Genomic DNA, 72,089 nt, shown 5'->3' with positions numbered 1-72,089 from the left:
GCAACGGCATCACCTTTCATGCCCCAATAACAAGTAACCCACGCTATACAGGGGGATTTAATTAAATAAAAAAAAAATTAGTGGAGAGGTAGGGAAAAGCAAAATGTGTAGTTGCATTGAATAGTGGATGATGAACAAAAATATTGAAAAGTTTATCTGAAATGATCATTCCATGAAAGAGCTGCTATTATATCTAGATGTAGATAACATGTAGATCCAAAAACTGGTTTTCTAGCAAAAATAGAACTACATAACACTCTTTTCACATAGAAAACTCTATTCCATTTTCTTTTACTTTGCTTGAGGAGAGTGCAAAGAATTTAATTTACACAGTAAAAAAAGTGATTAATGAATGGAATAAGTAAGCAATATCAAAGGTTCAAAATACATACTGAAAGAATTTGATTTTAATAGGACTGTGTTCAGTACGTATCTTTCTAATTTACTATTTTTGATTAGCAATTTTGAGTAATATTAGTTAAAGCTAAATTATCTTGGATGGGCCATTTTTTGTTGGTGGTGTTAGGAATACCTCCTTGTGAAGGTCAGACAATGTCATAGGTGATGATGATGTGATAGTAGAACTGCAATAAAATCAATTGTTGTTATTCTTTTTGATGATAAATATGAATGGATGTTATAGTAAAAAAATATTAATAATTGAAATAATATTATTTCCTTGAAGATTTCTTCCTAGAAATTTGGTGAAAGCGCAACCATATGTGTCTTGAAAGAAAAGAATCCCCACTGTTGTGCTGGTATATGTTCTCAGTCTTCAAGCCTAGGGCACCTTGAGGCGACTTACTCCTAAACAAAGACCAAGCTACTCACCTTCATTTGCTTTCTTATTCTTATTCTCCATTATTTTCCTTACTACTGGACAAAATTGAACCATAGCCATCCATTATTCTATCATGTATATTGTATGTGCCAAGCACATGTTTTATCTCTATATTTCAATTTTAGTTGTTGCCGCTGAGAATCGGTTTGATCGAGGCACCGAGCGAAAAAGGTTGCTGGAGGCTTCGATAGTCAGCTGCTCGGGGTGTGCAGAATGGTAATGCATCCAAAACCATGCTGAGAGGTTGAGGTCGTGCCTGGGATTCTAGTCCATTGTCGAGTTCGGCTTAAAACAGTAAAAACGAATAAGTTCTCTTGTCGAAGAGGATCCGGCGGGAGACCCGTCGATGCATAAGTTAGAAAGACACCTAGAAAATAGTGGAGCTTTAGAGAGCGACAATATGATCTGCTAGAGCTCCAAAGTATTTACCTGGAAGGTCCCCCCAAGAGTGGATTGAATAGGTGAAGGCCGATGCTTGTTGCCGAAGAACTTGGGCAGGTGATTTGACCATGTTTGGCTAGCCACTACATGTTTCGACAATCACGCGTGGTTGTATTACACGCGCATCGCGCCCCATGCATTTCACAAGTATAGTTTGAGAAACCACCTGTGATCGCAGTCGAGGTTCTGCTAATTGTGGGGGGATTTTGAGATTCAAAGGGCTGTCCACGTGCTTCTTAGGCTTGCCACATGATGGTCCTTGATCAACGAATTGGAGGCCTCATGGAGGATTCTGATTGGCCAGTCTTCCACGTAGATTGTGGCATATTCTAAGGCATATCACTTGCCTCCCACTTCCAAGGCCGAGCTAGACTCGTTAACTTGGGTGGTGGAAGTAGTTCCATTGATGAGGTCGACTAGCTGAGATAACCTATAAAGCCAAGCGGCACAATCATGCCTTTGTCGCATGGTACTGTTGGAAATTTATTTCAAGAGCTTTCCAACGATATAAAGTTTGTAATTTTCTGAAATCATTTGATCGGTCAAATGTCCAAAATATAAAGAGTATGTATTTAAGAAATTTACCAAAAGTAGAATTGCACATGTGTCTCATATGTGCTCAAATGTGTGCATGATTTGTTGCTATATAGTGCGCAAGTTGACTAATAGTATAGATTAGTCCAAAATTATAAGATCATTATGTTAGAAGTATGCCCTAGAAGCCAATTTGACTGACGCATTATTTGTTCTAGGACATAAATTTGTCATTGACCTAATAATGAATTTATTAGGATGGGCATTCTTTTCATTCATGTTATTATATGTCCATGAATTGTCCAAGGAATTAATAAGATGACGCATATTCTCAAGAGTTGAGAATTTGAGGCATATGTCATTGGTGATTAATTCCTGAATTGCTCTTGTCATTGGGATAAATATCTCCAAGAAGATATGCCTCAACACATTTGAAGAGATTCAGCGGATGAGCAAAATTCTTTATGCTTCGGCTATAGAGAGCCTCATATATACCTATGTACACGACTTGATATAGTATATGCTGTGAGTGTCACGAGCATATATCAGTCAAATTCAGGCCACAAGCACTAGATAGCTGTGAAGAACAGTCTTAAGTACTTAAGAAGAACTGAGGACATGTTCTTGGTCTTTAGGAGAAGATCAGAGTTAAAGGTGGAAGGATACACACGTATTGATGATAGAAAGTCTACATTAGAATATGTGCAATGGTGTTCGGTAATTTGGAAGAGTTTCAAACAACCGATCATTACAGATTCTACCTTGGAAACTGAATGTATTGCTGCCTCTAAGGGTGTTGTGAAAACCTTCTGGATCAAGAAGTTTATTGCAGAATTAGGTGTAATGTCATCATGTTGGCGGAGGCCTGAGGGGCCGAGTCAACGTTTGCGGAGGCCTGGAGGGCCGAGTCAGTCCCGCCGCCTGCCAACGTGGATGCGCTGGAGGAGTAGGGTGGGTTATACCACTAGGGGGTCCCTGAACCCACTGGCGAGGCCCTGTCGGAGTCCGGAGTTGGGCGAGGCTTGGTCGGAGTCGACTCGTGGCGCTATGGGCTCCTGCGCTAGTTTAAGGAAATAAAGTTGCGCCTTCACTAACACCTGCGGGTTTTGGTGTAATGGTAGCGCTTGATCCTGATAATTGGTATCAGAGCCATAGGTCTCGAGTTCGAAACCCAGCCATCATGTTGGAGGGGGAGATTTTTGGCGGAGGCCTGAGGGGCCGAGTCAACGTTTGCGGAGGCCTGGAGGGCCGAGTCAGTCCCGCCGCCTGCCAACGTGGATGCGTTGGAGGAGTAGGGTGGGTTATACCACTAGGGGGTCCCTGAACCCACTGGCGAGGCCCTGTCGGAGTCCGGAGTTGGGCGAGGCTTGGTCGGAGTCGACTCGTGGCGCTATGGGCTCCTGCGCTAGTTTAAAGAAATAAAGTTGCGCCTTCACTAACACCTGCGGGTTTTGGTGTAATGGTAGTGCTTGATCCTGATACATCAGATGCTATAATACTATACTGCAATAACAATGGCACCATAGCACTAGCTAAGAAGCCAAGGTCTCACCAGAAGTCTAAGCACATAGAGCGGCGATTTAACCTGATATGCGACTACCTCAAAAATAAATAAGTAAAGGTACATAGAGTAGAATCCACAGTCAACGTGGTAGACCCATTCACTAAGCAGCTAAGTCAGTAGAAAATTGAAGTACATCTTGAGAAGATGGGGCTTAGATTTATGGCTGATTGGCTTTAGTGTAAGTAGGAGATTGTTAGAAGTATGCCCTAAAAGCCAATTTGGCTAACACATTATTTTGTTTTGGGACATAAATTTGTACTTGACCTAATAATGAATTTATTAGGATGGGCATTCTTTTCATTCATGTTCTTATGTGTCCATGAATCGTCCAAAGAATTAATAAGATGATAACGTATATTCTCAAGAGTTGAGAATTTGAGCCATGTGTCATTGGTGATTAATTCCTGAATTGCTCCTGATCGATGGATCCATCACGAGAGATGGTGATCGATCCGCTGAGATTAGTGCACAAATCATTTAGTCAGATAGATGAGTCTTGAGTCCACAGTGTGGGGATACTAGAGTGATTATCTAAGTGCTTGTTAGAGAACAAGGATACTGAGTGTGACCAAAGCAAGTGTCACTTGGATGTCTATCCACTCGTCAGTGACTGACTCGATGCTGCAGTTGTATGACTGGTTCTTTGATCTGCAATGCCTCGGCCATTCACAGTGAGGTTGCTGTAGTTTGACGAGCACATAAACATGGGCCATATCCATTTGGATCCTTGTGGTGCAGATTGGTTGCAGTAGGTTCATTATAGGAGTAGGGGTGCATCTAGATGGAATCTATCGAACTTGATAGATTAGGAGAGATCCTATGTGATTTATGAGATTGAGTTCGTAAATCCTTGGCCAAGATAGTTTTTGGAAAAGAAGTTTTTCAATCTCAAACTAGAGTCGAATAAATTTTACATATGATAGATGATGGAGTTTGACGAGTTATCCATGACCTTCATCCTGTCGGGATCCACGATAAAGGGACTGTATTATACGCTAGCTGCACCTAGAGATTCATCTATTCCATTCTGCTGGGTTGCCATTACATGCTGCTAGGTGTCACTGGTGGACTGTAAGACTCAAAGGCATTCACGTGATGATTAGTGAACCCAAATAAGAAGAGTTGAAATTGTTCCAACCTATTGAAAAGAGTTTCAATGATATTGTGATAGAGATCATAATATATTTCACTACCAGACAGAATAGAATCTATGGGATCATACACAATAGAGGATCTGATCGATCAAATGGTTGGATTGTGATTTAGAATCACAATACTTTGTAATTGTCAATTTGATTAATAATTAATTTAACCCACTAAGAGTTAGTGAGTTGAAGAAGGAATTAGTTGCAATTGGATTGCAATTTGATTGAATCAATTGGACTTAATTAATTGGGCTCGATCTTATATGATAAGGTTCAAGAGTCCTACTTGGAGTAGGACACCTAGAGTTCTAATTGGATTAGGACTTCAAATTATTAGAGTCCTACTTAGGGTAGGACTCCTAAAGTCCTAATTGGATTAGGACTAAAATTATATGAGTCCTAATTAATTATTGGTCTAATAGATGAAGATGACTCCTAATTAGATTAGGATCGAAGAGTTCAATTGAGTCATGATCCGATTGGGTCCTAATTAGATTAGGACTAATATGGATAAGGATTGGATTCACCTAATCCTCCTTAGAGGAGAATTTCAGCATCCAATTAAAGGAGGCCCCACACCCCACTTGATTTGATCAAGTGGGGCGTGCTCCTAGGATCCACGTCCCGGGTGGCCGGGATGCGAGACTCTGTTGGGGCATGGCTCCTCCTAATTTTAAGGAGGAGGCCATGCCTAGGGCATCTAGATGAAAAGAAATAAAAAGGGGCCAGCCTCCCTTGGGATTGAGACTCTTCTTTTCATAATGGCGGCCTCTCTCCTTCTTCCTTCTTCTATCTGCAAGGGCCAAAGAAAGGGGGCAGCAAGCATGGTTCTCCTTCTTCCTCCTTTTCATTAGCCGCATGGAAGAAAACATAGAGAGGAAGGTGTTCCTCTCTTCCCTCCTTCTTCCATGAAAAGAAAAGGAAGAAAGTGTTTCTTCCTTCTCCTTTTTTCTCCTCTTGAAAGCAATCAAGAGATTGATTGCTTGGAGGAGTTCCAACCATCAAAGAGGGATCTCTGCAAGGGAGCTAGTACCCCGGTGAGATCATGATCTTGATCGAGCAAGATCTTCATGTGGATAACCGTAGAGGTCGGACGCATGTGCGGCTTCAAGCGAATCTTCCAATAAATCTACGATCATCAGTTTGCGGCATTCATCTACCCACACAAGGTGAAGATTTGATCTTTACAAGTTTTGTAGATCTAAAAAATAATCAAGTAATTAATTTTAATCATTTTCTTCAGATTTTATGATCTTTTGAGTTAGAGAACTCAGAATTTTTTTAAAATCTACGTTCCTCGGGAGGTTCATGAGATGAACGACCCTGCGTGCGTCTTTCCGCTGCGATCATCGCAACGCGTGCAGAGGTAACCCGACACATTAAGCCCAAGCAACTTAAACAATTTTTTATTAGACTGAGCTAAACACATTACACACATAATATGTAATATTTGAACCAAATAATTTTATGATCATTAAAACATTATAACACACATGCATAGTCTTATTTTTCTCAACACCTTTTTTCTATTTTGTCAATCGAGGAGCAAGAGTTGATCGACACCCTTTAATAGATGAGGGCTATCCTTTACCGAGCTGCTCCAAGAAGCGGCTTTAATAAATGTTGGCCTAAGTCATGTTTCCACCAAGGGTAAACTCTTTCACCTTGTCTATTCTTTTATTGACATTGTTTTGCCGATTGATTTGGTTATTTTTGTTCTTGCAGTGATGAAATTCGAGGTGAACAAGTTGTTTGGCTCCTCAAGGAAGAGAAGATATGGAGAAGCCAACACATCATTCATAGAAGGAAGAAGAAAGCAGCAGTGGGCTCGTCCGCTACCGAGGCCGAACTTGCTGCTGCGTTAGGCTCCACCACTAGAGCTGAGGAGAGGCCCATTGGGAGAGAATCATCAAAGGTGGAGATGATTGCTTCCTTCCCTATTTCTATCCATGCAGCTATCTTGGAGGCTTCCTAGGAAGTGATCCTATTTGAGGCCTCTGAGGTTGTTTCAACAGTCGCTCCTGTGGCTGCTTTGATTTTTGTGATTGCTCTAGAAGTCACTTTTGTTTCTTTAGCGATGTTTGATGCATCCCCATCTTCAGTGGCCCACCAAGGGGCCACCACATTCAGCTCCTGCTTTCGGAACCGTCGTGACTTCAATGGTGGTTTCTGTGCTAGCATTTACCCTAGCCATCATCGTCGGAGTTTCCCATGCATCTGCTTCTTCATCCTGGACTGTCGAGCAAAGTACTAAGTTGGGAGCCTTCCGATCAAACTGGTTAGTGAGGGTTACCGATTCAGTGCTTTGCCGAGGTGACCCTTGGATAATGTGGGATATGTTCTAGGAGTTTATGCTTCCTGAGGATGAGGAGGAACTTCAGAGGAGGCCGATTGAGAGTGTTCTCACCATGACGTACCACATTGCCATTGAGGTAAAGGGGCAAGCTTCATTTACTCTGAATTTTCTTTCTTATCAAGGGGAGTGATTGCTTCTTTCCATGTGCAGGGGATGAACGCCACTAGGGTGCTCATCAAGGTCATCTGCTCCTACCAACGAAAGTCGAAGAGCACTAATCATTGCATTCGAGAGGCCGAGCGACGAAGGGCTTGAGTCAAGGAGAAGTAGGCCATGGTGGAGAGGGTGATAGAGGAGGTAGAGGCACAAGTTTGCCTTTAGAAAATAAGGGCAGAGGCCACCGAGGATGAGCTAAGCTTGGTGGCGGCAAAACTTCAAGAAATCCAGCAGGGATTGATGAGGAAAGAGCCTGAGTTAAAAGAGAGGATGAGGAGGAGATCACTCGTCTGAAGGATACGGTGGTCGAGGCTAAGTGCAGGGCTTCTCAAGCTAATGAGGCATTCGCCTGGGTGGAAAGCAAGATCGCCCAATTTGAGAAGAGAGCTACCCTCGCTGAGAAGAGCTATTCGCATTGAGGAGAAAGTTGCCCGGCCAAGGAGGAGGCCACCCGTGCCAAGGAGAGGGCCACTCGTGCCAAGCAAGGGGTCTAGTGTGTTGTTACAGTGTACAAGATTTCACAGGAGTTCCATAATGATTTGCAGGAGGCTACCAGGGATTTTTTTAAGAAAGGCTTCACCATCTGCCAAGTAAGAGCCAACAAGCTACTCTCTAAGGTTGTTCTTAGCTCGGTCACTTTCTCGAAAGAGTGTTCCAATGAGGGGAGCTTCCTTCGGGGACATGATAGCGAGGATGATGAAGAAGAAGAAGAACAAAGAGGAGAGGAGTAGGGTTTTTTCTAATTTGGGTACTCATGAGTTGTGATTTTGTACCTTCTCTCTCTTTCATGGTATTTTATGTGATCTTTTCTTCATGAATGAATTATCTTTGCATCTTCTCCTTATTTGTGCAATTTTTCCCAAGTGTTTTGCTCAAAACTGCTTGGTCCATAATTTTCGTTTCGCTGCTTAGGTAAAGTAGGTTGGTATCTTGACAGACGTGCGGTTCAAGATAGCCCTACATGTCAGCCAAGGTGGGCTTGCTCAGGATAGGTCGGTAAGGGCACCGTGGCAAGCTTGAAAGTGGCCTACCCTCTAGTCCTTGCATGGTTGGGTCCTATGTTTAGAGTGATCATCCATTTTTTTAATGAAGTCGTAGATGTCATCATGCTGACTTACTTTCAGGGTCCCAAGAATCTTTCCTCAAATAAATGTCTTCCATTGTGCTTCGTATTGTCTTTATGTGGATATTAACTCCCGGTGATGTTATCCTAAAAGTTGGTTTGTAGGGAATATTTTCTAAAATAAATTTGGATTGCCAAGGGCCTGTGAGTTTGGCACATGGCAGGTGATCAAATGGGATGCCTTGATATCAGCCATCAATATGGTCTATAAAGGGAGCAGGGATTCACCTAGTGGTAAAGGGTCCGCCTTCGCTATTCCTTGTGGCTTCCTTTCTCCTCTATTTGGGCCTAATGAGCCGCTTACTAGTAGAACGACTGTTGGATTACTTCGAGACTCTCTAGTTGTGGCTTCTTAGAGTATCATTAGAGTTTTGAAGCTCTCCAAGTGGTCTAACGGATCCGTAGTCCTATTGCACGTCTCTAGTTACAACATCTAGAAATAAGGAGGAATAGGTTCCTCCGTTATCTTTGCCGAGAAGGATGTGGTGAACTCCACTTTCCTCTCTTGCTCAGCCTAGTGCTGCCTCAAGGCCTTGAGATGGCAATCCATCTCCTTAAGCTTACGGTAAAGATTTGCCTCCCTCATGGAGGCTCTCTCGGACCTATGGAAGAGGAGTGGTTGGATATCAATTCTTCCCAAGATGGAGAATCGGAGGATCGGCTCCGAGAATCTTATTCCAGACTTTGCGAACAAGAGTGATGACTGTGATGGGGCTTCCCTGGGCTACAAGGATGCACATGGTGGCTTTGTTGAGCCTGTCCCAAACTCCTAGGAGGGGAGTGATGGCTTGGCTATGTGGGAAAGATTGCTGGAGGGCTCGACGATCAGTTGCTTGGGCCATGCAGAATGGCGATGCGCTTGAAACCTTGCCGGGAGGTTAAGGTCGCACCTGGGATTCCGATCCATCATCGAGTTTGGCTTGAAACCGCAAAGATAAAGAAGCCCTCTTGTCAGAGAGTGTCCAGCAGGGACCCTCTGATGCCTGTGTCAGAAAAAGACTCAAGAAATAGTGGAGGTGTGGAGTGATTGATTATAACCCTATTTGATTTTGATGAGCTCAAAGCATTTGAGTATATCTTATGTTATACTAATGAATTCAATCTAGTGTTTCAGTCAAATACTTATAAATTTATAGTTAAGTGTCTCAAGATTTGGTTCAATACATTTTGGATAAGTAAAGAATTCAATTTGAACCAAAGTCTGAGTCTCGAGTCGACTCCGGGAGATTACGAGTCGACTCCAAGCGTATCAGAAGCACTGGCACAGGCTCGAGTCGACTCCTGTAAATTACGAGTCGACTCCGACTGAGAACAGACAGACAGACAGAAAGATTTATCTCAGAACCTGTCAACGAGTCGACTCCTGAAGAGCGCGAGTCGACTCCGATGAGTGCCGAGTCGACTCCAGAGTAGTACGAGTCGACCCCAGGGAGTAACAGACAGAAAGACAGAGAAGCTATTTTGGACCCTGAGAGCTGAGTCGACTCCCGAAGAACTCAAGTCGACTCCGATGGTTGGCAGGTCGACTCTTAAGGAAGCGAGAGTCGACTCCCAGAGTAATACAAGGCAAAAGTCAGAGAGCAAATTTCGGACACTGAGAGCTGAGTCGACTCCCGCAAAGTCCGAGTCGACTCCAAGGCAGCGCGACCCCAAAGACAGAAGACTAAATTTTCTTCTTTGAGAGCCGAGTCGACTCCGAGACAGTTCGAGTCGACTCCGAGACGGCACAAGTCAACAGACAGAAGATCGGAAGTTCGGACTCTGAGTGCCGAGTCGACTCCCAGAATATCCGAGTCGACTCGAGTGAGCAAACTTGAAAAATACATCTCTGGATTCCTTGGAACGAGTCGACTCCAAAAGTGCCAGGTCAGCTCCAGACATTGGGGAGTCGACTCCAGGTTGAGTCGAGTCGACTCCTAGTCGAGACAACACTTTAATTCAAATCCAGAACAGTTGCCGAGCCGTCTCCAGAAAAGCATGAGTCGACTCCTGCAACAGGCGAGTCGACTCCAGATCGCGCGAGTCGACTCCGATCCCAACGGAAACATTGTCAGGAGTTGCAGAATGTACAGAACGGCTAGAATATTGGGTATAACGGCTAGTTTTTGTGGGGAATGGCTTAAATAGCCATAGAGAACTGTAGCAAGGAAGAGAAGTGACATTCCATTCAAAGAAAACAAGTAATCTCCACCTACCAAAGGATTTCAAAGGGAATACACGTGAAAGAAGGAAGAGAGGCATTAAACTCCATCCAACCAACTCTTTCCAGCATTCAAGAAGTCTCCGTCAGTCATCAAGTCTTCGAGACATTCAAGAGGAGACCCCGAGTTCGAGAAGCCCTCCTCTACATCTTCATAAATCTGTTTGAGGGCTCTTAACTTCTCTCTTGTTATTAATCACTGAATATCTGCTTGTTAAGAAGCTTCCTTTTTCTGTTTGTTTTTCAAACCATTTGTTTCTTACTTGATTCAATCAGGAGATTGAATCAAGGGTGTTAAGGTTTGTTGATGAGCCTAGGTTGAAACCAACGGTGTAAGAGTTTGATTGTGATCCCGGAAAAACAATCGGGTGGTTCTAGTCGGTGAGCCTGGAAAAACCGACCGAGTTCGTTGTGATCTCGTAAAACAACAAGTTGGGTTGTGAACTTGTAAAACAACCGGCTGTAATCCGAGGGGTTATAGTGAATTCCCAAGTGAGGCTTGGGGAGTGGACGTAGGAGCAAGGGTTAGCTCCGAACCACTATAAATTTGCTTGTGTTCGTGATTGCTTTATTGTCTCTTACTTTCCCTTCATCCACTGCATATAGCATCTAATTAATCTACTCGGAAAAAAATTTAATTAGTTACTCACAAAGCGTTTAATTGTAATAATTATTTAAAAACCCAATTCACCCCCCTTCTTGGGTTGTCTATCTGGGCAACAGGAGGTTTAAAGACCACTGCATTTTTTTTAGCTTTTTCTGAGCTTTTTCCAGCAGTGGGCAATCCGCTTTATAGTGTCTCGACTTCTTGCATTCATAGCATATTAGCGGCTGCTCTTTTTTTATATATTTACTCTGCTTCTCCTTAGCAAAAGGCCTTCTTCTTATTCCTTGCCTTCTTCTCATAAACCTCCCAAATCTTCTTGTAATGAGAGCCATTGCTTTGTCATCCTCGGAATTGTTTGATTTTTCGCTCTCTTCTTCTTGTTGAGCAGTAGATTTAAGAGTGATGATCCTTTTTTTTATTCATCTTCTTTCAGGTTCTATTTCATGGATAGCTCATGAGTCATCAGTGAACCTAGCAGTTCTTCTAGAGGAAGGGCATTAAGATCCTTTGCTTCTTGAATGGCAGTGATTTTGACCTCCCAAGCTCTTGGGAATGATCTGAGAATCTTTCTCACTAAATCACTATTAGTATAGAATTTACCAAGATTTTTAAGACCATTAAGAATATTTGTAAAGCGAGTAAACATATCAAAAATAGGCTCACTAGAATCCATCTTAAATAGCTCATAATTATGTACAAGCAAATTGATTTTAGATTCTTTAACCTAGTTAGTATCTTCGTGAGTTACTTCCAGCTTATTCCAGAATTTTTTAGCAAAAAGATAAGTAGATATTTAATTAAATTCATCAGCATCTAATAAACAATAAAGAAGAATATTCATGGCTTTATCCTTTAGCTATGCCATTTTTTTATCAAGTTTATCCCATTCTTTTTTGAGTTTGGGAAGAGACGCACCATAAATCAATTTTGTCGGTGTGGGGGGTCCATAGAGTATGGTATTCCACATGTCATAGTCTAGTGCCGGAATAAAAATGCGCATGCATGCTTTATAAAAAGTGTAGTTGGTGCCATTAAACAGAAAAGGTCTAGAGAGAGGTACCAATAGGGGCTAACCCAGATCTCTAACTCACTGACGGTTAGGTCAAAAAGAATTTTGAGTACCAAGCTCTGATACCACTTGTTACCCAGCTATGTAGCCCAAAAGGGGGGTAAATTGAATTTTTCAAAAAAAATTAAGTAAATGCATCAAAATTATATGGTCGATAGAGGAATATAAACATCAGCAGCAAACTAATAAACAAATATGCTGAAGATAAAAATAAGTAAAGCAATTAATGCAAACACAAAAAAATTAAAGTGGTTTGTTTCCAATCTTACATCTATGTCCATTCTCCAAGACTTTCTTCTTGAGAATTGATAGTCAACTTTAAAGACAATGCAATAGCACGTATCTGGTAGGATAGTGATTATGGATATCGATCCACAGGGATTGGGGTACAGTTGTTTTCTTAAAAATAAAAATATTTAAAAGGAAGAGTTTGTGAAGAAAACTTAACTAAGAAATTTTAATAAAAAAAATGTAATTAAAATGATATCAGTTTGGGAGAACCTAGGGCAAGGAATTCACTACTAACATCGGAACAAGGGTTATTTGTATTTTAATTTATTCTTGGATAAACATGCAAATTGGTTACAAGCCTAATAAGCATTCAAATAAAAACTCACAAAAGTAATTTGAAAATAATCCATCTTCAGTTGGCTTGCAATGTCTACCCTAATCTAAGGTGGTAGCACACCACATCTTTCTTAAGCATGGACTATCTTATATTTACTTCAATGATCATAAAGAGCAGTTGTATAAACTTCATATTTAAAATCACAGAAATTAAATATGAGATGAAATGAAATATTCATTAGGAGCAAAAATAAAGTTTATACAACTCCAAGAATAGAAATCAAAAATACAAAACCCTTAGCCCTTTGTTAGGGCTGCATCCGGCCTTGGAGAGGAGATCAACCTTCCATGGAGTCGTGGGCGACAGCAGCAGTGGCACAGCAGCGGGCTCCCTTTTCTTCCTTTTCTTCCTTCGGCGACTCCCCTCTTATCACTTCATTTCTTTTTTTTCCTTTTTTTTTTCTTTTTTTTTTTCGTGGGAAGTAATTCCCAAAATATCCCAAACTATTATCTCTCCCTTTACTTCTTCTTCTTCCCGTGGGATTTGGCCTCCGAGAGATTAGTTGATGGGAGAAGCCCACCGTGGGGAAGAAGAATGGATCCCCTCCTTCACATCCTGACCCCTTTTATAAGCTGCCCACCTCCCTCCCTCCTCCTCTGTTTCTTCCTATGGATATGGTCTTCCGAATGGGAAGATAAGGACGGCTGAAGATGCTGATTCGCGAGAGGTCGATCCACGGTTGATGCTGGTTGTGATTCACGTGAAGCTCGGAACGGTTGAAGCAGAGCTGGGAAGAATGCGTGGAAGAATGGAACATGTGGGAAGCTTGACTTACGGCTGGCAGTGGGATGGGAATGTATCACGAATGGGATGAACTGCAAGATCTTGGAGGATACTGATTCATTCCGTGGCTGAAGCAAGGGAAGTTGGAAACCAATCCGAACGGGATGATGGCTGGTTGCTTGGATGCGGAGAGAGCTGGGGTGCTCATTCGGCTGGGAAGATGAACATGAGATGCTTGATTTTTGGAGAAGATAGACTCTGTTCTGAGATGCAGAGAATCCGGAACGTTGGGAAGAAACGAGGAGTGCTCTGTTTGCTGGACACAGGGGATGAGGATGAATCGAATTTTATTTGCGGTTGTGGATAAGCTCAATCCGAAACACTGGGTTGGTTCTGAAGAAGATAAGGATGATAGTTTTGAAGCAGGGGAGGATGCATTTGGATGCCGTGAAGCTCGGGAAGAAAGCTATCGTGGAAAGGATGGGATCTGAACTTGGTTCCGAAGCAGGGGATGGCTGGGATTCCGTGAAGCTCGCAGGGATGGAGCTGATCCGTGGGATATTGGGAAAAAGGATCTCGGCTGATGGCTCGGATGGCTTGGAAGCTTGGAAACGGCTGTGAAATGATCCGGAAGCTGTTGGGGCTTTGACCCGTGGAAGGAGGAAACGCTGGAGATTCAGGCTCTGTTCGTGGATCCGAAAGGGAGGGAGTTTGGATTCGGTTGACAGTTGAGATGAAGCTCGTGGGATAAGGATGATTACGAACGGGATGAAGATGCAGGGGATTCGGAGAAGAGCATGGGACGTTGACGCGGAGAAATCAGGGAGCTTGGCTTCACGCGGATGCTGCGATGTTCGGTAGAGAGACGTGGAGTTGGATGACGTGGATGCAAGATGAATGGCTGAGATGGGATGAGTGTGGTCGGCTAGGTGTGGGGTTTTGAGTGGCTGATCACAAATAGGATGATTGCTAATCTCCGGTCGTGGTATGGGTTCAAGTAGTGCACCGTGGAGATGATGAAACTAATCTTAAGAGGTTGAACTTAATTGGATGTGGGAGAAACTAAACCACAGTGGATGACTTGAGAATTATCGGACTGGACCTGCACACATTAAGCTTAATCAGTAAATAAATAAGTAAAACTCAAATTACCTTTAATAATTTATTAAAATGCAATGATGAAGGTAACACAATTTTTTTTAGTTGAATTTACAAAATATATAAATTAAAATAATGATAAGTGCTATAAATAAGATATTAATTTATGTATTATTTAGCACTTATCAAAAATTTTACTATAATTTATAACTCAAATTACAGCACAGTTGTTTTTCAGGTTCACAACCAAACCCAATTGAATTTTTTAGGCAATCAACCAAAACCTTCAACCAATTATTTTTTGGGTTTACAACCAATCCAGTTGATTTTGTAGGTAATCAACAAAAATCTTCTCGGAGCCTATCCCAAGCTTAACACAATTCAATTCAAGATTTGGATAGACCTTTTTCCAAGTTTCAATCGCTGAAACTTGTTACAACAAAGATTAGATAGAATTAAGTGGAGATACAATAAATACAACTCCAAGATAATAAATACAAAACAATAATGGAGCTAGACTGTAGTGGTTGGCTTTGATTGCTCTTGAAGATGCTTCACCAATTGCTCAAATATTGAAGATGTGATCTTTCAACTCGCAATAAAAGTTCTTGAATGATATTCTTCTTGAAGCTTTCTCTTTCTGCTTTCTTTTTCTTACTCTAATGGACTTTTTTTTGTAGTGCTTGAGCTCTTTCTTTTCTTTAGTGTTTTCAATACATTTTTACTCTTTGGAGATGGTTTTAACACTTTTCTAGCCATTAGATACTTAATAGAGCCGTTGTGAGATAAAAATAACCATTCTGATTCATAGAAAAACTAGTCGTTACCATTGTCAGGCGTAGAGGGGTTGGCTCCCCGTTTTCTAAATTGAATCGAGATTTTCAAGAGACGACTCATGATCTTCATGAATTATCTCGAACTTGTTTCTATTTTCTCTACGCTCTATCTTTTGTCTGTGGCACTTATGGAGTTGACACTCTCAATTTAGGGGTTGATTCGTCAAATGATTAGGGTTAACTCGTTGCTTTTAGGGGTCGACTCTTCAACGAACTAAGTTTCACTGCTTTCTGTCTTTCCATTGTGGCCCTTCTAAGGTCGACTCTTCAACGAACTGAGTTTCATGACTTTTTGTCCTTCCATTGTTGTCATTCTGGGGTCGACTAATTTCTTTCTGAGGTCGACTCTAGTTTGACTGGAGTTGGTTCGGGAATTTCATGGGTCAACTGAAAGTGAATCCTAGGTTCTTCGGTGTTTAGCATGCTGAATTTTTTTTTTTTTTAAAACCATGGCTGAACCTGATCGGGTTGCCTACGTACCCCTTCATAAGGGGGATCAAGCCATACGTAGTTCTTTTTAAGTTTTAAAATGCAGCGGAAAAACCGAATCAAACAATTTAATTCATGCATGCTTACAAGATCAAATCTAGAAATCAGCACCTTAAGAACACATAGGATTATGCCGGAATCGTTTAAACAATTATGCTAAAACTTTTATGCATGATTAACTATCAGATCTGAAACTTAAGAACTCTATTCCAATTAATCTCCGAATATCCATCGAATGGATTCTAGAGATATCTCCGTGAGGAGCCCCAAAAGAGGGTAAAACCTCGGGAAATTGGACCTAGACCTTGACACCATAATAAATGATTAATGCTATATTAATACCTTTTATGATGGATGAAAGTTGTGAATCTGATTCTTGACTTCGCAGCCACGCATACGAATGGCCTCTACGAGAAGTACACGCGAAGTCCTGAAGGATCTTCTTCCGCAACAGTGCTAGCAGCTGCAGAACACTTGAAAGCTGAAATCTGCCCGCCGGGATTCAATCAACTCTTGATCAATCGTCTTGAAGCAGATAGAGATGAGGTTTGTAAGGGAAGTAGAGGACTCAGATCTGATCTTGAATCTTCTAGATATTCACCTTGAAAACCCTATCTAAAATGGAGAAGAAGAGGAGGAGGAGGCAGGTGAGGAAGAAGGCTGCAATGGATGTGTTTTTGGTGCCCATGTTTGACCCCTTTTAATGGCCTCCGAATTTTCATTCAAAATTCAAAATTTATTTTCAGAAAACCTCTTTTAGTTGGCACATGCAAAGGAATAGGAACAACCCAAATCAGATCTCAACCAAATCTGATTTAAATTCAAATTTTAAACACATGTGCAAGAGGGAAGGAATTTGAAATCCATGCAGCAAGGTAAAACACTTCATAATTTCGAAATCACCTCTTGAAATTCGAATTTAATCCATTCAAAAACTCAGACGCCACCTTGGCTGATGGTTTGAGTGATTAAAATCATTTAACACATTGCTTAATGTTTGAATTTAAATTCAAATAACAAACAATGTCGCCATGTGTCAAGCAATGGGTCCATGTGCCATGCAATAATTTTGGTTTATTTAAAATTCATGAAATTCAATTCCATGTCACCAATAATTGCCACATCATCTGAGCCTAATCCCCTTGGGTTGCACCTAATCAAATTTGGTCAAACCCGAATTAAAACAAAGCAATTTGGTTGAACCCAATCTAATCAGGTCAGACCCTGATTGAGCTCAAATTGAATCCAATTCAATTTTGGCTCATGCAAACTCAATCAAATTGAATTATTACTTTGTGTTGGACCTAATTCAATTAGGTCAATCCCCAATTAAGAACAAATTAATTTAAAATTAATTTGATCAGCTTAAGTCCTTTTTGGTTCTGACCTAATCCAATCAGGTCAAAACCCTGATTGAGCCCAAACTTGAATCCAATTCAATTTGGCTCATCCTTAGCACAATTACTCAATCAAATTGAGTTTATTAGTAATTTAATTACTAATTAATCCTTCAATAATTACTTTAATTATTTTATAAGATAATTTGCCAATCAAATTGACCAAATTACCCCTGAATGATTCTTAATCATTCATCAGCTTTCTTGATCAATCAGAAATCTTCTATGCGTGTGACCTCATAGGTTCGAACCTAAGCCGGTAGTATAGGAACAATTTTCTACACTAATCGATGTGAACATCTAGCAATGGTACCCGACGTCCGGATAGGTCGAATATATGCGAAGCAAATATTCTGAAACCCTGAACTATGGTCACTGTATAATTCAATCCCTTTGACTCCTAATGCCAGGATGACTTAGAGCTCACTGTCAACCCTATAATTAGTACATCCATTATGTGATTAACTTTAGATATCCCGTGACTCCTCATTGGGATTACCCTGGCCAAGGTTTTGCTAAATTAATCACAAGACATTATCTCCTGTTTTCAGGAGGGGTCAATTCCATCTTGACTCACAACTGACTACGCAAGTACTTGACTGCACCCAGTGACCTTCCGTCACTGAATTAGAAATTCAGGTAGTCCGGTACCAAAGTACAGTGAGTTGCTTGCTAGTCACAGGTTGCGGTCTCAGGTCAGAGGGCCAAACTTATACCCATATCCACTCGGAACATCTCTCGATAGTAGAGCATTCCGGAATTGGTCACGTTCAGTGAAATGTACTCCTACACTTCACCTGTATGGCATACCAGTGTCTCCACACTCCTTGGTTAAGAGGACAACCAACGTATATGTCACACAACGACCTAATCTCGATAATGTTGTCGTCCTAGTAACAACATATCATTTGGTCGCGAACAAGTTTAAGGACTCAAAGATAAATCCTCCTTTATCATAACATAAGTCCTAAGGACTTCATCATATAAGAGTTCATTTGAAGATGAAATGATGAATCATGCCAAATAATACTTTATTAATTTGTCAATTCATTTACAAAATTCAATCATCAATATGCTGACGATTGACATTTAGGATCCAATTCCCAACATCAACTCTCCAATGTGATGATTTTCTTAGCTCTCCATGTTTTTTCTATAGCCATTAAGGGGTCGACTCGCTTTTATCTAGGGTTGACTCTTGCTAAGCTGGAGTTGACTCGTATTCTTCATGGGTCGACTCGTCAATGTGAAATTTTTTTGTCTTTCTATATATCCTCTAAGACTATTCTGGAGTCGACTCACGATCTGCTGGAGTCAGCTCTTGAAGACTTATCAATCAGCGACAGTGTGCTAGAGTCAACTTGTTGCAAGCTTGGGGTCGACTCTTAAGGTAGCTTAGAATAAAATTCTCTGTTTTATATATCGGCTTCCAAGAAATTATTTTTTGGCCTTTTTGAAGTTCAGCTTCTTGATGTGGAGCTTCAGATAGATGATTCTACTCTTAAAGTAGCTAAAGACTTTCTTCTTATTTTCTGAAATTAATCAATTAAACTCAAAGCAATAGATTAGTTAACTTTTAACTCAACTATTTTGTATCATCAAAATCAACCCTTTAGGGTCAACAAAGTTTACTAATCAGTTGCCTTGAATGTACTTTAATATTTACAAAAAGCCAAGATGAAAGCCTTCAGTAACTCTCAAATGAAGTTTAATTATCCAAAACTCTACACAAGGAAACTCAACTCCAAATGTTCTTGAAGCAACCTTTGAATGCTTTCATGAACATACAGAAAATTCCAACTTGGGTTATCTCAAGAGTCGATCCTTAGATTATAATGAGTCATCCTTGGCACGCTAATATAGATTGATACGCTTTCACGAGTCAGCGCTTGCAGATCATGACTTAACCCAGAACAGTCTTGGAAGACAAATAGAAAGCTGTAAAATTCATCATAGTGACGAGTCAACCCATGAAGAACACGAGCTAACTCCAGTCAGACAATTGTTAACCCCAGAAGCAAATCAGTCGACTCCTGAATGGCCATAGAGAAAAGGCAAATGGTTGTAAATTTTAGCATATTGGTGAGTTGACTCATAAAGAACATGAGCCGACTCCAGTCAGACTATAGTCGACCCCAGAAGTGAATGAGTCGATCCCTAATGGCCACAAAGAATAGACAGAGAGCAGTAAAATTCAGTTTGTTGGAGAGTCGACCTATGAAGATAACGAGTTGACCTTTATCAATGGATGAGTCGACCCCTAAACCAAAAGAGTTGACTCCAAAATGGTCGCAGGAGAAAGACAAAGTGCAGTAAAAACAACAGCTAATTTGAGTCGACCTCTGAATATTCTGAGTCGACTCTTGGAGATCATAAGTCGACCCCTGAAAATGTTGAGTCAATTCCTATGTGCCTGACAACAGTAATAACTAATTTTTTTATAAATCAAAACGGCCGTTTTTATCTCACGATAGCACTTTTTACCTGTCTAACATCTAGGAGAGTCTTCGAACAACTCCTAAGAGGTATAAATGCATGAGGACACTAAAAGGAAGACAAGAAATGAAAAATAGAATAAATTGAATAGCCAAAGAAAAGAAGAGAGACTCAAAAAAAAAAAAATTAAGTGCATTCATTGAGAGCTGAAAAATCACATTCTCTACAACCGAGAGAGTTGGTGAAGTACATTCAAGTTTAATCAAGGCGAACCAATAGATTCAAAACTCCATTTATTCTTTGTATTAGTCTTTAAGAGCTATATTTTATTATGTTACATATTATTCTTTGTACTTGTTGTGACAAGTTTTAGGAACTGAAATTTGAAAACACGTCCATCCAAACTTTGAATTGGATTGTATTCCGCAAGGATAGGCTCGGTGGTGGTTTTGGTTGATTGCCAATAAAATTCAACTGGGTTAATTATGAGCGTAGCTAAAATAATCGAACTATACTTTTAAAAAGATTATAGTAAAAATTCTCAAGAAGGGTGTCATGGAGAGTGGACATAGATATAAAGTTGACACCAAACCACTATAAATTTTATTGTGTTTGTAGTGCATGGATTGTCTGCATTGATCCTTTACATATTTACTTTTGTTAATTACTCATTGCAATTCGCATATACTCATTGAGTGTTATTCCGCTGTATTTCACTTAAAGTTTTTGAGAGGCCCAATTCACCATTCTCTTGGGCTACATAACTGGGCAACAAAATCACTAAATCGAGGCCTTCTTTCACCAAATCGAAATTTTTTCCACCAAATCAAAGCCTCCATTCATATAAAATTTTGTTTCTTATGATTTTGGATTTTATGAGGTGATTTTTTTTATTTTCCAAGAATTAGTGTATGGTGATTGAGATATTTATTTTTGAATTATCAAACTTGGGATTAGGAATTAGAATATAGGGATTAGGATTTTATGAATTTGGGATTTTTCTTTTCAGGAATTAGGGTTTCAAATTATCAAATGTCTACCTGGAATGCTGGGAATGTAGGTTGTCAGTGAGTGAGTTTTTTGTTTGTCTACTCTCGACATGGCATTGTGGTCTATATGGGCATGTGTAATTTTTTATATATAGTAGTAGCCAGTCATATTTTGCCGGTGATTATATAATTATGCAGTGGTTTGATTAGTTTGGAATGGTTATGCAGTGGTTCCATTTTTTGCTCTTGTTCTGTGTAGAGTGGTTATGTAGTCGTTTGTTCCCTATATTTTTTTGCAAAATATACCTACATTCCTTTATTTGGAAGATGTGTATATCATGATTCATATTCATGAATAATTAAGGCATATAATTTTTTTTTTTTACAATATAGTTCAATTGTTGTATCCAAAAATAAGGCAGTGTTAGGTTTTAGTTAATCTTAAAAGACACATAGAATGGCTCTATGATTTGTAATCTATATTTACATAGAGGTTCATATTCCTAATTATTAAGCATCTTAACTAAGTTCCACAAGTCTCTGCCATGCATGCTTGCGCTGCCTCATAAACATATATAACGATGTACCCAAAAAAAGACTTATACAATATTATCATATTTTTTGTGTTTTGAAAATTTCACAGCGCCTTGAAAGGAGCTACGTCTAGTTGTCATTCAACCCAAGTCGCAATTCAATTTCTTACGAAAGCATGTAATTTTAAGTCAAAAATTAGGATAAGTTGAACGAGGACCAACATGAATACAATAGACTTCTTTGGATAACGTAAGCAACATGATAAAATAAATACAGGACACAATAAGTTTGACTTATGATTCACAATTCGCTAGCTTTCCCTGACCCAAAATAGTCAATAAATTAAACATAATAAGTGCGTGAATGGCAAGGTTGTAAATACACCAAATACTATATTCAAAACTAGATGGGGATTTGGCTAAGTTTTATTCGCTAGTGATAGATTGAGAGCTCATAAAAGTTTGTGTTTAATTACTAACTCGTTTGATTCGCAGGAAGAGAAGGAGGAAAAATGGAATCAACGGAAAAATAGAGAAATAACTTATATTTGGTTGGAGTTTTTAAAAGAGAGAGAAAAATAGCTTTCCAATTGGAATAAGATTTTTATATTTAGTGGCAAAAATAATCTATATAGGATATGGGAAAGTTCAATTCCCACCGACTGGGAATTAGGATTTTTTTTTCAAAAATATGCTGAAGCATTTAAATAGAACATGAAAAGGTTTTTTCATTTATTAAGAGCATAAAAGATATATTACACAACTTTCTCAGAAAAGTATATGTTAAATCAAATATAAGTCACTTTAAAATATGCCACTTCATTATAGTGAAACAAACATGTGAAAACTACTTTTCAGATATTATATATTCATGCATCAGCTTTTTAGAAAAATATTCCAGTAGAAAAAAAATCATCTCATGAACCAAATAAGTCGCAACATCCCCCAAAATCAATTAATATTTCATCCTGTAAACGACCAATGGCCAACCGATTTGGACCTCCCTTAAAATTAAGGACCATGACCACCCCATAGACCCCTTCCATGGTCGTCTTTTCCTTTGATATCATTTGGAATGACCATTGATATCAATATGCTCTAAATATTTGCCGTGCAAGTTAGGTTGTAGCCATAAACATAGATTTATGTCACTACAGGAAAAGTCGGTTTTTCCGACGCTTTTTTGCCGACGCTTTTTACAAGCGTCGGCAATTGTCGGTCTATTGTCAAAATTTGCGGACGCTTGTAAAAAGCGTCGGCAAAAGACGACGCTAATAAGCGTCGGTGCAGTTTCGGACCTAAGACGACGCTAAAAAGCGTCGTCGTAAGCCAACGCACCAGCCTACATCCCAACCCTCTTCTGACCATCCCCGTCGGAAGCCACCCTCACACACCAGTCTCTCTCTCTCTACCTTCGAGCCTCGTCTCTCTCATCCCTCCTCCCTCCTCTCTCCGGGTTTCCGTTTTCCCGGCCACCGCCCTCCTCTCTCTATTTAACTAGTAGTATTACCCACATCTCTCTCGCCCATTCCTCGTCTTCTCTCTCTCTCTAACCCATCAAAGGTGCCTTCTCATCATCATCGCCCCCCTCCCTAACCCCCTCCGGATTCAAGAAGCAGAACGGCTCCGGCGATGATGTCTTCGCCCGCCTCTTCGCCGCCTCCTTGGATCCCGACTTCGCCCCTCTCTCCCCCGAACCGCGGATCCTCAAGTCTCGCCTCGTCGCCGGCGAGACCCTCTACGGCCTCTTCCTCCTGCACTCCTCCTCGACCCTCGCCGAGATCGCCGGCCTCGCCGGCTACGACTACGTGGTCGTCGACATGGAGCACGGCTCTGGCGGCATCGCCGAGGCCCTCCCCTGCCTCCGCGCCCTCGCCGCCGCCCGCACCCCAGCCATCCTCCGCCTTCTGCAGCTCTCCGCCGCCAGTCAGGAGAAGGCCCGGCGTCCGTAAGGGCTTCGAGGGTGGAAGAGAATGGTAAGCATATTTAGAAAACAATTACATGCTGCATCTAGGAAAACAATCCAGCATTCAGCAATTGCTCTTCCTAATTTTTGCTTGTTTGGATAAAGAACAAATCTCACAAGTTAATAAGCACAGAAATGGTGCAGACGTAGAGCTCCAATGTTCTGATCAGTTCTCTGCACAGAAATGGTGCTTTCCCTTCTCACTTCTTTGAGCTTTGATGAAGTTAGTAGCTTGTGTAGATGGGGCATCCGTGTGAGGATGGTTTAGTAAGAGATCCCTTTTGGGGTTGTTGACTTCTATTATCTTGTCATTTGATGTTTTTCCTAGTGGATTTGTAGTGATAGAAATGGGTTTTCTTAGTCTGCTTTGGGTTTGTTGTGAGTTTTAGGACAAGAAGGAAGGGCAGGTTGCAGAGGAAGCCGGGACCAATGAAATCGATGTCCATGGTGATGCTGGGAGGGAAGAAGACGATGTGGTGGTGGAGATCCATGCAGGGTTCAAGCCGGTAGATCACCCACTCGAGCCTCCGGACGAGGACCCACCTGCGAAATGGCCAATGCCCGATTCTTCCCTTCTGAATGTAAGTGGCTAACGTGTCCTAATAGAGACATTTTTCTTGCTATGTGTGACTCTATTTATCTATAAAATACCCTGATTTATGGTATGATGACATGTTGTTTGCCCGTATGCATGAGATATTGGAAGTCCTCTGATGGTTCATATTGTACATTTTGCACCAAATTTAACAGTTAGTTATTTTGTAGGTTCGAAGTCCTCTGATGGTTCTGCAAGGCAGATGAGGGAAGTTGCATGTCCCACCTGCACAGTCCTCTGATGGTTCCCCGCCCCTTTCTCTTCCCCTTCTCTCATTCTCTTGATTATTTTGCGCACTGTTTCCGCATGCTGTTTGGCCCGAATTATATGATACAAGTTGTTTTGCAGGTTCAAGTTCCAGCCTCGGGGTCTGAAACAATAGAATGTGGTGTGTACCAGCACCCATTCCTGGTTGGTGCTCATTGATGTCTTCTGATTTTATCACATCGTGGTAATGCATCCGACTGAGCTTCAGGAAATTTTCTGTGTCACAGCTAATAGGCTCGGTTACCGGCTTTGTATATTCATTAATATGGTCATGTTTTACTCATTAGACTTGGTGGTTCTTTGTATATGAATCTTCTTTGAGCAGGCATATTTGGGATCGTCAAGTGTGTTAAGTGGGTTCGGATGACTGGAAACTAATTTAAAATGCTTGGATGGTTTTATTTGTTGATGCTTGTCTAGTCTGGCATTAGCAATTTACTCAATAAATTAGTCGGAGCTGCTTTGCTTCCTTTATGTTTATAATCTTTCTGAGTTTCTTCCTTTTTGTGTATGAATGAGGGTTGTATCATGTTCTTACCACTCCTTGCCCCGTGGCGATGCTTGCCACTTGTGGATCTATAACTATCTCTGCTTGGGCTTTTCCTTGTGGACCATGTATTCTTTAGTTTTTTCTATATCTTCTTGAGTTTACGAAATGTAATCATTGCTGGCTGTCATGTCATTTGCATGATGAGTCATTAGTTGTTCAAAACTTTTATTTGCCAGACGCTGGTTATGACTGCATGTACATATAGATTTGCATGTGCATGTAGGTTCATATTATAATTTACATTCGTATTTTTATTTTTTTTTAAAAAATAGCAATCCCGACGCTTTAAAGCGTTGGTAAATAAAAGCTGTGGCAAGCCTACGCCGACGCTTTAAAAATATATTTGCCGACGCTTTAAAGAGTCGGCGTTTACTCGGCATCCTTTGGCCCTTACTGACGCTTTAAAGCGTCGGCGAATGTGGGTTTTGCCGACGCTTTTATTAGCGTCGGAAAATCCCTGTTTTGGCCGACGCTTTCTCATAGCGTCGGCAAAAACTTTTGCCACTCCGGTATCGCCGACGCTTTTGCGACGCTTCTGTTTGCGTCACAGGAACTTTAGCCGACGCTTATAAGCGTTGGTAAAGATTCTAAAAAGCGTCGGAAAAGATGAATTTTCTTGTAGTGTGTACTTGGATACATTGCATGTTGTTTTCAGTATTAACATAAATGTGTCCTCCATTTAAACCATACTATTACGCGATACATGTCAAGAAGACTTTAGTAGGTGTTCTAATTTCAATACTATGGACATATGTATGACATTCAAGTAACCACATAAATGTTTAAAATCCACTAGGAAATATTTTTGTAAACTATATATGTAAATCTATCTCTAAATCAAAAGAACTATTAACTTATGTTGTTTCTAGAAATAATTTTTATATTTTATTTTTAAAATTAGTTCAGTTAATAAATGTTAGTATGGTTGGTTGGCATCTCATGGTTAAGAGATTATTTTTAGGACATTCAGGGTTCAAATTCTAGGTGTTGCCACAAGAATTTAAGAACTTGGTTTTATGATGGTTATTTAATCTTGAATGATGTATTTAGCATTGTGGAAGAGAGTAGTGTACGATTCTACGGTAAGTCTTAGTATATAATATGGGTTAGTCTCCATTTTGTTAATTACATTGAGAGAATTCCAGCAGCAACAATACGAGACAAAAGTCAATTACAAATAATTAAAGTTTCACATCAAAATCTTTTTTTCCTTTCTTTGTTACCAATAATTCCATTTAAACAAAATTATATGTAAATGGCATTTGTAAATTGCGAACACAAATAATTAGTTGCTAGTTTAGAGCTCTTTTGTCCTTTTTCTTCATGAGTGTTAATTGGCCAGTTTGGATCTACGCCAGAAGCAAGCCCAAGGTTTGAACTTTAAGCCCAAGCCTGGCCCATCTTGGATCTGGCCCGAACGTATCGGACTTGAGTCCAACTTGACTCAGTTATGCTTGCAGGCTTGATCAGGCTTAGAATTGTATTCTTTTCAATATTTTGCCATCTGCTGCCTTAGCTTGGCCCAAAAATTATCCGGACTTCAATTCTAAGCCGGAGCCTAGCTTGCAGTCCAAGAACTTAGTCTGAGCCACGATTTTCCAAGGAGTCCAGCCATTCAAGCCAAACGGCCCATTAACAACCCTAATATTTTTGTATCCCTGCTTTTTTCTCCTTGTCAACTATGTAGAACTCATTTGGTAATGAGAAACTGATGTTTGAATATATGATGTTTGAAAAACTAATTTTTGTATGTTTGATTGATCATACAAAAATGACACATTTCAGAATAGTTTATATTTGGTCAAGCATATACTTTGCTAGAAAAATATTATAAAATATTTTATACCCTTAATAAAGAAAAAAATCTTATCCCATGCTATCTAAGAACTTAAAGGTAATTTTGATAAAAAAAATTATCCTAATTCTTAGCTAGTTAGAGTTAGACTTTTCTAATCTCATATAGATTTTTTATCTATAAAATATAAAAAATATATTTTAATAGAAAAAAATTATTTTCTTAATCTTTCTTCTTCGAAACCTCCAACTAAACTAAAGGCATCTCTACATTTTTTTTTGTTGACCTTACTTTCTTCCCTCTTTTTTCCACGGACAAAACGAGTTCTAAGTGCATCCAAACAAAAAAAATATTAATTTCTATTTATAAAATGATTTTTATTAGGGGTAATTATTTTTATTTATTTATTATTTCTGGTTGTCCATAGAAAAATTGTGAGGTGCAAAGTTATTTATTAATAATTAAATTACTTTAGAGTATATACATCCATGACATCGAAAAATAAAATATCTAACAATTCATAATATTTTAAAATAAAAAGGTTAATAATAATAGTCCTTATTAATTCAAAGAAATATTTTCCACATGTCATTATAGGATGGCTTGACACCAGAAATTTATAGACAGAAGAATACTGAAGACAAAGGGGCTTATTATTAATTATTTTTGTTTAATTTTTATACTACTAAGATATATTGGTCGAAAGTAGTAGCATAATGAAAGAAAAAGTTATTATATATATGGGCGCATGTGTATATATGTGTATAAAAATGAATTTAGAAACTCATTTTACCATACTTTGTCCATGAAGGTTCCATTTACTAATGCAAATAGGCTGTTTGCATCTTAATGTAGACTATTTAATCAATATTGTTTTGTAGTGGGAGTTTGTCAATTTATCTATTGTTGTATCTTAACGTAGACTATTTAATCATTAATATTGTTTTGCAGTGGCCAGTGAGAGCTTGTGAATTTATCCATTGATGTGTCAATTTATCTATTGATGTGCCGAAATGGAGACTATTTAATCTTGAATGCTGTATTTGGCATTGTGGAAGAGAGTAGTGTATGATTCAAATGTAAGTCTGAATATAATGTGGATTAGTCTCCATTTTGTTAATTGCATTAAGAGAATTCTAGGAGCAACAATGCAAGACAAAAGCCAGTTACAAATAACTAATGTGCCACATCGAAATTAGGACCAGCTCTTTTAAATCTTGCCTTGTCATCCAGGATGGTTATCGGGAAAAATCTTTGTTGCCTCTGATAATTCCATTTAAACAAAAGTACATGTAAAGGGCATTTGTAAATTGCGAACACAAATAATTAGTAGATAGTCTAGAGCTCTTTTGTCACTTTTTTTCATGATTGTCAATGGGCCAGTTTGGATCTAGGCCCGAAGCCAAGCCCAAGGTTTGAACTTTAGGCTCAAGCCTAGCCCAGCCTGAAGGTACCGGACTTGAGTCCGACTTGACTCAGGATATGCTTGTAGGCTTGATCCGGCTTAGGCTTCTATTGTATTCAATTTTAGCCCATCTTCTGCCTTAGCTTGGCCCAAAAATTATCCGGACTTCAATTCTAAGCCTAAGCCTAGCTTGCGGTCCAAGAACTTAGTCTAAGCCCAGATTTTTTCGGGTCAGGTGTCCAGCCATTTGAGCCGGAATGGCCCATTAACAACCCTACTATTTTTGTATCCCTGCTTGTTTTTCCCTTGCCAACCATGTAGAACTCATTTGGTTCCGAAAAACTGGTGCTTGAATATATGATATTTACAAAATTAATTTTTGTATATTTGGTTGATCATAAAAAAATTAATTTATAAAAATTATGTAAGATACATTTCAGAATAATTTATATTTGGTTTAGCATCTATTTTCTATAAAAATTATGTAAGATACATGTTATGCCCTTAATAAAGAAAAAGATCTTATCCCATTCTATCTACAAGATTAAAGATAGTTTTGGAAAAAAAAATCCTAATTTCTAGCTAGTTGGAATTAGACTTTTTCATATCGCATATAGATTTTTCTTTTCCATAAAATATAGAAATTTTATTTCCATGGAAAAATCATTTTTTGTTTCCTTTTTTGAAGACTAAACTTGAGGCATCTCTCCCGTTTCTGTTGGACCCACTTTCCTTCCTCTTTTTTCCATAAACCAAATGAGTTCTAAATGTATCCCAACAAAAAAAGTTTTATTAATTTCTATTAATAAAGTAATTTTTATGAAGGGTAATTTTTCTTATAAATTAAATTTATTAAATTTAACTTAGAGTAAATACATCCATGACATCAGAAAATAAAATATCTAACAATTCATAATGTTTTAAAATAAGGATGGTTAATAATAAAAGTCCTTATTAATTCAAAGAAATATGTTCCATATGTCATTATAGGATGGCTTGACATAGAAATTTATAGATAGAAGGAAATATTGAAGACCAAGAGGCTTATTACTAATTATTTTAGTTATTAATTTTTATATTACTTAGATATATTGGTCTAAAGTAGTAGTAATAGTATAATGAAAGAACAAGTTATTATATATGTGCGCATGTGTATATATGCGTATAAAAGTAATAGTATGACAACCTATGAATTTAGAAACCCATTTTACCAACACTTTGTCCATGAAGTGTCCATTTGCTAATGCAAATAGGCTGTTGTATCTTAATGTAGACTATTTAATCAATATTGTTCTGCAGTGAGAGCTTGTACAATTTATATATTGCTGTATCTTAATGTAGACTATTTAATCATTAATATTGTTTTGCAATGAGAGCTTGTAGATTTATCTATTGCTGTGCCTTAATGTAGACTATTGCTTTATGTGAACGAGACACCAGAATGTCCCAGATCAATGAATCCAATGTTAGCAATAAAAACATGGAATTGTTTTATGTCTCTGCTCAAATGAAAAACCTTACCCCCTCTCTTTTTCGATGCACTGCTAATAGCATTAAAATCCCCAACTTGTAGGATAGGAGTATTCAGGAAGACAAACTTGGAAATCAAATCCCACCAATCCCTCCCTTGAATACCTCAAATGCTGGCTTATATAACTCCAAGAATCCTGGGTTGAGAATTAGGTAAGGATGGTATGCTGAAGGCTACCTGTTTATTGATAATTATGAAGTTGACCAATTGTAGGCACTTCTTCCACACAACAATGATTCTATCGAAAGTTCTTCTGCTGGGATGGCAAAGAAATTCCAAATATTTCCAGTGACCTGATGATTTTAATTGAGAGAATCCATAGATAACCTTGTCTCCAAGATGCAGAAAACATCCAGATCATGTTCCCTGATATATTTTTTTAAATTATTGATAAAGGACAGCTTAGTCGCCCCCATACAATTCCAAGACAGAACTAACATGAAGTGGGTGAAGAGAGTGGCATGGCCAACATCATATGTTAGCATAATTTTAGGGATAATGTAACAATCTATATCAACCGACAATATTTTTTTTTATTGGCGTGTATTATCTTGTTAGAGTGATTTTAAGAATCACATAACAATTTGTATCAACGAGTATTTTTTTTTTTTTATTAGTATGATTCTATCTCGGCCTATATTATTTTTCTTGCATGGAGTCTATACACGCGTATATATAACTTCTGAGATGTACTGAATGTACTAGAAGAGAAAAATAAAATCACTTTTTTTTCTCTTGTTTTTCTCTTCTTTTGCAATTTTTTTCAACATTACCTGTTAGAGAATCGAAGATATTTTCATTGTCCCTATAGCATCACCACTAACACGAGTTCGGGGTTCAATCGAGTACATCACCTTCCTTCCATCTTGCCTCCTATTTTACCTTTTTTTTTTTGCTAAGATGGGTGGATCATACTTGACGAGTATGGATGCACAAAATAAAATTAAAAAATAGAACACGTTAGAGTGCCGAGGATAATTTTCCATCTCTAGCCCACAGTGTACTACCGGAGTGACAAGAACAACTGAAGTGAATGAAGATGAACCAAGCGTTCCTCTATAAAGTTTTGGCAAAGTGGTCCACCTTCGCCCTTATAACAGATGAGGACTCTCCCATTGTAGACAAAGATGCAATGTCAGTGCCCTCGGATGAGTCTTCAGGCACTATGGGTACACTCGAAGATCAAGCTCCACCCTGGGTCAGTTGCGCCCGAGTGGATTTTGAGCTTGGGTCCTTCCCAACGAATTGATTAGGTACAATTGATGGAATGTGGCCTGGGTTTAGCCACTTGACAAGTGAGCTGTTGCCGGGTTTGTAGTTCGAATCAACTGGGGCGGCTTGGCCCATCTACTCCTCCCTCCTCTCTTCCACAAGAACCCTAGCAACTGTCATCTGGCCCAAACAGGCGCTTCCCCTCCCATCGAATCATCTGAATGTCCCACTCTACCACAAAGTAAGCATAAGGTTGTAAGATTCTCGTACTGTAATGGTTGCTAGGACCTTCTACCTTCACAAACTCCATAAGGTTGTAAGGTTGTAAGGTTGACTTTCCACAACCTAGTCACAGGGCAAATAAGCAAATTGACGCATGAAGATGCATGGTACTAAGTAAAACTGGCTCTGAAATATATGTTTTCATTTGTTTGTAGTTCCATCTTTCAGAACTCAAAGACAGCAACACAAACAAGCACCTTACTTTTAATGTTATGTAGAACCAGTATGAGAAGTGTACAGATGAATGTATTTCATGGACTTTTATGCTCTTTTATCTGAGAAGGTGCAGAGCACCAAAAAAAAGTGGTAAAGGCTGCAAAGTTGAACATATGAAAGTGATCCGAACTGGAGAAGGAAGATTCTCTTCAACCCATTCAACTCGAATCACTTAAAGAAAAATTAGAAAAAAATGGAGAAATCTCGAAAGTAAGATTTTAAGTCTCCTTTTCTTTCATCGATCCTTCGAACAACGAGCTATGTAGCCTCTATTTATAACGTGAGGTCTGCCCTAACATAATTTGGATCGGATTCCTTTTTTTAATCCTAGTATGACTCTTTTTTCTTAAATAGACATCTCTAGTAAAAAAAGCTAAAAATCTCGAGGAGGTAAATCTCGACTTTTACATCAACTCTGCCTTTTGTTGCTCCACTTGATTCTTCTCGGATAGAGATTTATGTCTAGTCAAAGTGTTACCCGAAAAGAAAACTTTCGGTTTGACCACTTCATTTCGGAACCTAAACGAAGGAATTTCGGCTCGATTCAACCTCCTAAGAAGTTGGCCTAAAATTGTAGATCTCGAAAAGATATTCAATTTCGAAAACAAATATCACCTCAATTAAACATCGTATGACCAAGTTATGGCCTCTAGAAATTTAGCATTCTACTTGAATTCTACTTGAATTCTGATGTGGCGGATCTCATTTTGTAACACTATCCATCTCTACTTATAGTAGCCAAAGTGTTCCACATCGAGTCTAATGATCCTCCTGAATATCCGTAGTGGCCAAATTATTTTATATCGAGTTTGTTGATCTCTTTGGATACTCGTAGTGAACAAAGTGATCCGAACTCAAAGAAAGAATATTTTCTTCAACCCATTCAACTTGAATCACTCAAAGAAAAAATAGAAGAAAATGGAGTAATCTCGAAAGTAAGACTTTAAGTCTCCTTTTTTTTTCATCGATCCTTCAAACAACGAGCTATATAGCCTCTATTTATGACGTGAGGTCGGTCCTAACATAATTTGGATCGGATTTCTTTTCCTAATCCTAGTATGACTTTTTTTCCTAAAATGGAACATCTCTAGTAAAACAAGCTAAAAATCTCGAGGAGGTAAATTTCGATTTTTTACATCAACTCTGCTTTTTGTCGCTCTGCTTGATTCTTCTCAAATAAGAGTTATGTCTAGTCAAAGTATTATCTGAAAAGAAAACTTTCGGTACGACCACTTCATTTCAGGACCTAGATGATGGAATTTCGGCTCGATTTAACCTCCTAGGAAGTTGGCCTAAAATTGTAGATCTTGAAAAGATATCCAATTTCGAAAACAAATATCATCTCAATTAAACATTGTATGACCAAGTTATAGCCTCTAGAAATTTAACATTCTACTTGGCTTTTCGATGTGGCGGATCTCGCTTCGTAACACTATTTAGCCCTATTTATAGTGGCCAAAGTGTTCTACATCGAGTCTAGCGATCCTTCTGAATATCCGTAGTGGTCAAATTGTTCCATATCGAGTTTGGTGATCATTTTGGATACTCGTAGTGGCCAAAGTGATCCATATTGAGTTCAGTGATTCTCCTGAGTACTCATAGTGGTTAAAGTGGTCTACATCGAGTCCGGTATTCCTCTTGGATCAGAGCTCTCCTTGTTTAGAAGATTTAGCTCCTGCTAAATCAGTATTGAAGATGGAAAAAATGCATGCTTTCCTACCTTATGGTTGAAGCATTTAGTTTTGCTCGAAAATAGAGTTGTTGGTGCTTGTGTTGAAGGTGTCGCCAATTGATTCACGATCTTAATGAGTTGGGCTATCTTCTCTTCTAATTATGGGAGATGTTTCATCATCTCATCATCCATCGAGATAGAAGTAGCAGCTATACTCACCTTTGTCCTTCAATATACTTCAAGCACGGATTGCCCTTCTCTTGACTGCTTGTATTGCTTGCGCATCTGGACCATGCATGAAGGCTCCTATACATGTAGAGGGCTAAAGCTCTGATACCAACTTGATCCAATCGGAGAGAAAAAAAATTTTCTTCAACCCACTCAACTCGAATCTCTCAAAAAAAAACTAGAAGAAGATGGAGGAATTTCAAAAGTGGGGGTTTAAGTCCTCTTTTCTTTCATTAATCCTTCAAAAAATGAAGTGCATAGCCTCTATTTATAATTTGAGGTCCCCCCTAACACAATTAAGGTTGGATTCCTCTTCCTAATCCTAGTAGGACTCTTTTTTCTAATATAAACATCTCTAATAGAAAAAAACTAAAATCTCGAAGAGGTAGATCTCGAATTCTATATCAACTCTATCTTCTATCGCTCTACCTGATTTTTCTCAAATAGAGATCTATGCTCGGTCAAAGTCTTACTCGAGAAGAAAACTTTCAGTTTCACCACTCCATTTTGGGGCCTAAATGATGTTTCGCCCCCATTCAAGAAACTAGCCCAAAGTTGTAGATCTCGAAAAGATGCCTAATTTCAAAAAAAAATTTATTTTAGTCGAAAATTGTATGACCAACTTATGGCCTTCGAAAGTTTCGACTTTCTGAAGTGGCAGATCTTGCTTCTGAACCTTGTTTAGCCATGCTCGTAGTGGCCAAAATATTTCACATTGAGTCTAGTAATCTTCCTAGATATCTGTAGTGGCCAAAGTGTTGCACATCGAGTTTGGAGATCTCTTTGGATACTTGTAGTAGCCAAAGTAATCCACATCTAATTTGGTGATCCTCTTAAATACTCATAGTAGTCAAAGTGGTTCACATCGAGTCCGGTGATCCTTCTAGATCAAGAAGTCAAAGAAAACAGTCAGGAAGATGCTTTGGCCCAAAGGAAAGAAAAAACAAACAGACAAACAAACTTGCACATGCCGCGCATGTTCGAGGAGGGAAGAAACTCCCGATAGGAGTCTTCTTCCTCCCTAAGATGGTTAGACAGAATTCGACTCTAAGCCAGACTTTGGTTGCAACCGGGTTTATTTAGAGCCCTCCCCGGTCCCTCATCTACTCACTAAAGATTTACAACCACGATCGGAGCTCACCACCAAAAATTCTCTTTGGTTTTCTCTCTAAATCCCTATCGCCTATTGCATCATCGTCGTGTCTAAATGCTGCTGGAAACAAGGTAAGGACCTAGCCATCTTTGATTTACTTTAGTCCTCTTTCTTTTGGACCCTTTGGAGCCCTGATGTTGGCCAGTGATTGCCGGATTTTGGCTGAAAGGGCAATGTTCTAGTTCTCCTGTTTTTGGATGTCAAGGCCTTCTTCTCTTTCTCCGATCATTGTTTGCCGCCAGCGCTTGTCACTGGAGCTGTTCCTCAACTCCTCGCATTGGTTAGAAGTGAAGACAGTAGTCCTAGCCGTCAGGATGTCTTGGTTCCATGGGTTAAGGGGGCAGAACACCTGTTTTAGGAAGATCTCCCCTCGCCGCTGGCCGCCGATTGCCATCGGCCGTCGTCACAGTGGGCGGCCATGGGTCCCCTACCCCAGGCACCACCACAGCCATTCTACTTCCCTCTTTCCCTCTTCCTTGGCTAGAGAGAGAGACTCTATTTTTTCTTCCTCTCTTCATTCTCTTTCTTTCCCATCTTTTTTCTCTTGTTTCTCGCTCGTTGGACTTTCTCCCTCTACTATCTCTAGAGACATTAGATCAAGTAAGGTATTCCACTCAGTGATTTTGGATCAACCTTGATGAAGGGCCTTGCTCCATGGTCATTAGGCAGTCTGGCAGCCCCCATCTTAGTCTTTTTCAGACATTGTTAGAATTGGTCATTTTCGATCTCTATGAAACCACCTACACCCTAGCCTGAGCATGATCGGATGAATTCGCTTTGATCGGACTGATCGAGGTGTCAGGCACTTCTGCTTAGTTAGCCCTATAAGGATATCGAGACTCAGGTTATTCCTAGATTAATCATGACTAACTTTTAATAAATTGATAATGCAATTTTGGATAATAGGTTCTGAAGGAGAATTTTAGAATTAGTTGGATTGTCTGCTCATTATTCGTGCAAGATAAGTAATGATCTACCTTTTATAATTTTTTTTATTTATATAATATTATTTTTACATCGAATAAATTGTTAATCGATTTATATGTAATTTATGAATTTTACGAAATGGTGATTTGAACAAACAATAGATATGTATTTTAGAGTAATATTTTTTGAAGTATTATTATATTGTTTACTGATCTTACATCGTGTATGCATATTTTGATTAAATTATGATATATATGTTATTTTGCAAAAGAATTTTGATATGTATCAGATTTGTACTCTTAGTCTGACTATATTCTAGACCATGCCAATTGAAAGTTATACATGAGACTTTGATTATTATTGAGCTCATTGATTTTGCTCTGGCCCTACCATGGGATATAAATATTGTATTCTGGATCACTCCATAGGATATAAGTGTGATATTTTGGCCTACTCTATAGGGTATAAGTGTGGTTCTATATTTGACCTAGCCATAGGATATAAGTGTCGCTATTGTTAATGGCTGTTGAGTTGAATATGATTTATTACAAATCAGATTTATGGTTACATATACGAATATTTGAAAGAAATGGATTTTAATGGATTTGTATTTTGAAACAAAAATGACTGTCTTTATACTGATTTATTGTAATTTGTATTTATATTTTATGTTATTACATGAATTATCTAGTTAAGGTATTCATTATTTACTGAAATGTCGAGCTCATTATTTCTTCTTTTCTTCACCGATGCAGATACTTAGTTCTAGATACGGGTTCTACTATGGGAGTGAGACTAGAAGCGAGATTCAACAATATCTGCATAGTTTAGATTTAGTATTATTATAATCTTTTGATCGGGTTATTATTTGAGGTTTATTTGATGTCAGACTTTTAAATATTATTCGTTAGTTCGATTTGGTAGTTAATTGAATTATGGTTTATAGTTATTTAAATTTATTCCGCTACTTGTTTATGATATCATAATGAGATACCTTGTATGCTTGTGGAGAAAGTTCTCTATGAGTATGTGACTATTACTATGACCCATGACTCGCAAACTCAGATTGAAGGCGTGATAATTAATATGATATCAAAGCATAAGTAGATGAATCATAAGTCATAGAATCAGACATAATATAAGTGTAGATGGGTAGACACTAAGAACATTAGGATGTTAGTTTATGATGATTGTGACCTAAGTTATTCTAGTAAACTTGTAATTAACTAATAAGCATATTAAGGGTATGCTGCTATCTGATGGACATAGGTTAGGATGCCTCCACACCAGATGAAAAAGACTACTCGAGGTGCTGCTGGTGAGGCATCAAACTAGCAAGATGGAGGCACTCCCTTGCAAGTTCGTAGCACTCCTTAGTAGGAGAGAGTCACCAATCCTGCTAGAAACACTCAAATAGGACAAAAAGAACCAGGCTTATGCCAAATTATGCAAACCTTAGTTAGTATGATGCGGATGCAACAACAGATGTAGTAGTAGTTGTTCCAACAACAGCAGGTTCAACAATGGCAAACATAATTTCACCATGCATTGAAACAACAAGTATGAGGAGAGCAACAGGAGCAGCATAGCAATATAGCAGAGTTCGAGAAGCTAGCCACTCTAGCTTTCAAGGGAACTATGGAACCTTTGGAAGCTGAAAATTGTCCTTATGAAGATGGAGAAAGCATTCACCGTTCAGAGATGCCAAGATGATAAAAAGATTCTTTATGCATCGTATATATTGCAAGGTTAGGTATTCAACTGGTGGCGAGTGCTAGAACATAAATTTGAGCAAGATAGGGAACCACTTACTTGGGATAGATTTCGAGGAGCATTCTATGATAAATATTTCCCTCAAGGCATGAGGATGTAGAAAGAGCAAAAGTTTATTCAAGTGAAACAAAGGAATATGATAGTGGCTGAATATGAAGCTGTATTTATAGGGCTAGCCAAATTTGTCTTGAGATTGGTTGAGGATGAATAAGATCGAGTGCATAATTTTGAGATGGAATTGAAGATTAAAATTAGAAGACAAGTGGTACCTTATGAGTTGATTACCTATGTAGCTGTGGTGAATAAAATATTGATAATTGAAAGGGAAGTCAATAGAGCTCATGATGAAAGGGAAAGGAATCAAAAGAAACGGAATAGGTCAAACAAATCTCAGGGATAGAGTAATAGAAATATTGAGAGTTCAAACAAGAGATCGGCAAGTGATAATTCTAGGCCTATGGATGGCATCAAATGTTACAAGTGTGGTAAAGCTCATGCTGATGAATATTGCCATTGGATCACTAGCGCATGCTTTAGATGCGGCAAGATAGGCCATAGAATTGCTTCATGTCTGCAAAGAAATGAGGATCAGTCCATCAAGACAGTTGAACAAAACAAAGAAGTCAAAAACCCCGAACCTAAGGAAGGGTCTATGCTTTTACACAATAGGATGCACAAGGTACTGATGTGATAGTGACAGGTACTAATCTAGTTTCAGTATTTATTCCTATGTTTTATTTGATACAAGTATTACTCATACCCACTACTTTTGTCAGATGACTTATTATGTTGTTAGAATTGATTAAGTGGCTACATAACATTTCCTTAATGATTGTCAAAAGAAGAATATGAACATTCTAATTTGTAAAGTGTTTTATAAGATTAATACTCATATCAATATGTGTACTAGTACATAGGTAATTTTAGAAAATCCAGACTTGATATGGGTATGTTGTGGGTTAGGAACAGAGTCACACAATAGAAGCGTGATGAATTGAATTATTTTGAACCTAGTTAGACAAGATAAGATTGATTTGAGAAGTGTTATGAAGTGATTTGGAAGTAGTATGCTCTACTCCTTGAACTACAAGCACAAAAATTTTGGGGATGAAAATTTTCTTTTAGGGGGAGAAAATGTAATACCCAATAACTTGGCCCAATCTATTTGATCGGCCCAGAGTATTTGGCCCAAAGGAAAGGAAAAAAACAAACTTGCACATGTTGCGCACATGCAAGGAGGGAAGAGGCTCCTGATGGGAGTATTCTTCTTTTCCGAGATAGTTGGACGGAATCCGACTTTAAGCTAGATTTTAGTGGCCAGCAAGTTTATTTAGAGCCCTCCCCGATCCCTCCTCCACTCACCAGAGATTTGTAGCCTCGATTGGAGCCCACCGTCGGAGATTCTCTTCGATTTTCTCTCCAAATCTTGATTGCTTATCGCACCATTGTCGCATCTAAATGATACCGGAAACCTAGTAAGGACTTGGCTATCTCCGATTTGCTTTTCTCCTATTTCTTTTGAACCCTCTGGAGCCCCGACGCTGGCCGATGATCGCCGGATCTTAGCCAAAAAGGGAAATGCCCTGTTTTTCCCTACTTTCGGTAGTCTGGACCTTCATTTTCTTCGATCATTATTTGCTGCCAGCACTCATCGTTGGAGCCTTTCGTCGACTCTTCATAGTGGTTAGAAGTGAAGGCCGGAGTCCTAACTATCAGGATATCATGGTTTCATGAGTTATGGGAGTGGAACCCCTATTTTAGAAAGATTTTCTGTCGTTGTTGGTTGCTGTCGGCCACCATTAATAGTAGGCGGTCGTGGGTCCCCTGACCCAAGCACTACCACAACCACCCTGCTTCCCTCTTTCCCTCCTCCTCGGCTAGAGAGAGACTCCATTTTCTCTTCCTCTCTCCTTTCTCTATCTTTCCCTCTTTGTTTTTCTCTCTACTTGAACTTTCTCTCTCTACTCTTTTTCTAAAGATATTAGATCCAACAAGGTACTCCTCTCAGTGATTTTAGATCAACCCTAGTGAAGGGCCCTGCTCCATTCTTGTTAGGCAACGTGCCAGCCCCCACTTTAGCCCTTTTCAGACACTGTTAGAATTGGTCATCCCCGATCTCTATTAAACCACCTATACTCTAGTCTGAGCATAATCAGATAAATTTTTCTTTGATCAGACTGACTCAGGTGTCGGGCACTTCTGCTTAGTCAAGCCTTTTAGGGTATCCGGACTTAGAATTTTTATTCCCAGATTAATCCTGATTAAATTTTAGTAAAATGATAATGCAATTTTGGATATTAGGTTTTGAAGGAGGATTTCAGGATTAGTTGGATTGTCTGCTCATTGTTCGTGCAAGATAAACAATGATCTATCTTTTCTAGATTTCTTATTTATATAATATTATTTTTATATCGAATAAATTGTTAATCGATTTATATATGGTTTATGAATTTTACAAAGTGGTGATTTGAACAAAAGATTGATATGTGATTTAGAGAAATATTTTTCGAACTATTATTATATTTTTTGTTGATCTTACATCGTGTATGCATATTTTGATTGGATTATGATATATATTCTATTTTGTAAAAGAAATTTGATAAGTATTAAACTCTCAGCCTGATTACTTTTCAGATATAGATACTTAGTTTTGATTGCAGATCCTACTGTGGAAGTGAAGCTAGAAGCAAGATTCGACAATATCTACATAGTTTAGATTTAGTATTATTATAATCTTTTTATTGGATTATTATTTGAGGTTTAAGTGATGTAAGACTTTTCAATATTATTTGTGAGTTTGATTTGGTAGTTAACTGAATTATGGTTTATAGTTATTTAAATATATTCCGCTGCTTGTTTATGATATCAGGATGAGATGTGTTACATGTTTATGGGGAGAGTTCTCTTTGAGTATGTGGCGGTTGCCATAATCCATGACTCGCGAACTCAGATCAGGAGCATGACATTCTATTTTTGGTGAACCAGAATTATATCAATCAGAAATGGCACTTGGTAGTAAAGTAAAACCATTAGCTGAAGTAGATAATGGAGAAAGCACAATGATCCATCAAGATAGATTACATGACAGATACCTCTTTCGGCAATTCCTCCATGTTCAGAATAGTAAAATGCTCGGGAATTTGGTGTTGCTTTTAAATGCTCATACCTATTTGCTTTGGTCGGACCTTTTATGTTCATTGGGCTTTTGCAGAGCTCTAGCTCTGCTATTTATTGCAGCAAAAAAGGTCGGTTACTTTTGTGTCCTTAGCAGCATCTTTTTCCATCTTTAACAAATGTGTTGGCCACCACTAAAGATACAATTTTGTCAGGGTGATCTGTTGGATGGCATGGAAATGCAATTGGTGTCGGATGATTTTTGCATACAGTGACCTGGAAGTACCAATAAATAGCAGCAAACTGTGCAATGGGAAAAGAAAGGAAGAAATTAATCCGAGAGAGAGAAGGAGAGAGGGATGCAGTCTCACTTAGCAATTGTTCATGGTGAAGTATATTCTTTTGGTTACGAAAAAATATATATATATTCTTCTCAACATTTCTGTGGATTATCTGTTTTTACTATCATTTCTATAAAATATTTGAAATTAATTTCTACTATAATAGGCTATATATCAAGTTGGATGACAACTGTAGTAGCCCTCTCAACCTCTCACCAATAGCTCTTTTTTACCATACACTTTTAGTATCCCAAAAAACTATAGATCAAAGATACATATTTATTGGATGAATAAATTATCCACATTCATCCCTATCTTGCTAGATTTATCTAAAAATTATATGATTCAAGAAAATCTTCAAACTTAATATGGACCACTTTGGCCACTATGAATAGGACTGAACAAAGTTCAGGAGCGAAATCTACCATATCGAGAAGTCGAGTCACAGACCAAACTTCTGCAAGTCATAATTGGTCATATGACCTCCAATTGAGATAAAAAAAATTCGGACAATTTTTTGAGATCTACAATATAACACCCCACCCTTCAAGAATTAGCACCCCAGGTGGTCGAGCCCAAATTATGTTTTCTAAGTCCTGAAACAAACTGGTTAAACCGAAAATTTTCTTTTTGAATATGACTTTGATTGGGCGTATCTCTTCATCCGACAAAAAATAGCCAAAGCGATAGAAAACAGAGTTGATATAGAAGTTAAGATCTACCTCCCGAAGGATTTTAGCTTTTACAAGTTTAATTCTACTAGTGATGTTTATTATTAGGAAGAGGAATCCGACTCGATTTGTATAAGAACGGACCTCATCATTATAATTAGAGGCTGTGTATTTTATTGTTTTTTGTTGATCAATAAAATAAAAGGAGACTTAAGCCTATACTTTTGCAATTCTTCCATCTTCTTCTATTTTTTTTAAGAGATTCGAGTTTATTGGATTGAGAAAAATCTTCCTTCTCCCCCATGAGATCATTATGAATCGAAAAAGATACAGATAAATACTAGTGCTACATGACATAGTTATTTGATCGAGCATTGATTTTCAATGGTGTACAATTTGCACTACCGAGTTTAGTGTAGCGTCGTATGATTGTTATGTTATATATGGTAACAAAAATTTTTCTGTATGTGGTATACAGCATGTTTTAATAGTGGCGATCTAGTTGGGAGCATCGAACTCCATGGTGCACTGTGGAGGGCGCTGGTCTCTTTTTTTCTTTTTTTATACAACAGCAGCTCACATCCGACGAGTGTGAATGCAGCCAATAAAATCAGAAAAAAGAAATTGATACAATGGAGTAGGAACTGATCGTGATCCACCCAACTAAAGCCCCCAGAATAATAGGCCACGAAAAGGGCTACCCAATTAGCAGCACTGTTCGCCTCCTTGTAGATGTATGATGTCCTCAGAAGAGCACCCTCGTCCAAAAGCCTGCGAACATTGTAGAGAAGCTGACTAGAGCAATCTCTCTGTCCCCGGCTTTGGATTCAATCGATGACCGTGGCCGAGTCTCCTTCCAGGATAATGCGATCCGCCCCCACCATACGCCTCACACAGGTGACTCCTTCCCATGCGGTACATAGCTCAGCACATATTACTAATGTGTCAAAGATCCACCGACCCCTATCAGCCTGCCAGTGTGGTCACGGATGACGAATCCCATGCCTCCGGTGCTCCCTCACTCGCAAACGTTTTTGTCAAAGTTCACTTTGAGGAAACCAGAGGGTGGGGGCTCTCATGAGACCGACACGGTCTTGGACGTACGTTGCACGAGCAAAAAGAGCGCTCTAGATTTTCTTAGCCATCCCAAGAGATGATGACGTGGTAGAGTGGATGATCTTTGCTATATGAAAAAGAGCCCTCTCCGCCACCTGGCTTGGGAGCACTCTGTTGTCTTTAAAGATTCAAAGATTTTTATCCAACCAGCAATCATAGGCTAGACAAGTAGCTCTAATGACCGGTGTACTCTGGCCCGAGCTCCGCAAGGAGGTGCTGGTCATTTTGGTCGGCTCCCTCTGTAACGGGTATCACCAACCAATACTACAATCCATGGGCGATGACAAATAGTTGGATGAGACGTATCATCCAAGTTAGAATGGCCCCATCGGAGGCGACACATGGGCCCACGTACAAGCCAACAAATGCGTGACATTTCAGTATTCATAACTTCGTTCCGTCCTTACAAAGACCACCGAGTTACTTGGACCAAAATAAGCCGACGAAGAGTGTACAATGCTCTCCACTTTTTTTTTTTTTTGCTGAAAGTACAATGCTCTCCACTTGAGGCAAAGAATTCATACAAACATTACCTTAGGGTTCCCACTGGACACTATCTTTATTCCAACGCCTTTGTTGAAAAGGCCACTTTTTTTTTTTTTTGAAAATATATATAGAAGAGGAGGAAAGAGGCAGAACCCCATCCGCATAGCAGCCTCTACTGAGCCTCCATCAGAAAATATTCGATATGGGTCACAAGTTTTCGCGTGCCCTCCCCAACCTGTGGAAAATCCTACTGGGCCATCTACGTATGAGTACGTCACCCCAGCACCACCTCAGTACTGATAGAAGAAATGCATATTCACATAGAGTCATCCGGACGTGGGGCATGCGGTCTCTTGATTTAATCGACGGCTGTGCGTTCCGAATCCGAACAACTCGGATGGAGTTTGAGCTCTCTTACCACCAGGCTACCACCTTGGTGGCTTAAAAAGGCTCTTGAGTCGACTTCACAGCACGTAACTCAAAATTCAACAACATTAATGGTCATGTTCCACTTCATGCTGGAGAACCATCAGACAGTTATATCCTAACTATAGTGCAATAGAGGAATAGATAGCATACTATCAAATTAATAATATCGTATCGCTATCCTCCATAAAATCACAACCACCTTTATCTCGACCTACAAGACTAACGTATCTCCATTGCTTGTCTTTTTGGGGCAGACATAGGGCTCCATCTATTTTTTATTACAATGAAGGCAGAGCTCGAACCCAAGTATCATTAATCGTAAATCTCATCGGACCTAAACCTCGAGATAATTGCATAAGGTGTCCAAAGTAAAACCTCTACATGATAGGATTTGTCTTTGTAGAATGTGTGCGGATCAATATCTCCTAGCCTGAGCTATACTAGGATATTTATTAGCGGTGGTGGTGGAGATGGAGAAATTATTCCTTATATCCGGTGCACCATATCAACGGTGTATCATAAGAACAATATAAGATGAGATGAGAGAGGGGCAACAATCTAAGACAAGTTGTATGATGAATGAGGTTTACAAGAACGAGATATCTTATTGGCATTGTGCACTGCTTATATGGTGTATCTGGTGAAGTATATTTTTGAAATGAGGACCATTCACGGCTATCAAGAAAAATCTTTCTTGCCCCTGATAATTCCATTTAAACAAACATACATATAAATGATATTTGTAAATTGCAAACACAAGTAATTGGTTGCTAGTCTAGACCTCTTTTGTCGTATATTATTATGAGTCTCAGTGGGCCACGTTGGATCTAGGCTCGAAGCAAGCTCGAGATTTCAACTTCAAGCCCAAGCCTAGCCCAGGTTGGATTTAGCCCGAAGGCATCAGACTCGAGTCCGACTTGACTCTGGACATGCTTGCAGGCTTGATGATGCTTAGAATTGGATTCTATTCAATTGTTAGCCTATCTTCTACCGTAGCTTGCAGTGCAAAAACTTAGTCCAAGCCTAGATTTTTTGGAGTCACTAACAACCCTAATATTTTTGTATATCTGCTTCCTTTTTTTTCCTTTCTTCTTTCTTTATCATAGAATTTTAGTGGATTATGAAACAGGTATAAACTACATTAGAGAAGGATTAGTTTCAACTAAATGTGTTATAAAAGCAACATATAACAGAACTAACAGGAGGAATATATATATATATATATATAGCAAGAGTAGAGCTATGTGAAAACATGTAGCAATTGGGTCCCTTTATATTTTTCATTTTATTTTTTCAAAGAAAGAAAATTAGTTAAGTCTCGTACAATACATGTCTCCGGTCGGAACCCAATTTGAAGAAAAAGCATGAACCAAATATTGTAGGTAACGTGTTGGATCATCTAAAAGCTTGACTTGGGATGTTGTTGACCGACAACACAGATTCCATGCTTCGAATTTGAACTTTGTTTGTAGCTCCCAAAGTGGGCTTTTGACAAAACGTGTTGAATGCGTCGGTCATATCATAGTAAATGTGGCCGTTAAAGACTGATGATTGGTTCCCATTTTGGACCTGCTCTTCCTTGCAGAGCTCGTTGGTATGATGCTCCAGAAAATAATTTTTACGTGTTTGGTTGTAAATGAAAAAATAACATACTCGAAAATAAATTATATTTAATTAAGTATTTATATTTTTGAAAAAATTATATAAAATATTTGTTATATTTTTAATAAAAAAATATCACACTTTAACTAAAATTTTGAATATATTTTTGGAAAAAAATTTATCTCAATTTCTAGATCGTGAGAACTAAACTTTTCTATATCCCATATAAATTTTTATTCTATAAAATCTGAAAATTTTATTTTTATGAAAAATTATTTTCTAATTTCTTTGTTTTAAAAATCTAACTAAATATAAATATGAGGCATCTCTCCATTTTTTTATAGAACCCACTTTTTTTTCCTCTTTTTTTAACGAACTAAACGAATTCTAAGTACATCCAAACAAAGAAACTTTTCAAATAAATGGCAATAATTTTTATTTATTTGTTTATTTATTATTTTTGATTAATCAAAGAAAAAGGTGAGGTGCAAAATAATTTATTATAAATTAAATTTATTAAATTAATATAAAGTAAATATATTCATGGACATCGAAAAATACAATATCTAACCGTTTATAATATTTAAAAATAAGAAAGGTTGATAATAAAAGTCATTATTAATATAAAGAAGTATTTTTCATATGTCGCTATAGGATGGCTTGGCACAAAAATTTATAGGCAGATGAAAATATTGAAGACCAAGGGGCTAACTATTAATTATTTTAGTTATTAATTTTTATACTATGTAGATATATTGGTGTAAATGAATAGTAGTAGTATAATGAAATTTTTTTTTTTTATATATATGTGTGCATGTGTATAAAAGTAATAGTACGATAATTTATGCATTTAAACCCATTTTACCAACACTTTGTCCATGAAGGGTCCATTTGTTAATGCAAGTGGCTGTTTGTATCTTAATGTAGACTATTTTGGAATTGCTGTTAGCAGTAGAGCTTTTAGAAGCAGAGCTTTCAAAAAATAGAGATTTTGGAAGTAGAGTTTTTATAGAAAGCTAATTGTTGTTTGGTAACTATATTTTTAAAATGCTATGAAGCTTTAACATATGTTTGGTAACCAAAATGAGAATGTTCTTTTGTTATAATAAAATGACAATAAACAATATTATATAGTGGAGTATAATACAATATAATATTAAATAATAAAATATTATTATTTTGTATAATATTAATATAATATAATATTAAACAATAAAGCATAATAATATAATATAATATGAAATGATATAATATAATGATATATTATTAATAGTATAATATTATTAAAATATAATATAATGTAATATAATATTATATAATAATATTGTAATATAAGATAATAATATAATATAATATAATGAATTAGAATCTAATCTAATAATAGATTATATTATATTATAACATAATTATATGATATGATATGATATAAGATGTAATCATGAGATTTGTTGGTAGGCATTTTGGTCATCAGAATATTTTTATTAAAACCAAAACAGTTTTCCGACATTGCCTTGAAAGCACTTTTGGAGAGAAGCTCCAAAATAGAGCTCTTCCCAAATAGATGTTTTTAGCCTTCCGACAAAGCTAAAACAGCTTTTCAATTTTTTACCAAACACCACTATACCATCCAAAAGTATTTTTGGAGGGTCAGAGAGTGGTTTATAGCCCACCAAAAATTTTGCCGAATGGGCAATTAATCATTATTGTTGTTCTAGAGTGAGAGCTTGTCACTTTATCTACTGCTATAATGTAGTCTATTTAATCATTAATATTTTTTTGCAATGAGAGCTTGTCAATTTATCTATTGCTGTGTCATTTCTTCATAGACATTTAGCCCGGACAAATTTGCTTAGCTCCTAATGTAAAGGAAGAAGTTGAAGAAAGCATTTTAGCCAACATAGATTTCATTAGAGCTAAAAATCCATGAGTTGAATGATTTCCATCTGATGGAATCAATCCCTTCTTTGATGCCTTCACATGGTCTTGCAGCTAATATCTACCTATGCATTTTAATTTAATGACTTTCTCAAGTGTAGTTTCATAGATCTTTTCAAAGGTTTGAGATTTTATAATTCTTAATATATAGTGTCACTATTGATTTAATTTTAGTAACTCAAAAAATTCTCTAAAATCTTATCGCACAAGGAGATTACACTTCAAGCATGACAAATGTGCTTCCAATGGTTCAAGAATATGCCCATTACATTGTATACATTCTTTTTTAAAGAAATACATTGTATACTTTCAAATTTGCCAAATATTCATAATTGTAACATTTAAAGACACAGTGTGTTTGTATTGAGAAAATGAGGAAGTACTGCTATTGTGGTTCAAATCTGGCCCGAGGGTGACCATGCCAGTGAAGCCGAGGGAGCCGCCGGTACTGGAAAGGGGAAGACGGGAGCGGCCTCCTGCGCGACAACTGCGGACCTGCACAAATCCTCACCGGTGTTCCCGATGAGGGCCCTCCGATGATCAAGTTAGAATGGGCAGATTTGGTCCCGCCAAAAAGAGATCCCTCAGAATTTACCTGATCGAGCTATTTATAGCCTCGGTGGAGTGGCCCGGGTGATGAAGGTACTGTCAGTCCCCATCATGAGGAGGCATGGCTCTGAGCCGGATGGCGCGCAGCTCAGGTTGGCTGGTGACATGCGGTACAGCCCATTTTTGAGAACGGTACGGTGTTGACAGTCACAACAGGGTATGGTTGGTTATGGAGACATGCCGCGGCAGTGTGGTGGAGTATGGCCGCGTAAGTGGGCGTAGGCTCGCACACGGGTGCGGTCGCTGACGAGGTCGAGTTCGTTAAGTAGTCGCGTCATGTATTTGATGAGGTTGGCCTGGCGAATACTGGGAGCAGCTCGATTTTGTGGGTTTCGGGGTGTGCTCGGAGGTGCGCCCCAAGCTTGAGGATCGGAGCGTATTGCTGGGGGTTTAGCATCCCAAACTTGGTCGGGATAGGTCGACGTTTGTCTGGAGGCACCTCGAACTTGGTCGGCGAACGTCCGGAGTTGGTATAGCTTTCGGCAAAGTTCCGAGGACAAGCTGGCCCTGGGCTGAGGTGAAGATTCATCCGATTGTTGTTGGTATTAAATGGGCCGAAACTGGGCGGCCTGTTAGTTGTGGGATGGATGGCCCATTTTTTTCTCTATCATTTTCCCCCCACTTCCGAGGCCGAGCTGTATCGCGGCTCGGATGATGGAAGTAGTCAATCTTCTGATCGCCTAGCGCTTCAGTTAGATAAGCAGAGAGAGGCGTGTACCGAACTAGATATGTATATTAAGGGTTGGTTCCCTTTAGTTGTGTTGCGGGAGGCGAGCTGGGTTGGATTGGGTCACCACGTCAGTTGAAGTGGAAGGGGTTGCTAGAGTTCTTTTAATGCCTTGCGTGCGCGCTTCCTTCCGAAGCATTGCCAGGTGGAATGCGAGGGGCCTCATTAATGCTCAATTTTAAAGGCGCCCATCATGACGACCGGCCTTTAGTATGACAGCCTGGGGGAAAATTTGATACGGCGGTCTCGGGGGTTGCCGCGTGGCGAGATCTAACCGTCCTGCCATTTCGAGAAGCCGATCGGAGCCGCTGAAGAAGGCTATATAAAGCCCTAAGAAGGAGGTCTCCGGGATCCCTATTTTTCTTTCCTTTTTTATCTGTCGTCGTCTCCTTTTTAAACCTTTTTGAAGGTTCACGGAGTAATCTAGAGTTTCCCGACGGACCTTTTTCTGTCTTCTTTTCTTTGTGAGTCCCCTAGGTAGGTGTCTTTACCCTTTGTGGGTTGCTCGGAGATCTTTTCCTTTTTTCTTTACTGTGGGTGAGGCAATGGGGTCACCCTCGAGAGCTCTAGTGCTTGGCGCGGGCCCATCTCATGCTTGAGTTTCCTCATCATCGGAGGAAGTGGAGCTTGATGGGAGCCCTGACCCATATAGTCTTAGTTCTTGCATGGTAGGGAAAGAATTGTCCCATGTCAGGGGATAGTTTTTCATTCCCTCGGGGTTCACTTTGGAACTCCCAGGTCCCGGAGGTTGCGTCGACGATCCTCCGGAGGGTCGGATCGGGGTTATTGTCAATAACAGGCTGCCCAAGTTGTCATAGCTCGAACAGGCGACTTTAGACAAGCTGCTCGATTCAGAAGAAACTCCAGGACTCTCTGACCTGCTCACTGAGGAAGTCCTGGTAAACATCGGCTTAAGCTCGGCCCATCCCGGGGGTAATGGCAAAATGTTTATTTTGCTCTTTTCTTTTTCTCTTTTATCGTTGAATTTTGATGGGATTTCGTTTGTCAGAAGTTGCAGGGATGCGTTTAGATTCTGAAACTTTAATGGCTAAATTCCGCAGCAAAGCGGTAGCCTCTGAGGGAGCTCGGGCGGAGCCGAAGAAGAAAGCCCGAGCTGCTTCGGGACCTGGTGTCGAGAGGCGCCGTCTCGGGATCGTCATCGTAGAACCTGCTAGGCTTGAGCCCGAGCAAGTTACTCCACTTGGAGTAAGGCCGCCACCGCTGGTGGCGGGGAAGGCCGTGGGCAAGCGGGTGGCTACATCGCCCGCTAAAGCTTGGGCGCTAAAAGAGCCGCTCGGTCGCCTTCACTGGGTGTCGAGCCTGGAAATGGGCTTAAAGCTCGGGTTCCCTCTATGGTCGCGACTTTGTCCAAGGTTCAGCCCACCCCTCCGGAGTCTAGAAGGAGGCCATTTCACCCTGATTGCCAGCTGTTCGAGGATGACAGAGCACTGCAATCGAGTGAAGTCGCGCGTGAGGTCGTGCGTTGGGCCTCACTCCCGTGCGATCGGGCTGAGCTGGTGGAGCTCGGGCTACCCGGAGTTGTTGACGAGGCCTACTCCACCATTGTTTTGGTAAGCGATATTATTTTTTTTTTTTGCACAAGTATTTGACCTCGGCTTACTTTTGTTCTTCTATGCCAGATGATGCACTTAGTCGACATACTAGGGATCGCCACGACCAACTCTCGAAGAAGGATTTGGGATTTGCGGTCGGAAGTAGTTGCTGAGAAGCAACGAAGAGAGGAGGCCGAGGCTCGGGTCGAGACTGAGCTCGCCGGAGTTCGGAAGATGGAGGCCGAGCTTCTTCAGGTGCGATCGACGGCTGAAGGTCACATCTCGGAACTGGAGTCTGCACTGGCCAATGAGGGACGCAAGATCGAAGCTCTTGAGCCAAAGGCCGTGGAGCTCGGCCGGCTCGCTAAGGAGCAAGTTTCAAGGGCCGTTCAGAACTTCCGCGAGTTCGGGGAGTACATAGATGAGTTGGCGGAGGCGGCGACTGATGCCATGGTCCGGGGTTTCGACAATTGCCGAGACCAAGCCCAGAAAATATGTCCCGGGGTCGACCTCAATGGCTTATGCCCATGTCTGGATGATGACGCCGAGGCGGACGAGTCAGCGGAGGCGCATGAATCTACTACTGGGGCGGCAGACCTCATTGAAGATGCTGCGAAAGCCACGACGGCGCCCGCTACCGAAGCTGAGAGCAAAAACCTCTCCCATCGTTGACCAGAAGTGGGATAGGTTGGCTAGGCCTTTTGTATTTTGTCTGACCTTGAGGTCAATTCTTTTTGTATTTGGCCCTTCGCCTTTTGGCGTTAATGAAGTAGACTTTTCATTCTTTAGTTCTTCTATGACTTCAAATTCGCGTGGTTCCGCCTTTAAGACTTAATCATCTATTTGAATTTTTTCGTCTTACGTTCGATCGTTTAAAAGAAACCGAACTGCAATGCTTACGTTCACATCCGGCCTATGCGGGAGGAACCATGCTGAGCATTCACCGAAGTTTGCATGGTCGGCGTCCGCTTTTAACTTTGCCATCCATTATCCCCGGGCTCGTCTGTTAGCGCGCGCTAGGCGCTTGGGTCGAGTTTTAGCCCTATTTTAGCTCTTGCATCGTAGCTTAGGACACTTACAACACAGATGGTTGTTGCGAACTCTGATGGTTCCCAACTTTGGGGTTTTCCCAAGTTTAAAAGGGAATATTCGGAATCGAGCTAGGTCGCATTCGAACTTTCTACCTCCCCGTTCAAGTCGGGCACGGTTCATATAAAGTCTATGGATGGGGGTGCCTTTTCTTGGCTCCCTGTTGACCCCGCAGGGCATCCCGAGCCGAGCTCAAGGGATGACTTTACAGATGCCCCCCACTCAGAACAGGAGCTTCCTTACAGATTTCTGCGGAGGGAGGTGCTCTTCCTCGGCTCCCCGTTGATCCCGCAGGGTATCTCGAGCCGAGCTCAAGGGATGACTTTATAGATGCCCCCCACTCAGATCAGGAGCCTCCTTATAGATTCCTGTGGAGGGAGGTGCTCTTTCTCGGCTCCCCGTTGACCCCGTAGGGCATTCCGAGCCGAGCTTAAGGGATGACTTTACAGATGCCCCCCACTCAGATCAGGAGTTTTCTTTTAGATTCCTACGGAGGGAGGTGCTCTTCCTCGGCTCCCCGTTGACCCCACAGGGCATTCCGAGCCGAGCTCAAGGGCTGACTTTACAAATGCCCCCCACTAAGATCAGGGGCTTCCTTGTAGATTCCTGTGGAGGGAGGTGCTCTTCCTCGGCTCCCCGTTGACCCCGCAGGACATCCCGAGCTGAGCTCAAGGGATGAATTTAGATATGCCCCCCACTCAGATTGGGGCTTCCTTGTAGATTCCTGCGGAGGGAGGTGCTCTTTCTCGGCTCCCCATTGACCCTGCAGGGCATCCCGAGCCGAGCTCAAGGGATGACTTTACAGATGCCCCCCACTCTGATCAGGAGCTTCCTTGTAGATTCCTACGGAGGGAGGTGCTTTTTCTCGGCTCCCCATGACCCCACAGGGCATCCCGAGCTGAGCTCAAGGGATGACTTTACAGATGCCCCCCGTTGACCCCACAGGGCATCCCGAGCCGAGCTCAAGGGATTACTTTACATATGCCCCCCACTCAGATCGGGGCTTCTTTGTAGATTCCTGCGGAGGGAGGTGCTCTTTCTCGACTCCCCGTTGACCCCGCAGGGCATCCCGAGCCGAGCTCAAGGGATGACTTTACAGATGCCCCCCACTTAGATCAGGGGCTTCCTTGTAGATTCCTGCGGAGGGAGGTGCTCTTCCTCGGCTCCCCGTTGACCCCGCAAGGCATCCCGAGCCGAGCTCAAGGGATGACTTTACAGATGCCCCCCACTCAGTTTAGGGGCTTCCTTGTAGATTCCTGCGGAGGGAGGTGCTCTTTCTCGGCTCCCCGTTGACCCTGCAGGGCATCCCAAGCCGAGCTCAAGGGATGACTTTGCAGATGCCCCCCATTCAGATCAGGGGTTTCCTTGTTTCCATAGCTGGTGGGGTTTCTCTTTGCCGAACTAGCTAGGGCGTTTTAGAAACACTTGGCGACTTTTTAAAAGTTGCCTTTATTGATAATATATCCGGAGGTTTTCAGAGTGGCAAGTCCAAGGAATTGGGCTGCCATCTAGGGATTCCAGCTTGTAGGCTCCTGGCCGTTGGATTCGGATGACTCGGTATGGCCCTTCCCAGTTTGGGGCGAGTTTTTCTTATTCCAAAGGTCGGGAGGCTTCGGTTTTCCTTGAGACCAGGTCGCCGACCTTGAACGTCTTGGGCTTGACCCTGGAGTTGTAGTATTGCGCCGCTTTTCGCTGGTATCTAGCCATGCGAATCTGGGCGGTTTCTCTTGTTTCCTTAAGTAGGTCCAAATTACCTTGAAGTCGTGCCGAGTTTGTGGTAGCGTCAAAGTTTTCCACTCGGTGGAGGGCAACCCGACCTCGAGAGGAATGACTGCCTTCGTACCATAAGATAAGTTGAAGAGGGTTTCTCCAGTAGGAACTTGGAAAGTTGTTCGGTATGCCCAGAGGACATTGTAGCGATCCTCTGCCCACTGCCCCTTCGCCCGGTCCAATCGGGCTTTAAGCCCTTGTAGGACGGTTCGGTTGGTAACTTCAACTTCCCCGTTGGCTTGCGGATGGGCCACTGACGTGTAGCGGTGATTCACACCGAGCTCGGAGCAGAACTCGTCGAACCGAGCGTTGTCAAATTGGCGACCATTGTCGGAGATGATGACCCTGGAAAGTCCGAACCGGCATATAATCATCTTCCAGATGAAATCTTGTACCTTCAGTTCGGTCCACTTGGTGAAATAGTTGATGGCGACAATGAGAATTTTTTTTTTTCCTTTCTTCTCCTTCCCGAAGCTTCTTCTTCTCCTCCCTTCTTCTCTTTCATCCCGATCTCCCCTTCCTCTCTTCTCCGACGAAGGGAGGACGGCGAGCGAAAAGGGGGACGGCGAGCGGAGGGCCAGGCCACGACCGGCGGCGTCCGCGGCCAGGCCGCGGCGTCCCCGGCCGAGCCTGTGACGACGGTGCTCGTGGCCGAAGCCGGCGGCCGCCGCACACGACGACGAGGATGAGTCCCCTCTTCCTCTCTTCTTTTTCTTCTTCCTTTCTTTCTTTCATTCTTCTTCTTTTCTTCAACCTCCCTTCACCAACCTCCCATATTCTCTCTCTCGCTCCCAAACCCTCTCTCTTCCTCTCTCTATTCTTCTCTTGTGAAGGAAGAAGGGGAGTTTGGGAGGTCTGAGCCACGGCCGGGCTCGCGGCGTCCTTAGCCGTGCCTGCGACTGAGCCCACGGCCGCGCCCTTGGCCTACCAGCAGCCGACGCCCGCGCCGACAGGGATCGCGGCCGAAGCCGGTGGCCGTCGCCGGTGGCCCTCGGCCTGCCAGCAGTCCCTTCCTCCCTTCTTTCTTTGTTTCTTTGTTGTCCCGAAAGAATCCAGGGGAGAGAAGGCAGGGGGGCTTACCTAGCTTCCGGGGATGAACTGCGGTGCCTCCTGCTTTGGTGTTTCAGTCATCGTCCTAGAAAGTCCTTGGGGAGGAAGGAGAGCGGTAAGGCTCTTTTAGCTAGGGTGAGGTGTCACCCCCAGCTTTCCCCTGTGAAGGACCTAACACCTGGGCCTTCCTCTGATCCCCACCTGGCCCTAGTCAAATCCATGCATAAAGCAGGAGGTGGCAGCCATCAAACGGGCTACCAACCATGGGCCCGATTAGCCTATTAGATGTCATGGCCCAATGTTCCAATATGGGCCTTGATTTTTGGGCCCAGGTATTACAATCAGGGGGTATGGCTCTGAGCCGGATGGCGCACAGCTCAAGCTGGCTGGTGACGTGCGGTACAGCCTGTTTTTGAGAACGGTAGGATGTTGACAGTCAAAGCAGGGTATGGCTGGTTATGGAGACATGACACGACGCGGTCGCTAACGAGGTCGAGCTTGTTAAGTAGTCGTGTCATGTGTTTGACGAGGTCGGCCTGGCGAATACTGGGAGCAGCTTGGTTTCGTGGATTCCGTGGGTGTGCTCAGAGGTGCGCCCGAAGCTCGAGGATCGGAGCGTATTGCTGGGGGTTTAGCATCCCGAAGTTGGTCGGGATAGGTCGGCGTTTGTCTGGAAGCACCCCGAACTTGGTCGACGAACGTCCGGAGTTGGTGTAGCTTTCGACGAAGTTCCGAGGACGAGCTAGCCCTGGGCCAAGGTGAAGATTCATCCGATTGTTGTTGGTGTTAAATGGGCTAAAACTGGGCGGCCTTTTAGTTGTGGGCTGGATGACCCATTTTTCCCTCTATCAACCGCTATTTGAATTCAAACCTTAAACCTCTCCTAGGAACAAGTAGGGGAGCAATGGTTTACTAAAGTTTTACTGAAATGGATGTGATCACAAAGTACTATGTTGAAATAGCTAAAATTGTCCATTTTTCAATATGGGAACAAACAATTTTTTGGCTAAGCATGGTAATAAAATATTCCAAACAAATTTTTAAATATTATTTAGTTAAATAAAAATCAATAACAATATTTTTTTTCAGAACTAGTAATGGCATTATAAGCCATAAAATTATATATATTTTTTATAAAGCCATAATCATTAACATTATGCCTCCAAGTTTCTGACCAACAATGAGAGACAATCATAATGATATCTAATGTGAATTATGTGATTCATTCCAAACAACATCACTTGCAGGTAATATGTTGGCTCACTTGTATGGTCATACTCATTTTTCATGGATATGGAATCCCTATCAAACTTGTAATATTTTAATACTTATAGATATCTTTAAATACTAAATTATATAAATTTTATAGATATAAATAAAGAAAATAATATTTTTACATTCAATATTGACATTAATAATTATATTCTGTATAAATATCTAAGAATGTCCATAATTACTATCTTAATGATGTTTGTCCTTTATCACTTGTTTATCATTGATATATTGCAAGAAAATGCTTCAAAAGGAAGAGTGTCAGTTACAAGAGGCACACATGCAGTGTTTATAGCACTAAGAGAAAAAAAAAATAAAGGACGACCCTGCAAGCTAGCTAAAAGAATAGAAACTTTAGTTAGAGAAGATATTGCCTACCCTAATCTTGATTGGTATATGATTGATATACCTATTCCAACTTTTGAACCTTATTTGCTTTCAAGTTATTTGGATCACTTTTAGTATTATTGCTAAATATAATTTATTGATTGATATAGAGTTAATTCTCATATTTTATTTTTTTATTTTTTTGTTAATTGCATATTTGATCACATGTTTTGCTGGAGCAATAGAGATTATGTTGGATATGGATCTATTTTTTTTTCCAGCAATGTATTTTGTTCTACAATGATCAATACGATATTCTTGCAATGAGATAATCCTTTTATGATTGCAGTATTGTGAACAAATTTTTATTTACCAAAAATATTTATTTCTCTACCTTATGTTATGCTTGTTATGCTTGCATTCTAATGTGGCTTTATATTTTCCACTTGTGAAGAGATGCAACAATAATATAACAAAGTCTTCTAGCAGAGTTTTCTCTTGGTTGTTGAAATCTATAAAATACAGAACCGAAGAAAAACTACAAATAGATAAACGCATGGATAGAGCACAAATGCCAAATCCCAAGTCCCATCCATAATTATCTTGATCCCTTACAATATACGTGGCTGATGTGAATGAACCAAAGCTTCTAGAGAAAAAAAAAAGAATAATGAGCCCTTTTTCACTTTCTTCATAGCATCGACATCATCTTCTTTATGAACATGTCACCTTGCAAAGAGAGTATAAGTTTTCTTCAGAGCTCTTAATTTTTTTTTGACAATTTCAAAACTATCAATACAAGTGCAGCACTAAAGATCTTGAGACTTATATTAATTTGTGATGTATTAATTCATTCTACTTGTGTAGAAGCATAAATGCATAACTCTGACGGCTATAACAATAATTAATAAATGTAAAATTTTGAACGCTATGATATTAACTAATAAATATAGGATTCTGAATGCTATCACATTAATTAATGTGTCTAAATTCTTTCTATCTACTAGAATTCTTTTTTTTGCATATACACCCTTTTAAATATGCAAAATTGCATGAATATCCTCGTAAGTTGCTATCTGCTTGTATACATTTATAAATGTTTCTTTTTGCACATCTACCCATTAATGGCATTTTAGTCATTTTAATTTGAAATCATTAATTAACGGCGTTAGATGGTATAGGTAAATATGCAAAAATAAGGATAAAAAAAAAGTAGAATAGCAAAACAAGTGTTTTACGAGGATGGACATGCAAACATTAATTTTAGAAGGGTATTCATACAAAATTCGATATTTAGGAGAATATTCATGCATTTTTTTTTATTATATGAGTTTTATATAAATACATCTATGAAAATTAAAAAATAAAACATCCACAATTCGAGAAGGAGCCACAGCCATAGGAATCCATAACATAGTCTTGGTGTGATTATTATATCATTGGCTTTCATGTAGACGTGTGTGATCTCATAAGATTCTTAACAATTGATGTTGTGGAATATTTGACCACATATGACATCCGGTGTGATTACGAAGTCCACAGTCATTAAAATTGATTACATTCACTTGCCATTTTATGCTCATTCTTAACCACAACCTATTCCCATTCTTCTCAATTAGGAACTTAGTGTTGAATAAAATTCTTAAATAATAAACCAAATCATAATGTTAAAAACAAAAATCCCTGGGAAATGCCCAATGAGAAGCGAGAAATAGAGAGAGAGAGAGAGAGAGAGAGAGCTCCCTTCCCCGGTCAACACGCCCTTCTCGTTTCCTCCACCTCCTCCAATTCAACGTTCAAATCTCTCTCTCTGACCTCCGGACGCCATTGACGACCATTCCCCACTCCGTTAAAACCCTATCTTCCCCTCCCTCTTCACGTATCCCTATCGCTATTGCTCTGCCCTGCCCTCCCTCCTTAGGTCTCTCTCTCTTTCAGGATTAGCTGTGGTTCCGAGGATCGGCGAAGATAACAATGGTGAGATTGCCGTACTTGACAGCGCTCACGACCCTGTTCAGCTACGGCCTCCTCTTCGCCTTTGGGCAGCTGAGGGATTTCTTCCGGAAGCTCATCGATTGGACCAAATCCAAAGACCTCAAGGTCCCGCCGTCCTCCTTGGTTTCTATTCTTTCTCCATTTGGCTTTTCTAGCTTTGTCTGGCTTCTTTGCTATCTCCTTTGGATTTGGTCTCTGAGAGGTATTTGGTTGCCATTGGAAGCAGGGGTATGCGCCGATCTGCTTAGGCCTCGAGGATTTTTACACCCGTCGCCTCTATCTCCGCATTCAGGTGTTTTCTTGCTTCGATCTTCTGTTCGATTTCTTGTTCAAAATTCCATCTTTTCTTTCTTAAATGCAATCGGTTTTCTTCTGATGATGCTCGAACCTTCTGCTCCCTATGAAAAAAGAAGATATAAATTTATTGAATAAGAACAGTGTCGTATTGGCAGGAATGATTCGGGATAATATGTTCCATTATATTGTGGTAAAAGGTTGCTTTTTGAAAGCATTTGAGAATAACTCTGATGTACTTTTCACCCCTTTCGCTACTTATACACAAACAAATAAAAGGTTCAGGAAAAGAGAACTGTTGGTAGGTTTTTGGTTCTTTGACTATGGATGTTGGTTTCCTTTCCACAGCAAATTAGTTTCTTTTCCTTCTTTCTTTTTTCTTTTTTGATCTTCGGTTTTTGCAACTGGAGCTCTGGGTTCAAGAAAATGATTGGTCTTATGTTATGCTCTCATAATATTTGGTCATAACAACTACAAAGATGATGAATCTAATGCAGTTTGCTACTAAAATAAGGGAAGACCATAAGTAATGGAATTATTAGGAAAGGATGAAAAGGAAGATAATGGGTGATGCAGAATTCATCAAGTAGAGGATAAGACTTGGGGGTCAACCAAGTAGAAAAATCTAATTATAATTTGAATGCACATAGACCAAGTGATATAATTAATCACTAAAATATACAAGTTGACTAAGCCTTTTACCAAGTCAAACTAATTTTATTAACACAACCTAGTGCCATCCTAAGATGACTCACACTCCAACCTATCTAATTCCATGCTCTAGATTTGATCTGATTATTGATACGAATAATAACTAAATAAGAAAACACAAGTTGAAAATCTTGAATCTTGAATTTAGCTTTCATACAAGTGATTATATGTCTAAGAATTATAGATATCTGTTGAGTTATATCTTTGGAAGGACAGTAGACCAAGGTACCAGAAGTTTGCAGATTTTATCATGCATTTTACATCACTTTTTGTATGTGAGAGCATGTTTGGAGACAAAAATCATATAAGCCTAGAATAAGAATTACAATGAGATATGATCCTTGTCACTACTTTGGTTTTGATTTCTGGGATAGCTAGAGTGATCGGATTTTCTAGGTGAGAGAACTTGTGCATGTTTAGGATAGTCAAATTGCTATAGTATTGTCTTCAAAACAAGTCTGATCCACTAGGATAATATCATCATCCATATCTTTAAAGCGCTACAAGTTCATAAGGATTTTACCCAAAAGCTTTTAAAGTATAATCTTTTAACACGATGTTCTGATTTGGCAGGACTGTTTTGGCCGGCCGATTGCAAGCGCCCCAGATGCTTGGTTTGATGTGGTTGAGCGTTATTCAAATGACAATAACAAGACACTACAGTAAGTATATTTGTATGGCTTTTCCATTAGGTATAGAAATTTGGCCATAATTAGTAAGCCTAGTTATCAGGAACATATCTGTTGCGGATAGTTTTCATTTTTTAAGAATATTTCGAGCCTCAGTAATGGGCACAGAAGTTATCTTTTTCCATCTGCTGCTATTAGACATAATGCTTCTGTGATGGTGTTATCTTCTCTGGGATGTCCTAAAATTATGCCTGTTTCTGTTATTTGGTGCAGCCGGACCTCAAATACTACTAAATGTCTCAACCTAGGTTCATATAATTACCTTGGGTTTGCAGCAGCAGATGAATACTGCACACCCCATGTTATTGAGTCTCTAAGGAAATACTCACCCGGTACCTGCAGCGTTCGTGTGGATGGCGGTAAGAATATTCTTCTTAATATGTCAAATTATGCAAATTTTCACGAATTTGGGCTATAATTTATTTATATTTGGTTTGGCACTAGGCACGACTAAACTGCACACAGAGCTGGAGGAGCTGGTCGCACGATTCGTTGGGAAGCCAGCTGCTATACTTTTTGGCATGGGTTATGTGACAAACTCTGCCATCATTCCTGCTCTGATTGGGAAGGTTTGTGCAATTTCTTAAGTTAATTAGATGTTACAAACGTGGGCTTCCATATGACCAAAATTTACTGATTTATATGTGCTCAATATGATCATATATAGGGAGGGCTGATAATTAGTGATTCTCTGAACCACAACTCAATTGTCAATGGTGCTCGAGGGTCAGGTGCAACAGTGCGGGTATTCCAACATAACAGTAAGTTATATATCCATGAATTGAGAATGTCAGCTTATCTACTATATTTTCATGTTCTCAATCTTTACTCCTCTTGTCCTTGTAGATCCCTCTCACTTGGAAGAGGTGTTGAGAGAGCAGATAGCTGAGGGACAGCCTCGAACGCATAGACCCTGGAAGAAAATCATCGTTATCGTTGAGGGCATTTACAGCATGGAAGGAGAGCTATGCAAACTTCCTGAGATCATAGCTGTGTGCAAGAAATATAAGGTCTGACCACATTGAAATCTTGATTCTAGATTTCCTATGCTTTCTGTCCTTTTACATCCATGAATTTGGTAACAACACAAAGCCGTTGTTCTTTCATCTCTAAACTAGAGCCCAATTCAATGTGGATGTTTCATTAATTTTAGCTTGCAATGTATTCCAGGGAATGGTTAGAATATGTGGAACTTGATTATTTTATGTTTCTTTGAAACAGGCGTACACATACTTGGATGAAGCCCACAGTATTGGTGCAGTTGGAAAATCAGGAAGAGGTGTTTGTGAGCTCCTAGGAGTGGATCCTGCTGATGTAGATATTATGATGGGAACATTTACAAAATCATTTGGATCTTGTGGAGGTTATATTGCAGCATCAAAGGTACAATTCTTGCTCACCTTGCATAATTATATGTTTTTTAACTACAAAAATGGAGTCCGAGATTGCTTAGTTGCCCTCTTATCTTTTTTCAGGAAATCATCCAATATCTGAAGTACACTTGCCCTGCACATCTTTATGCAACTTCCATGTCACCACCTGCTGTGCAACAGGTTATATCTGCAATTAAAATTATTCTTGGAGAAGATGGGTCTAACAGAGGTACCTAAGGAAATATATCGAAACATTTTATCATCTTCCTGAGGATTTGTGATGATGTCATTGATGTTTATCTTTGGGAGATTTCTTATGTGTGATTTATTTGGTTATCAGGGGCCCAGAAACTTGCACGCATTCGTGAGAATAGCAATTTCTTCAGATCAGAACTTCAGAAAATGGGTTTTGAGGTTCTTGGGGATAATGACTCACCAGTTATGCCTATAATGCTTTACAACCCAGCAAAAATCCCAGCCTTCTCTAGGGAGTGTCTCAGGCAGAATGTAAGTATGACATCTTATTTAAAAGGTTGTGATGCATGATAAAAAAGAATGCTTACTACTTTGAATGCCAGACTGCATGTTGGTAGACAAATGTATCCTTGTGGAGATAACTCCATACTCAAAACGATTCTACATAACTCATTTAAAATCTGACATCGTGAATCACTAAACAAGCCTTATTGGACAGAGCTCAATAAAATGGCTATGGATACATGGGTTGTGCACTTTTTCCTCAATTTCATACTTGACAAGAAGATAAATGGTAAAATGTCACTGTGCTTGACAAGATGATAAATTGTAAAATGTCACCGTTCCACATGGACAGAATGGATATAGCAAGCCTGGCTGTCTTCATGACTTAATTTAATGTGTGTTACACCGGAAGGTGTTAAGTGGCATGCAGCTTGTTCCCCTCATTAGCAGAATTCCTTTTTTTCTGTTATGGGATCAGTGCTGAAAGATTTTTGATGCTCCTAGTTACACTTTGTTAAAAGTCTGATGAGATCAGTATACAGCTGCTTGCAATCCATTCTGAAAATCCTTGATTATTTTTATCTTCCATTTTTCGTTTAGACTTTTTACACTCAAAAGGTGGTACTTGTTGTGTCACCATTTTCTTTTTTCTCATTTGTTTTTTCCTTTTTATCCTTCTATATATGTATCGAGGTTTCTAAAATGTGTATCTCTTCGCCTCATATCTGTGGGGAGGGGGCGATGACTTGTAGAACAGTCTCTTTCTCCAAAAGAAGTATCTGTCTATTTCAAATGCAGTTTATATGACGCATTAGCACTTCTGTTTGTATCCACGCTGACCTTATCTTGTGTAGAAATCCTATACGCCAAAGTATATATGATCTATATTTCAAACTTATCCATGCTAGTATCTACAGGCTAATATCTAAATCGCTATCATCACTGTTTACATGGTAAATAACATAGTCTCATCTGCTGCTGAAACTGTGTAGGTTGCTGTTGTGACTGTTGCATTCCCTGCAACCCCTCTTCTCCTGGCAAGGGCCCGTATCTGCATATCTGCTTCACACAGCAGAGAAGACCTGATTAAAGGCCTGGAGGTTAGTTGATTTCCAATGTACACCTTTCTTTCAATCACTTGTTTACTTGACTTTCTAGGTGATCATGGACCTAAGTTGTGTGACGTTTCATGGTTACTTCCCAGGTTATCAGCAAAGTTGGTGACCTTGTGGGTATCAAATACTTCCCTGCAGAACCACCTAAGTATGAGCAGGACAGGAAGAAGCTGGAGTAGCAAAATTTCAGTTGTAGAGATGCACCACTGCAAAATACTCTCATGGTAGCAAACTATCTAGCGAGTCCCCAAGATAGGTTATTCCTATGTCCTTCGAAGCTGTTCCCCTTGAGGTTAACCATTGGTCATACATCACAAGCCAAATTTGTTTTCCAGCTGACTACAATTTATATATATTTCATGTTCTTTTACTTGTGTATATCTAGTACAGTAATTTTGTGCTGATTGAGTGTGCCTTTTCTTTATGGCATTTATGCAATCTCGACTCTGGTGGATTACCTTATCCAAGCCAAGTTATATTGACACCAAAACCTTGCTCGTGAGAAATAGCAATGCATGATTCCCAAACATGTTTGCATACATTTCAAAATAAATATATGCCTAATTCAAGCTGAGAAATTTATTATAGAGAAGGTGAAGGACCATAAGGGCCGCATAATGAAGGTTTGTGGATAAAACGATTTTTTTCTTTTTTTTTTTAACTGAACTACATATTGCCAGTGCTTAAAGTTGATGTTTTCTGAGTAGCTAGTTATTCGTTGATAGGTGTTGGATAAACTATTAATCTGATCTTATGTTGGTGTGGAAGCCTCGGCTCCCTTATTTTTCCTTCTTTCACACACATTGTATAAAGGCTAATGGATATTTCCACCATTTATTCAAAGTTAAAAACAAATGATGGTAAGTGGCTAGAACTGCCATGATCAAAATTGAGCTTTCATCCTCACCCCTCCCCCGCCCCAGCCAAAAAAAAGAAAAAGAAAAAAAGAAGAACCTTTCAAAACTTTGATTAGTTTAGATCATTCAGAAGAGTTCATTCCATATTTTTTGTTGTGCAAGTTGGACCTTGACATCATGTTCTACTAGCTAACTGGCAAAAGCTTAAAAATTCCTTGGTAACTGAAAAAACTTCACTTTCTCGACAACCAAATCTGTTTGCCCAGAAAAATTATTCTGTGAAAATGACCAGTTAAAAAAGAAACAGATACACAATAAGTGCTTTTTAACATTTTTTGAAATCTCAAAAATACCTTACCTTCATCTTGATTAAAAGAAAAAAAACCCCTTAATTTGGCTGAATAATCAACCAAAAAAGGCCCAAGCTTACATGTATAATGCAGTAATTTTGCAGTAATTTTATCGTCGGTGCTTGCATGAAGAGGATGGATGCCATATGAGGCAATATTCACACCTAGTGCTATAATGAATGGACATGAGCTAAATTCCAATAATTCCAATAATATTCCCCCCTGCAAAAATATACTTGCAGGGGGATAAACACCTGAAACAGAATGAAAAACTACTTACTAAACTGACTCGAGCAATCATTTTAATAGTGAAAATGAGAGTCATTGAATTACTTATCAAAATGAGAAAAAAAAAATAAATTAACATGTTCTCCCATACTATTATTCCAATACACAAAATAGAGATGTAGACTAACAATGTAATAAGACACCACTAACAGTGATAAGAATGGTTAGAAGAGCCAGGCTTCATGCCTCCATTTCATGTCCAAGATAGAAAGGGCTTACAGACAAGCGATTCCTAAGGTGACTAACCCAAAAATTTGCTACTGCCACCGGACCACCCAACCATCTCGTTGACAGTGTAGTTAAGGAGCAAACTTTTTGCCAGACATGCATATTACCCTGATCTTGGGGACAATCAGGAATTCAGGGGCAGTGATTGACAACAAATGATAAATCTTATGGCTTCAACCATAGAAAGAGCAACCGGATTGCTCGAGTAAATCAGCTAGTGCGAGTTTGGTTCGCAACCAGAATCTAAATTAGAATCGATTGAAATGGAAATCAGAATAATCATATTCCCTGATATATTTGGTTCGTGTCTAGAATTGAAATCAAAATCAGAATGGATGATTTCCATTGTTCTTGTTCATTTAAAGATATGAATCGGAATCAATCCAAATTTTCATTTTTGCCCTTGAACTAAATATCTTCAAAAATTAATTGTTTTCATCTATTTTTGGTACATTTATCTTATTTGACATTAAAAATGCATATCAAGGGATTTGAAATTGAACATAATTTATTAATTTGGATCATTTAACTCACAGGCTAGTGGGCTAGTCTATGCAGATGGTTCTCTCCAAGTTGGCCCCAAAACTCTCTCCAATAAGCAATCATTTATCAAAGACATCTTTCAAAGGAAATTATATATATAACAAAATATGAGAACTAGTCATATTTTCAGTAAAAGATGTATTAGAAAAATTGTATAGTTACTAATTTCTGTAGCTAGACCTAATCATCGTGAACCAAGGCTACAATAGTGGTCGTTGCTCTATATAACAAGGTATAGAGATAAAATCTCATAAAATTCAATAAGAAAACTAGGCACTCATCATCAATAATAGCATCACATAAAACACTAACATCTAAAACCTGACCCACCGATGCCCGAGTCAAGAAGGCCAAGCACGTACCGCCTCTTTGTTGTCCTTCCCATAGATATCTTTGAGTTCAACCAGATGAGGGAAGGTCAATTCCCACAAGCCCTTGTATACTCGTATGTCTGTCATTGGAAAACCATAGATATTAAGTAAGAGTTGAAAAATAAAAACATATATTTGAATTGTAAAGACTATTTATAAAATGTACCTTACACCACTCGATGTACTGCTTTTTATCATAGGAGATCATCTTCTTCTGGACATTCCACATGCACCCCGTTTGTGACAATATCTCTACAATGGCACTATGCTTTCGCTTTAGATATTTATCCTAGATTCGATATGTGGAGTAGCCCTCCAACTAGGCAGCTTTTCTTCAATCATTTTCTCCAACTGGTTCATATATCTGTTCTTAAAATTGCCCTCCCCTTTCATATGGGATCGTGGACAACTCCTAAAGGCACTCCACCATCACCACATCCTTATCAGATTCCATCCTATAATAATTATAAACCATGACTTTAATGATTATAACAAGTATAACCATTATCTTCAAAATAGCATAATATAACAAGTATATAACAATAACATTGTTATAATCCAAAATATCAAGTACATAAAGAAGCAAAACCATAATAACAAACAGTTTCATAACAAGTAAATAATTCCATAGCAAGTCCATAACATACTACATCAAATGTTCTAATATTCACCTAATATACTTAGAAAAAAAAACAAACACAAAGCACAATCAACTCCTAGAAGATGTAGATCTCCAATTGCTAAACATTTGTTGAGCCAGAGTGCTCCTGAAATTGGTCCAAAGGTCAGATGTCTCAAGAGTGGCGATGAACTCAGCTTCCTCCTCCCTCTCCTTCCTCTCCTTCCTCTTCCTCTTCTATAGGGTCTCTGTGCATGCACCTCCTTATTAAGCTGTGAAAGAGACAGCAAGCCATGATAATGCAGACACCGGGTCTGTATAGGGAAGAACGAAGGGCTCCTAAGAATTGCCCATATTGCCCCTTGAGCAGCCCAAAACATCTCTCATTCACATTTCTAGCTTGGGCTTGTTCCTTGTCGAAATACAAATCTAGACTGTGGTCATCGCACATTGCTCCACTCATTGAGATGATAATATTGCCCTCTTTATGGGGCAAGGAGTCCCTCTCCATTGGTGTATCCAGAATCAACCAAGTATTGACAGCCTTGACATATAAACAAAAACACATTACACATCGCAATTATAAGTCATGTAAAATTAAAATAAGCTTCATTTGCACATTTTTGTGTTTGTCAATATTTACTTGACTTAAGGCACTCTTAAACCTATAGCATCTTGGAGCACACCAGCATTATAATAACCTAAGACCTCACTCAAAATGGCTAGCCGGAAGGTATTATTTGGGTTCCTTGATCCTGTATAAGTACCCAGATCTACCAAGCGAATAACCGATGTGGAACTAAACACACGCTTGTACGGGTCCTTACAAGCATCTTATGCAGAACCCTCCCAGCTAGGCAGCACATGTATAAATTACATGTCAGGCAAACAAATGCCTAAGACATTGGTTGCAACATCACTTTTCCTTGTTCAATACCTTGGTTTGCCCTCTGTTGGTCTAATAGAGGTACCATTTAATGATCCTAAGCAATTCTAAAGCACCAAAATAAAAAGAACAAATTAATGCAAAAAATATCTAACTGCTAAGAAAGCAGAATGAGGTATATTGTTATATACCTTGAAACATCTCCATGCATTGTCCACGCAATCCTCTGTAATAGGCCCTGCTTCTATGAATGTAATTTCCAATTGTCCTATTTTTCTGATGGTGGGCTAATGTGCAAAGAAACATAGCAACAATTTTCCTGTAATGACATATTTCGGGACTCTCTCAACCTCTCAATATCTCTAAGCATCTCACAAAGTATACCAAATGTTCTTCTATCCATTCGGAGATGTCACTCCCACTAATAAGCTTACCTAGGTTTCCAATTCTCAACAATTTCCTATCTTTTTTCTTTATCATCAACTGACACCTCCTAAGATACCAAGTCACACATACCACAAACATATACACATAATGCCAATATAACACATTCGCCTCCTTCTCAAATCCATAGGGCAATGAGCCATTTTCTATGTACACAGCCACCCAAGGTATTATCTTTTAGCAAAAACATTGGCAACCAATAGCATAACATGCAAAGTACTTCAAATCTGAATCATAGTATTTCTATTGTAAATCAGCAATAATGGCATGGAGTTTGCAATCAATAACATTCTGAGTTATTCAAATGCTGGATCTAGTAAAGATGAAAAAAGACCGTAGCGGGGGGTTCACCAAACACATACTTCATGCTAGGCCAGCATCCTTGAGAAGTCAATAATAAAAGAATAGCTGCAGAAATGGGACAGAAGGATGAACAATGTCCAAACATATTAAAATATATACAAAAATATCGGGGAAAAAGACCAGAACAACAAAAAGAAATGTGAATGCATCACCTAATATGTTTTCAGGGTGGAAGGGGTGTTTTTTAAACATAGATAAAACAATGTTCTTAACTCTAGAATGTAGGGTGTTTGAAGGATTCATGCATGTATGCGAACTGAATACATCAATTTAAACAAGCTCTCAACTCAAATGGTTTGATTTGAAATAATTTTATTCAGCAAATATGGAGAACCAAGCGAAAAGAAATCAACAAAAATCAAGATGCCACATATTTCACTCAGATTATCAACCAATCATCATGGTACATGAAATAGCCGATGACAGCTTATGGCTAGCTACATCCTGAGCCAGGCCCTACCTATTTGCATATCTACAGAGAAAATAGGCATGATAGAAGGTACTTTGGGCATCCTGTACTAATAGTCGGATGCTCATTCCTCTAATGCTTCCACAAAAGATGCAGCATCCTCGTGAATCAGAGCATCAGTAGCTCTCCAAAACAGAGATTATGCATTGAATCCAATCTTGAGTATATACATATCCAGTCTATTTAAACCATAAAATAATTCTGGAAGATGCCACCACCTCGTGGCATTTCAATGACCTCAACTATAAATAATACTGCAGTTTGCATAGAGGATCAATGTTTATTAAAATTAACAACATAGAAATTGTACCATTGCTGGGGAGTCTCAACCACCAGGAAATTTTTACAAAATCTTTCATGTCTCAGAAATAGTCACTTAACATTACATAAAACACAGGGAAAATCCATACCACTAACATCTGAAAGAGTGATATTACCATAAGAATCTCTAGAGACTAATGCCAAGCCAAAGCAACCAAGGAAACAAACATGTGAACAAACATACATACATATATATATTTGTCTATTCATTGTAGTTATTAGATACTTCTTTCCCCCATTTTGTGGTGTTATCAAAGTCCTACTGAAACTCCCCAGTTATAAGCGAGACCTGTCCAGCCCCAACCTAGCCGTAAGCCACTTGCAAAACGTCATCCATTTCTTCAGGGGTTATGTAGTGGGCAAGCCTGCATGGTGCCAATAACTTAATCATGTAAAAAGAAGCTAATACTCTTAGCTGGGAAAAATCATGCTGAACAAATGTTTTCATATCCATTGTAATCTTAAAATGTAAAACTTCTGAATGAATACAAGCTGGTAACAACAAGCAGAGTGAGTCAGGCTTTTTTTCGAATAGTGAGCATGTATGTTGTGCTCACCGTCATGGAAATGATTGCAAATTATTTTTGCTGTGGCTAACTGTTGCCTATCAGTCCCTCTTCAATTGATCAACTAAAATCTCAACTTGATGAAACCCTAATATACCTGAATCTATCAAAAATTTCTCTGACATAAAACCGAGACATAACACAGCTTGCGCGAAAGGAGTAGAGTTTTTTCGGATGATGGAACTTATCGAGAACCAAATGACTAGAATGGGAGTCACCCATTCTCATTCCCATTCTGGGCCCCAACTCCTCCTAGCCAAATGTACCCTAACTTTATTCAACGAGATATATTATAATAATTCCTTCTAAATAGGGTTTAATGAATTACAAGCCATGACTACACATTCGCATGCATGACTTGGCACTTGAGAAGTTGGCAAGCCATGACTACACACCTTAGAAATAAATTACAATAATAATATTGTTGCTAAATGCTGACCATTTGTAATTCAATATTGAGTACCCTTCGCGTGGCCTATTGTAGATGTAGATGTTAGCACATAAATCTAAGAAAATTACATCTAGTGTGTGCATGCATGCGTAGAGATGGGCGGCCCGGCCCGGCCCGCATGAAGCGGGCCGTGCCAGGCACGGCCCGCTTGCTACATTAACGGGCCGTGCCTAGCACGGCCCATAAAAGGGGGCCGGGATGGGTTACGAATTCCTGGCCCGTGGGCCGAGCCCGGCCCGGCCCATAAGGGCCTGGGCTGGCACGATTCGGGGGCCAAGCACGGCACGGCCCGCGGGCTAGCCCGGCTCGGTCCATAAGGGTCTGGGCTGGTACGATTCGTGGGCCAAGCACGGCACAGCCCGCGAACCAGCCCGGAACAGTCCATAAGGGCCTGAACCGGGCCTGGGCCGGGCCAAGCACGAACTCGTCCCCCTTAAATAAATGAGAATAAATTTTTTAATAAATTAATAAATATTGGAAACTAAGAATTTATTAATATAAAAGCCACCTTAATGGTGGGGGGTTTGACATAGACCCTACCAGTTTATTAATTTAAATCAAATGGTACATGAAGGGAGGTTTGGACCTTGGTCGGACATCCAAAATACAATAAGAAAGGAAAAAAATAGAGATGACTCACTTTAACAATTAAAAAATAAAAAATTAAGAAATAAAATAAATGATCAAAATCTTACTAATCATCAGTAATTCACTATTCAGTAGTGTTTGTATCATCATGATCAGAGGATGTTGTATCACGTCCACCTTTATCTTGAAGTCTCGCCTCAGCATCCAACAATCTTTGAAGCAGAGAAGTGATGAGAGCACAAAAATATGATCTACATACCACTTAAATTAGTCTTATTGTTAACAGATGATGATAATATCGTCGAGTTAAATTGTATTTTGTGTTTCGCATAGTCTTATCATAAATCAGAGATAAAATACACATTTGGTACATGTTTGGTTCAGGAAGATGCTTAACCCAAGCTGTGCACACCCAATCTCGCCATATCCTAGTCGAACCCATCATTTATCAAACTCACAATTATGGGCAGTGATGAGAGCCAAAAGTGCGATCTAAGTACCATTAACTTAGCCTAATGCTAGCAAAATAATGATAAATAATAGGTGTTAACATTTGCATGATTAAATATTTTATTCTTAGCACTTATATAATTTTTATCATTATTTTATATAAATTCATCTTAAAAAGAATGCATCTTCCTAACTGCAGAACAGAGCCCAGATTCAGCCGTCCGCGCATGCATCTCAAAGCTCACCGGCCATTCCATGGTTCAGCTCCCACGCATCATAACCGATCCCTAGCGTCTACGATCACAGCACATCCAGCAGCCTCCAGGATTCGTGATCATACCGAGTCCCAGATATCAGGATTCCGCGTCCGATTCTATCGGCAATCACAGCCTCATCCGAGTGTCGATCCCACGATCTTCAGCCTTCCGCAGATTCGCGCATCTGGATGTCTGCTAGATAGCCGTTCGCGAGCAACTCCATCCAAAGCGCCAGCAGTCCGATCCTCCTGCGACCAACCGTCCGCGGAGCCGGCTCCATCTCCGCATTCCGTGCGTCCCAGCTCCATCTCAAGCTCCATCCGACTTTCATCGAAGCGTCCACGTTCGAGTTCCTCACGAGCGCACGCCTCGTCCGCACCTCATCCCAGCAAAGATCCAGCTTCCAACTCCGTGATTCCAGCATCCGTGATCAACATCCGTCAACCTCTTCTGGATTCACAGCAATCAGAATCCCATCGCGCCATCCAAGGATCTGCTGCTCATCCGATTCTTCCGGATCCACGCTCATTCCTTCCGATCCAGTCCACCCAGCATCCACGAGTCTCCCAGATTCCGCTTCTCCCGCGATTCTTCCGCATCCACTGCTTCCGGATCCGTATCTCATCTAGATCTCAGCCTTCTGCGATCAAATCTCCCAAGCTTCCACGTTCCAACCTCCTCAGATCCCGTCCGCGTGTGATCCAGCACTCGTCTGCGCCCATCCTTCGATCCCAATCATCCGAATCCCAAGCGCCAGCAGTCCAAGCTTCATCTTCAGCTCTCACGCGCTCCGGATCTTTCTCCCCACTAGTGCATCTTCCGGATCCACGCGTTCATCCCAGCCGTTCGAGAGCATCCGCAGCCCGTCCATGGCACGTCCAAGGCACCATCGATCAGCGTCCGCTCCTTCTGCGTCCGCTCCGCATTCTCAGCTCGTTCCACCGCGTGCGAGAAGGGGGGAGAAGGCTAGCTGCTATACCTCTCGGCTGGGAGGGGTTTGGGTATCATCCTTCATTCGAGAAAAAAAAACAGAGGAGCTCCCCTGTCATTAGAGAAAAGAAGAGAGGGAAACAGGCGGAGCTTGAAACAGGGGAGCCCCTGTTTCCGAAAAAAAAAGAGAAAAAAGAAAAAAAAGAAAGAGGGAAAATGAAAGGGGAGATTTCTTTTATGTTGATGGACGGCTAATTTCTTAGGGAGGGAGATGGAGGAACCTTTGATGTATTGCTCTTTGAAGTAAATTCTAAACTTTTGCTTTGAATGAATTATATTTACTGATAAGTTTTTGATCCATGCATAGTTATTTCGTAGATAGCACTTTAATGGATTATGATTATTGATATATGGATTGCTTTAGTATTTGATTCGTCGTAGACGTAGAAAGCACGACGAATGCTTTGAAATTTGAGTTCATATGTTCATGAAACATATACCATGATTAGATCTATCCTACAATCATTTTTTAATCAAGAACCATAGAGTTTATTTCTTGGATGCAATATCATCAAGGGAGATTCCAGATCCCTACCATCATTTATTTCATAGAACTTTGTTTATTGATATATTATTTTCTTGCTTTTAATTTCTGAAATTAAACATCATTTTGATCCATAAATTTATTGAATTAATTAATCTGAAATTATACTAAGTATCTCATACATATTTCGTTCCCTGAGGATTCGACCTCGGACTCCCGAGAATTTACTAACTTGTGCGATTCTCCTACACTTGGGAGAACAATTTATTTTGCATCAGGCAGCAGCCAGGCCTGACCATATTAGAGCAACACTTGGCGATCATCCACATGGAATGCACCAGAAACATCCGAAGCCCATCCTTCCGCATCAGTCCTGCATCCAAAACACCCAAAGCACCGCATCCTCTTCCTCTTGATTCTCCTGCGGAAGCAGCGAGCAGCACCCCACATCATCTTCTTTCCTCGTAATCCTAGCTTCCCGGATCAGGCAATGCAACGCCGTGATCACCCGCCCAGCATCCGCCTCCTCCACGGCGTCCTTGCACCGAGCTCCGTAATCCACAGCATCAGCGATCGTCCGGAGTCTCAGATCCACGGCGTCCGAGCTTCTCCCCCCGGAGCAATCTTCCGTGATTCATCCTGTGATCACCTCCCCAGCATCATGCGTCCGTGAACCGCGTCCCGCGTCCGCGTGCCAACCTCCAGCCAAAAATCAGCCACGGATTGAACGCCCTCCGCCTCTGCAGCACCCGTTTCTTCCTTCTGCAGCGCCCCAGCAACGAATCCATCTTCCGCGATCAACGTTCGAGATCCCTCTCCTTCCGCCTGTGAAGCACCGCAGCAGCCGCTATCACCGCCCCGGATGTCCGCGTCCTCCTCCGTTCCAACGCTCATGATCACCTTGAATGGGAGGCGGTGAAGATTGTTATAAGAGGAGGGAAGAAGAGAGGCGTCGGGGGGGGGGGGGGGCGGCGACAGTGGTTTCAAACAAAAAAAAAGAGAAAGGGGAACAGGGGATGCCTTGTTTCCGAAAATAAAAAGAAGAAAAAAAATAGAGAGTGAGAAAGGGAGAGATGTTG

The 72,089-nt window shown here is 39.9% G+C and overlaps 1 protein-coding gene and 2 long non-coding RNA genes across 3 annotated transcripts; 2 read left to right on the top strand and 1 right to left on the bottom strand.

Annotated features, from left to right (window-relative positions):
• The first annotated feature begins 23,364 nt into the window (after positions 1-23,364).
• LOC120112264 lies at positions 23,365-24,475 on the top strand. The gene is made up of 2 exons (XR_005513743.1): positions 23,365-23,712; positions 24,075-24,475. It is a non-coding gene; the product is annotated as an uncharacterized LOC120112264 (long non-coding RNA).
• Positions 24,476-56,535: 32,060 nt separating this feature from the next.
• Positions 56,536-61,975, top strand: LOC103695554 (long chain base biosynthesis protein 2a). The gene is made up of 12 exons (XM_008776920.4): positions 56,536-56,928; positions 57,050-57,115; positions 58,402-58,490; positions 58,731-58,876; positions 58,962-59,086; positions 59,185-59,278; positions 59,364-59,527; positions 59,739-59,900; positions 59,993-60,119; positions 60,231-60,397; positions 61,363-61,470; positions 61,575-61,975. Exons 1-12 carry the CDS (start codon positions 56,803-56,805, stop codon positions 61,662-61,664), a joined length of 1,464 nt encoding a protein of 487 aa, XP_008775142.1. The 5' UTR covers positions 56,536-56,802; the 3' UTR covers positions 61,665-61,975.
• Positions 61,976-67,169: 5,194 nt separating this feature from the next.
• Positions 67,170-68,198, bottom strand: LOC113461120. The gene is made up of 2 exons (XR_003383185.2): positions 67,782-68,198; positions 67,170-67,589 (listed from the first exon to the last, which is right to left on the bottom strand). It is a non-coding gene; the product is annotated as an uncharacterized LOC113461120 (long non-coding RNA).
• Positions 68,199-72,089: the final 3,891 nt, after the last annotated feature.

This window comes from Phoenix dactylifera, chromosome 10 (assembly GCF_009389715.1).
Source record: "Phoenix dactylifera cultivar Barhee BC4 chromosome 10, palm_55x_up_171113_PBpolish2nd_filt_p, whole genome shotgun sequence".
Classification (NCBI taxonomy): Eukaryota; Viridiplantae; Streptophyta; class Magnoliopsida; order Arecales; family Arecaceae; genus Phoenix; species Phoenix dactylifera.
This window is presented reverse-complemented; position numbering and strand designations above follow the sequence as displayed.

Excerpts from the sequence above, each read along its gene's own strand:
- LOC103695554 (XM_008776920.4), top strand. The coding sequence starts at position 56,803 with ATGGTGAGATTGCCGTACTTGACAGCGCTCACGACCCTGTTCAGCTAC. Across the intron at positions 59,901-59,992 it reads GTTATATTGCAGCATCAAAG|GAAATCATCCAATATCTGAA; the intron begins GTACAATTCTTG and ends ATCTTTTTTCAG. Across the intron at positions 61,471-61,574 it reads ACCTGATTAAAGGCCTGGAG|GTTATCAGCAAAGTTGGTGA; the intron begins GTTAGTTGATTT and ends GTTACTTCCCAG.